This window comes from Erithacus rubecula (assembly GCF_903797595.1).
Source record: "Erithacus rubecula genome assembly, chromosome: 33".
NCBI lineage: Eukaryota > Metazoa > Chordata > Aves > Passeriformes > Muscicapidae > Erithacus > Erithacus rubecula.
The window spans coordinates 203,924-274,424 of record NC_136683.1 but is presented as its reverse complement, the minus strand read 5'-3'; the positions used below and the strand labels follow the sequence as shown (position 1 = coordinate 274,424).

Sequence of the window (70,501 nt, the reverse complement as noted above, 5' to 3'; positions counted from 1 at the left end):
GGAGGTACAGAGTGGCTTCCTTCTTGGCAGCAAAATGATTGGGAAGTTAACAGAATTTCTGCCTGCATAGTTCCATCATTTTAACCTCCTGCCTCTTTGTGGCAGATTCTGTTGTGTTTACTTTTCACAGAATAATACCATGGAACGTGAAGATTAATTGCTGAATCCCTCATTAAACTTGTATACAGTTACAGCACAGGACCTTACAGATGTATTTTATTTTGTGAAAATTCAAAATCAAAATTGAACTGTTGTACAATTTTCCCCAAAACTATGTGTAGGAAAAACAGTACAAAATATAAAGGGGAACTCAATATTAATGTAACACCTAGTACCAAACCACCGGTTATACTGAGCCTGAAAATTTTTTAAATTGGACCCTATGTAATTAAGAAAACTGGACAACAACAAATATTGTTTAACCTGGCATGGTCCCTTAAACAAGTTAAACTATTGATGCAGAACAATGTTTCAGAAATTCAGCCAAAATGTTCACCTTTTTTACAAACTTCATTTCATGGGTGGACCACCTGGCTGTGGAAGCGGACTCCTTCCAAAAAAACGCATGGCAAGAGACATAACCGGTGTTGTGGGGACAGGATTGGGAATTTTAAATAGCATTGATTAAGAGGTATTAATGAACAAATTGGTTGCCACCACCAGAGACCTGACCAAATTGAAACAACCTCTGCAGTCCTCATTAACAGCCCTGGGGACGCAACAGTGGTTATTATCAAACATTTTACCAAATTGGGAAAAGGAAAATGTAAATGATCACAAATTGATAATTAATGCTCTTGGTACTGCTCAAAACAACATCTCCTTAGCCCTCAGCTCTATCCAGGCACAGCTTTGGATGCAAACAGTTGTTGCCTCAATTATAAGGGAAGGGGAAGAAGGCATCTTCCCTACTGAAATTCGGACAATAATTTGGGAAAATGCTAATGATTTTGAAAGGAAGTTTCAGTCCTGGTGGAATTTGTTAAATTTTACCTACAACCCCAGTACAAACACAGCCACAGCTTTTGTGTTGACAATACGCAACGCTTCAGTGCATTTGATATACACCATCATTGCTTTAGGATTGAATCACGATGGAACTATTCTCTATCCTTTTGAGCATAGAGAATGGGCCCGTCAAATTGGTGAGAAATGGCAGACTGTTAATTTGGAATCTTGTGTTGTTCGGGAGCAACAGGGTTTCATTTGTGAAAGCAATGCCATTGTGGCCCAAGACATCTGTTTAGACACAGAGCAAAATATCTGTCATTTTAAAATACACCTTGATAAGACTCCTGCAACAGTGCTGGTATACATAGGAAATGGATGTTTGTGTGTAAGAACTACTTGCCACTTAGGGTTTGTAGAAAATATATCAGTGGGTCTAAAAAATAATTTAAATTTTTGTTTGTAATTTTACCACAATCATGGGCTGTGACTTATCTTATACAGCTCTGGCTATGTCTCATCACCTTTTGCAATCCAATTTTACACTGATTCATCAGTTAGTGCTTGCTCCCATTGGGACGAACCTCACTTTGATTAAACAATTGTTGCTTCACCAGGACTTATTTGGAATCTTGGAAAAAATCAAGAAAAATTGGCAGAAGACCCTGGTGACAGTTCATCATGATGTGAGAGAAATACATCAGGTTTTAGAAAGGGTAAAAGGGGAACTCAGGTGGTGGGATACACTTTTTGGGTGGTCACCTACTGCTACCGGCGTCCTAAACAAATTGTGTCATCCCATTGCTGTGCTTTTGATTTTGGTTTTGATCAGTTTTGTTTTGTCAGTAATTCTATGCATCCTGAACTGGAGAATGGTAAAACAGCTGACACAATTGGCATCAACAATGGAAGCACATGATTTGATCACTACTCCATCTGCCAAAGATACCCCTAAAGTTATTGACACCAGACAAATTACATGAGCAGTGAAAGTCACGCCTTTAACAGCAAACTGATTAGACTTGTTTTTTGCTTGTTATGATTGGTATGATCAGTTTTAGTAATGTTAAGCTTCTGATTGAAAACGGTTTTTGAAAATAATTGTTTCTCTGAGGCAGTTTGCAAGTTAGGGCTTTCTAGGTGTGAAATTATTTTCTGTTGCACATCTCTCACTTCTTCTTTTTCTTCTCCTCCTATCAATACATCATGTATGTATTGGTACCCAGCTACAGTGTCAGGTTTGGGTTTTTGGATTGGTCATACAGGGGAGTTTTGCAAGTCCTGTATAACCGGTTTGATCTCCACTTTGGCACTAGAGATAAGAAGGTATTGTTTTATATTTACAGGTAATTGCATGGGTGATTTATAGCCAGCAGTGGATTTCATTTCATGTATAATTTGCAAGCAGGTCGCTTTTTGAATGTTTTCTAGAAGTTGGTCTGGGGTGCCAGTTATGGCTAGAGGATCACCTCTTTCTAGGGGACTAAGTACCCCAGCCCAGTAGGCTGCATGCTGTGTTAGAGACCGTGGAACACGAGAGTTTCCAGTTGTTAAGAAAACTCCAGGCCCCCAGTACCCACTGGCTTCTTGTTCACTTAATTTAATTTGATCTCCTCCAGTGAGTGAAACTCCAAAGACATACTCAGTCTCAGATTCTTTTGGGAGATGTGAGTATTCTTTCTTTAATTTGGCTAATTTAGTAGCAGTGTATGATATTTCTTTGGATGTTATATGGGGGTCAAAATCCTTGTCATTTAGGTATCTATATTCTGTTTTAACGAAAGGTCTCATTTTAGAGCAGCAATTTTCCCCACTATTTTGTACATGTACTATTTCTCTCTGTGGGTATATCTTCTTTATGTGATATGTTTCCTTTTCTTCTGTTTCATTAGGTGTATTTATATGTTGTGAGGCATATGATAGTTGTAGCAAATAGTTGTGTTTTCTTTCCTGCTCTAGTTGGTTTTCCAGAGTTTCTATCTGATTTGTCTTCTGTTCTAGTTCGTTTTCCAGAGTTTTTACCTGATTTGTTTTCTGTTCTAGTTGGTTTTGCAGAGTTTTTACTCGATCTCTTTCCTCCTGTAAAAGTTTTTGCAAAGCTTCCACCAAGTTTTGCAAAGAGTCTATCACTACACTTTCCTCCCTCACTCGTTTAAAACGAGATTCTACAGCAGCTGAAAAACAAGCACCTAGAAGTGAGCAAAGTGTGGTTTTATTTTTCTTGATCAGTTTGAATTTTGTTTCATGTTGCAAAGAATGTGTCCGATCAATCACATTTTCTAAATTAAACCAATTACTGTGCGCCCAGAACGCAAGTGTTCAGGGTTGAGTGTTTTTCTGTTACTGTGTCAATTGTAAGAATTTTTCCCATTATCATGCCAATGGAGCTGGCCGGGTTACACCCAGGGTCCCTGATGGGTCCAGACAAAGGGGGTGGGTGGGGACGGCCCCCGGAGGGGCCTCTGAGGCTTCCGGGAGAGCACTCGCGTTTCCAGCAAGCCCGGAGGAGGACGCCTGGGATCGTTCAGCCACGCGGCCGAGCACAGCGGAGCCAGACCCTCTGCGATCACCTGCCCTGCATCTGCCCCGTTTCCAGCCTCCTGCCTCTGCGGACACAGCTGATCCTCCGGACACACACGGTGAGCGAGGAGCTGCCGCCCTTGGTGATGGTGAACCCGTTCCCGCCTGAGACCGGCGTGGCCGCTGCTGCCCCTCCCCCCTCCCTCCTGTTTTCGTTCCCGTCTGCCCTCTGGCAAATCCGGGCTCTGGACTAAGTACAGAGACAGCGTGCTTGCATCTAAAGGGGCTGACACCGAGTTACCTATTTCATTCTGTTAGCAATTTTAACTGTTCTGGTTTTCTGTTGGTATAGTTAGATATATTAGTAAAAGAGCTGTTATTCCCACCCCCCCTTATCTCCGCCTCAGAATCCTTGATTCAAACAATCGTAATACTTGGGGGAGGGGAGTGGAACCAAAGTCTCTATTCCAAAAAGGGAAAATTCTGCCCCTACTGGCAGACACCTGTCCTTTCAAACCAGGACAGCAAGGAAGGCAGCACCCAACCCCAGGCAGGTCTCAGGCCCACAGCAGCACCTCTCGTGCCTTTCCACCACAATTCCTGAAAACCCTCAGCCTCTCCCTGCTTTTTCCTCCTTCAGCCCTGGCACAGCAGCTCTGGGAAAGGTGAATTCCCTGGCATGTTGAGGAAAGCGGGTGCTCCTTGCTGACACTGCCAGGGCTCCTAAGGAGCTCCACAGCACGTTTAGAGCTGCTGGTCTTCCTGGGCCACTGCTGGTCCTGACACAGCAACCACAGGGGGAGGAGGAGAGAGAGCAGCAGACCCTTAATGAGCGGTTGTAATTAGGGTCAATGTTCCTGAAATTCACCCATGCTGCTGAACAATCCCTGTGCTCACACACACGGCTCTGCTCCCTCTCCCGGGGACTTCGGGCAACTGTGGCAGCACTGGAAACTTTTTAGATCTCAGATGCCCAAGCTCTGCCCACAAGGAGTTTTTTTGTCTGCAGGGAAGTTCTTGTGGAGCTTCTCACCATGGCCCAGCCCCAGTGCCCAGGGATGGGCATTGGCCAGCCCTGCTCTGGCCAGCCACAGGTGGCAGCCAGGACCTGAGGCTCCCCCCACCACCTTGGCTTTGATTCTCACAGCTTTTGAGCTGCTGCAAAGGTGAGAATTCTTTCTGTGGGGAAAAAGGCCTGGCTGTGGTTTGCTCAACAACCTGACCAGGACCGTCCTCCATTCTGAGCTGAGCAGGCGGAGCTGAGAAACACAAAGCCATTTGTCCTGGCTTAATGCAAAAGCTGCGTTTTGTGTCCAAGGAGTAGGACAAGAGTCTTGTACCCCCTGGCACTTGGGGAGAGAATGGGGAGCCTTTGGGGTTACTGGGAGCACTGGGAGCACTGGAACGGGGAGCTCTGGGCAGCTCCACACTCATGGCCTTCTCCCGGGTAGGGTGGGCAACCACGGGAGCTGAGGGAGGGTGGAACGCATGGGGGATGCCCTTGGGCAGAGACCTCCAGTGTCCCCCAGTGCCCTCAGTGTCCCCAAAGCCCCAGTGTCACAGCATGTTCTCGTAGCTGTCACTGGGGTCCTGCTGTCACCCGTGGGGTCCTGGCAGTTCCTCGTGGTAACCTGGGGGATGTGGCAGGAGTGTTCTGTTAGAGACTCTGCAGGTGAGGACTTGGGTGGGGGTAACACCCATGGATGACATGTCCCTGTCCCCCCCTCTACTCACCCCCTGCCTGCTCGGTGCCCAAGTGGTGGTCCAGCACCACCCCCTCCTCTGGGAAGGAGATGGGGGAGAGGGGGATTTGTGGCCCTGAGTCCCTGGGGAGGGGCTGTGGGGGTGACAGGGTGGTGGCTATTTAGTGCTCACCCTGCACTGTCACTGACACCAGCACCGAACGCAACTGCAGTGTGATTCTTACCCAGTCGCAGCAGTGGTAGTGGCCACTGTGCTGCAGCTCAAGGGGGGGAAGGGTCAGCTCGGTGTCATTGTGGAGAGTCGTGAGTTTCTTCCCATTGCTGTTGAAGGACACCGAGTTGACCGGCAAGTCCCCCAAGCGCCGGCAGCACAGTGTCACCGTGTTCCCCTCCAGCAGCGCCCGCACCGGCACCTGAAGCACCAGCAAGTCTTTGGGAGAGAGGGGACCTGTCACAGCCGATGTCACCAGGACACCCCACTGGGTCACATCCGGGGTCCCCAGTTCCATCACGGGAGTGCCCCTGTAGGGGGATGCCCTGGGATGTGCCCAGAGAAGGGACAGGCTCTGGTCGCACTGGGAGTGACCCACCCTGAGCCCTCAGGCTCCCCATGGGTTCCAGGGTGGGAAGACCCAAACACCCCTCACCATTTGACACCCTCACTGTGGGGCTGAACCCACTGCCGGGTCTGTAACATCGGTAGATGCTACTTTCAGTGACAGTGAAGCTGTCAGCTCCCTTCTGCCCCCAGAGCTGCCGTCCTTGTACCAGGTGGTGGCACCGGCGGTCCCCGAGCCCTGGCAGGTCAGTGTCACCCAGTTCCACAGCACTGCCAGCGTCCAGGGGGGCTCCACCAGGAGTTGGGTGCTCTGAGCACCTGTGGATGACAGGGGACACTGTTGTGAAGGAAATAGAAAAATCTTATGAGTGCCTAGCAAATCGTTCTGAAACAATAGATAAAATAGAGGTGTTAGCATTCCTCGATTTAGATGCTAAAAACAGCTATGTGAAGGTTTAAGGGCCTTTTCCTTTGTTTATATGATGCCAAATGCCACAAATACCAAAGAATCAACAGCCATCCTGTCCCAAGGCAGGAAAGGTCTGAAGATAACGGTTACAGATAAGAAAGCCACAAAACATGGCAAGTTAGTGATTCATATAGGTTGCATACAAATATTAGGAAATTAGTATATTGTATTAGATTGGTTAATGGAAATTAGAATATTCATCATAGAAGAATACTTATGGTATTGTAAACGGGAAATCGCTCTCTTACCCCTTTCTCTTGCTCTCTTCTCTTATTCTCTTACTCTCCATGCTCTATACTCTCTCTTACACCCACGCCCTTATAATAAACTACAAACCTGAAGAACAAAAAACAGAGAGCTCCTGAGTCTGCCCAGCGACCATCCAACCAAAAAATAACACCCACAGGATATCAGCCAGCCAGGGCCATCACGGGGCTGGGACATGACATTCCCCGAGGGCTCACCAGCGAGGCCGAGGGTCTGGGCTCGAAGGGAGAAGGGACAGAGCTGGGTTGGGGTCACCCACGACAGGTCACCCCCGCCAGCCCCACAACCGCATCCCCATGGTACTCGTCCCCTTGCCCCCGTCCCCTGTTCTCTTGCCCCTGCCCACAGCTGCCCCAGACACAAGGGGTCAAATCCCACATTACTGCCTGAAAATACCTCTCCCCACATTCCTGTCCCCCTGTCCCAGTCCCATTCCTGTCCCCTAATCCCTCACCTCACATGAGCAGTGCCACCTTCCCAGACATCCCAGTGTCCCTGGCCATGGGCACTGACTGTCACTCGCTGCTGGGGCCACCTGTCCCCTGGCTGGCGGCTTTTGGGATAAAGAGGAAGGAAGCGAGCTCAGGTCTTATCGCAGTGTGGTGGTGGCCCTTGGTGGGGGCAGGGTGGCCACAAGCTGGGGACTGTGTGGGACAAGGCTGGGTGGGACAAGGTGGGACATGGAGTTCCCAGGAGTGGGTGGCTCAGAGAGTGTGGAGAGTCAGGGGTGGCGTCCAGGGGAATGGGGGGTCCTGAGGAGAGGGAGTCACCAGGGCTGGGGGGACTCAGGGGATCCCCAGAGTCTCCTAACTATGGGGGACACAGACCCAGAGCCCCTCAGAACCTGTCTGGAGTGACCCAGGCCATCACTACAGTGGATGGGCTCTGCTGGTTCATCCCAAAATCTGAGGCACCCAAGGAAGGAGCTGTGACCCACAGGCCTACTCAGCCACTGCCCACCCCTGGCACTCCCATTCTCCTGGGACTCCAATCAGGGGACCCCATTCCTTATGTCCCCTCTCTCTGGGAAACCATCCCAAAATGGCCATTCCCCAGGGTCTCCATAGGCCAGGACCCCATTCCCAAGGAAACCTCTCTACAAAATTCCACCCTCTACAATGCTCCTTCCCCCAGACTTTGATTCTCCCAGGACCCCCCATTCCCCTCGACACTCATCCCTGGCTCCCCACACTCTGTGAGCCCCCCACTCCTGGGAATGCCATGTCCCACCTTGTCCCACACAGCCTTGTCCCCCAGCCTGTCCCTTCACTGTCCCCAGCTTGTGGCCATCTGCCCCCACCAAGGGCCACCACCACACTGAGATAAGACCTGAGCTCTCTTCCTTCCCCTTTTTCCAAAGAGCCACCAGCCAGGGGACAGGCGGCCCCAGCAGCGAGTGACAGCCAATGCCCATGGCCGGGGACACTGGGATGGCCAGGAAGGTGGAACTGCTCCTGTGGGGTGAGTGCCTCGGGCATGGGCCTGATGCCCTGAGGATGGGCCCTGGTGAGGCAGAGAGCGGTGGGGAGAGGGCACAGGGGGGCTGTGAGGTCCCCTGAGGTCCCCAGTGCCAGCAGAGCCAGGGTAGGGACAGAGCCAGTGTCCCCTCAGTGTGACCAGGGTTGTGGCGAGGACCTGGAGACAGAGACAGGGGGACAGGATTGGGATAGGGATGTGGGGACAGGGACAACACGGAGAAGCACCATAGGGATGTGGCTGTGGCGTTGGTGGGAGTGATGTGTGCCAGTTCGGGGAAAGCCCCACACTCGCCTCTGTGTGCCGCTGTCCCCACGGTGCCACCCCCACCCAGCCCTGTCCCTTCTCCCTTCCAGCCCAGACCCTTGGCCTCGCTGGTGAGTCCTCGGGGGATGCCATGTCCCTGGCCCGCTGTCACCAGCCCTGTGGTGGCCCTGGCAGGCTGGTGTTCCCTGTCACCCACAGGTGCCCAGAGCACCCAGCTCCTGGTGGAGCCCCCCTGGACACCGGCGGTGCTGTGGGACCGGGTGACACTGACCTGCCAGGGCTCGGGGACCGCCAGTGCCACCATCTGGTACAAGGACGGGAAGCGTTGGGGGCAGGAGGGACCCGACAACTTCACTGTCACAGAGAGTGGCAGCTACCAATGTTACAGACCCAGCAGTGGATTGAGCCCCCCCGTGAGGTTTTCAAATGGTGAGAGAGGGTTTGGGTGTCCCCACCCTGGCACCCGTGGGGAGGCTGAGGGCTCAGGGTGGACTCAGCTCTATGGGTCACCCCCTGGTGTGACCAGAGCCTGTCCCTGCTCTGGGGACATCCTTAAGCATCCCAGTGCAGGGGAACCCCCATGCTGAACTTGGGGACCCCTGGTGTGACCCAATGGGGTGTCCCGGTGACCTCGGCTGTGACAGGTCCCCCCTCTCCCAAAGACTCGCTGGTGCTTCAGGTGCCAGTGTGAGCGCTGCTGGAGGGGGACACGGTGACGCTACGCTGCCGGCACTCGGGGGACTTGCTGGTCAACTCGATGTCCTTCTACTGCAACGGGAAAAAACTCGCGACTCTCCACAATCGGGCCGAGATGACCCTGTCTCCTCTAAAGCTGCAACACAGCGGCAACTACCACTGCGAGGTCTTGCTGAGAATCCCTGTGGAGTTGCACTTGGCGTTGGTGCCAGTGACAGTGCAGGGTGAGCACCCCACAGCCACCACCCTGTCACCCCCACAGCCCCTCCCCAGGGACTCTGGGTCACAAATCCTCCTCGCCCATCTCCATCCCAGCACTATTCATGGTGTCAGTGCTGGAGGGTCCCCACGAGCCAAGTGAGGGGTCCCCCCTCAATCTCAGCTGCCTTTGCACACCCAGGCCCCTGCACCCCCAGCACCCCTCCTGTACTGCTTCTACCAGGATGGGCAGGTGGTGGGGGGTCCGCAGGGGTCCCCGCAGCTCCTGGTGCCTTCTGTGGGGGTCTCCCACTAGGGGAATTACAGCTGCGAGGTGAGCTCCGAGGGGGGGGGGGGGCGTGCTAAAGAGCAGCGCCCGGCTCGGGGTCACGGTGCACAGTGAGTGTGGGGATGGGCAAAGGGAGCCCCCACAGCCCCTTTGGAACCCCACCTCGGCGCATCCCTGTCCCCCAGAAATCCTTCTTGTGTCCCCCCCTTCAGCCCTGTCTGTGTCCCTGCAGTGCCCGTGGCCAATGCCACCATCACCCCTGGTCCCCTGGCACTCCAGGTGTGCCCAGGTGACCCCGTGACCCTGCTCTGCTTGGTGCAGGTGGGCTCAGCCCCTGTCACCTTCACCTGGTTGCACGATGGGCACGAGGTGGCCCGGGGTCCCCTCCTGGAGCTTGGGGCCATCGATGTGGGACATTCTGGCACCTACCAGTGGGTGGCCACCAACCAGCTGGGACAGGACGAGCACCGCGTGTTCCGGGCACTCAGCCCAGAGCTGGCCCTGGCGGTGACACCACAGGGAACCACTGGACACCACTGGAACACAGGTGGGGTCACACGGGGTCATTGGGATTGCAAGAGCCTTGCAGTGACAGGTGACCCTGATGTGTCCCTTCTGTCCCCAGCAGTGGCCGCAGGTCTTGGCGGGTCTCTGCTCTTCCTGGTCCTGCTTGTGGGTGGAGCTGTTGGCTACCACCAGTGGAAGAACATGGGTTAGTGTCAATGGGGACAATGGGGGCTAGGAGCATATGGGGGCCACCAAAATGTGGGGGTGATGAGGCAGCACACACAGTCCCTGATTTGGGCTATGTTGAACTCTCAGGACTTTTGCTCAGAGTCCTGAAAGATTTGGGGTGGTGTTAGAGGTCCTTGAAGGCACTTTTGGGGTTATTTTAGTGATCTGGGGGAAATTTGGAGAGTCCCCCTCCGTGCCAAGCTTGAGCTTCTGGGGCCTCGGGGGGTCCAGAGAACTGGTGTGGTTCAAGGGTTCAGAGGGACCCCAGGGATGCTCAGGGGTCCTGCAGGAAATTGAGGGTGCAGTGAGATTTGAGGACTCCTGAGGGGGATCAGGGCCCAAGGGACCCCACAGTCACCCCTCCCCTCTTTCCTTTGCAGCTGCCAGGAAGTGGCAGGGAAGGTGAGTGGGGGGCTCAAGTGACACTCTGGCTTTTGACCCCAACCCTCAAGGCCTTCCATTCCTTCCCACACATCCCTTTATTTCCTCAGGGCCCCCCCAGAGGCCCCGGCCCGCCAGAGGAGGGGGAGGTGCTGTAAACCAATGTCGTGAGCACCAAGCAGATGGGGGGTGAGTCTGGGCTGGGACACATGCAGAGGGACATGTCACCCATGAGTGTCCCCCACCGCAGATGCCACATCCAGTGTCTCTCGCAGTGTCCCCCCGTGCCACCCCACTCCAGGATCCCCAGGTGACCTATGCAGAGCTGCCAGCAACCCATGGGCAACCGTGATAATGCGGGGACATCTAGGGGAATGTGCTGTGACACTCGGGACACTGGGGGCACTGGGGGATCTCAGGGGCACTGGGGGCACTGGGACCACTGGGGCACTGGGGGCTCTGATCATAGAATTCTCAGACACTTCCCCATTCCCTCCCCTCTGCACTCCCAGTACCCCCAAGCGCTCTCTTTTTCCCCTCCCAGTGCCTCTCCATTGCTCCCAGTACATCCTGGTGGTTCCCATTCTCTCTCCCAGTGCCCCTGTACTCCCAGTGCCTCTGCAATGCCACTCTCAACACTCCCAGTACACCCACAGCTCATCATCTCTCCTCCGAGTGCTTGGGGAACACAGAATTTGTTGCTCTCTTATTGGCACCCAAACGCAGCTTTTTGCTTCAACTGGCAGAGATGGTGTTTCTTTGTTCACCTTTGTCAGGTTTTATGAATGGGATTCTCCGATTTTGGGCTGAAACCAGTGCTCTGGATTCCCTTCTCCCCTGTCTCAAATCCCCCCTGTGTCATATTCCCCACATGATGATATCACAAAGGCCCTGGGGGTGTTCTAGAGACTCCCACTTTTCCAGGGCAGTGGGCATCAGACCATGGCACATGGTGGAGTGTCAGGGACAGGAGAAGTTGGACGTCTTGAGACATTTTGGAACACCTGTGTGTGGCAGGGCTGCGTAACAGCTTGCTTTTGGTGACACAGGGCCCTGTGTTTCAGTCATTCTGTCAGCCATGGCACACTGGGGACAGTGGGATCCTCTACCAAATCCAGCTCCTGAATGGTGAGTGACCAGGAATTCCACCTTGGGAGCAGGCTCTTGGTGGCCAAAAAGCTTAAAAGGCAGAGCTTGAGGTGGCCAAGTGTCTGACCCTGTCTTCACTTCGAGTGTCTGCCCCATCCATGCTGAAACCCAGTAGTTGGAAATTGTCTTGGTTTAAAACAGAAATGTCTGCCTGTCCCAGTCTGAGTTTCTCCTTAGAACCCGAGATCACCTCAGAAAGACATACATTGGTTTAAATTCTGGTTTTTCCCAAAGCAGCCGATGAGAGATTGCTGGAGATGGTTCTCAGAGGCTTCAAGGATTGTTTAGTGTTTCTTGTCTCAGGAACTTTTTGCCCGGCTAACAGCAGTCTTTTCTGCTGGTCATTCAGGATGGAATCTGCCAGTGGAGGCAGGGGTAATCTTATATAGTCTAAATAACATGCTACATGTTTATAACAATTTTCCAATACAATAAAATCTTGTTAAATGGTCCAGCTGTGATCTCATCCAATCTAAAAGTCCTAGCGTGTCACCTAGCAGGGATGACCAGGAGAAGAAGGAGGAAGAAGTATCCATATCGCCAAATTCTCCATTTTGGCCACATGCCCCTTATCACAAACATTCCCAAAAGTCTATTTATCTACGTTCTAACAATCTAATTTACACTTTACTAATTTTGGTGGCTTGTTTCCATTCCCTGTGTGTTGGTAATTTCCCCCAGGTGTTAGAATTCAGTGCCTGAGACACCAGGGTCTCCCTCAGGGGTCTTTGAGACCCTTGCCAGGGGTGTTTTGAGTACCCCCAAAGAGGCCAGGGGTACACCCTGGGCTCCCACATCTGCCAAAAAAACCAGGAAACTTCCTGGAATGGAAAGAGCACCAATCCCTCAAAATTCTTATAACTGTTAAAGTTATGGGGCTTCAAGGCAAAAATGAAAAAAAAGAGAATAACAGTTCATTATTAGGAAATTTACAGAACCAAACGGAACAAATAGCAAGACAAGAACAGAAATTTCCAACTGGCTCAGGGCTGTTTGTCAATATTTGGTGCAGTTATGGCCACAGCCAGCAGAGGGCGCTGCAGGAAGCACTCCCACTCAGCAGGAGGCGCTGCAGGGAGCACTCCCTCCCAGCAGGAGGCACTGCAGGGAGCACTCCTGCCCAGCAGGGGGCACCCCGGTGCCAGCTCCAACCCCTCAGGGGCCATGGCTGCCTCAGGCGGGAGGGACGAGCCCAAATCACTCCTTTGGCCAGCTCACACTTTGGACCAATTGGTCCCGGCACCAGCACCGGCAGCGCCCGGGCAGAAGAGACGAAGGCAGCAGCTTGGATCCTGGTGCCTAGTGGCAGCGGAGCAGTGTCCCGGCCCAGGCACACACCCTGTGCAACACCCACCACCGCTCTCCCTGATGGCAACGCAAGGAAGGCAGCACCCAACCCCAGGCAGGTCTCAGGCCCACAGCAGCACCTCTCGTGCCTTTCCACCACAATTCCTGAAAATGCTCAGCCTCTCCCTGCCTTTTTCTCCTTCAGCCCTGGCACAGCAGCTCTGGGAATGTTGAATTGCCCTGGCATGTTGAGGAAAGCAGGTGCTCCTTGCTGACACTGCCAGGGCTCCTAAGGGGCTCCAGAGCATGTTTGGAGCTGCTGCTCTTCCTGGGCCACTGCTGGTCCTGACACAGCAGCCACGGGAGGAGGAGCGGGAGCAGCAGACCCTTAACGAGCTGTTGTAATTATGGCCGGGGTTCCTAAAGGTCACCTGTGCTGCTGAACCATCCTTGTGCCCAAACACACAGCTCTGCTGCCTCTCCTGAGTATTTTGTGCTACTCTGGCAGCACTGGACACATTTTGAAGCTCAGATGCCCCTAGCTTTGCCCACAAGAAGTTTTTTGTCTGCAGGGAAGTTCTTCTGGAGGTTCTCCCCTTGGCCACTGCACAGGGATGGGCATTGGCCAGCCGTGCTCTGGCCAGCCCCAGGTGGCAGCCAGGACCTGAGGCTCCCCTGCCCCCTTGGCTTTGATTCTCGCAGCTTTCGAGTTGCTGTAAAGGTGAGAATTCTGGGGGGGGAAAAGGCCTGGCTGTGGTTTGCTCAACAACCTGACCAGGACCCTCCTCCTTCCCGAGGTGAGCAGGCAGAGCTGAGAAACACAAAGCCATTTGTCCTGCTTTAATGCAAAAGCTGCGTTTTGCGTCCAAGAAGAGGGAGAAGAGTCTTGTAACCCCTGGCACTGGGGAGGGAATTGGGAGCCCCTGAGGGTACTGGGAGCATTGGGAGCACTGGAACGGGGAGCTCTGGACAGCCCCACATGGGATCCCCCACTCGTGGCCACCTCCCGGGCAGGGTGGGCACCCACGGGAGCTGAGGGCAGGGGGAAACATGGGGGGTGCCCTCAGGCAGGGATCTCCAGTGTCCCCAATGTCCCCAGTGTCACAGCTCATTCTCGTAGCTGTCACTGGAGTCCCTCTGTCAACCCCGGGGTCCTGGCAGCTCCTCGTGGTCACCTGGGGGATGTGGGGGGGCCTGAGAGACACTCTGGGTTTGGGGCCCTGGGTGGGGGTGACACCCGTGGGTGACGTGTCCCTGTCCCCCCCCCACATACTCAACCGCTGCCCACTCAGTGCACACCACACCGGGGTCCAGGGCCTCCCCCTCCTCCAGGGCTGTCCTGTGGGGATAAGGGGGGTCTGGGTCATGTCTGGGCAGGTGGGAAAGAGGAGTCCCAGCCAGAGGTCCCCCCCTCCCAACCGGTTGTGGGGCTTCCTGGTGACTGCAAATAAAAGGGGAGGGATCTGTGGGGACCCTGGGACCCCTGAATCTTTCTGGGACCTCAGCTGCTCCAAACACCCATGGCACCCCCAAATCCTTACTGGAGCCCCAATTCTCACCACACCCCTGATTGCCCCCAAACACTCCAAGCACCCCTGAACCCCATGCCACTGTGCCCCTAACCCTCCCAGTATCCCTGACCTTCTGAACAACAAAACTCGAAGCCTGACAGGGAAGGACTACCGCCAATCTCCCCCATGACCCCCAAAAAATCCCTCAATATCCCTGCAAGACCTCCAAGAGCTCCCCAAACCCTCCAGATTCTCCCAATGACATGCCAGTGTTCCTGAACACCCAGCCAGGGATGTGTCTGGGGCCCAACCAAGACACTCCAAATTCTCCCCACAAGGCACAGGATCCATAGCCAAGGTCATCGTGTGTGGGAATCTTTGTGTGGGACGGTTGTCAGGACAAACTCAGGTGCTCTCTATATTCTGGTCTTGAAGTTTGCAGTTTATTGTAAAGGGCGTGGGTGCAAAGGGCCCTGCTGAGAGCTGCCAGCCGCAGCTCAGAGCAGGACGGAAAGAGAGTGGGGGTAAGGAGTTCTAAGAGATAAGAGCGGGGAGTAAGAGGTAAGAGAGAGAGAAGTAAGAGGGTGATGTAAGAGATCAATTTTCCCATTTACAACACAATAAATCTTCTTCTATGTTGAATATTCTAATTTCCACTAACCAATCTAATACAAGATACAAATCCTCTAACATTTGAATACAACCTATAGAAATTGATATAATACCATGTTTTGCTGCTTTCTTATCTATAAACCTCATCTCTACTCCTTCCTGTGATGCCTGGAGATGGTCTCTGCTAGCTTGTTAGTACTTGTGGCCTTTTGCTTTACCTAAACAAAGGAAATAGCCTTCACGCATTCACATTGTTGCTCTCAGCCACACAGTCAAAAACTGCTGTCATTTCTATCTCTCTTATGCTTTCAAAATCATTTACTAAGCATACATATTTATAAGGTTTTCCTAATTCATCCTTCCCAACAACTGTGGGCTCAGTTTCCCCGAACCCAGGGGCCCCTGGGTGCTGCTTGATCTCTGACTCAACTCTAGGGGCTTTCCCACACTCCAGGACCCCAATGACCCCCATTGTCACCCATCCCAGTGGTGACACCACTGACAGCCCCGATGACAGCCAAGAGCAGGTACAGGAAGGTCCTGCCGACATTCACAGCCACTGCTGGGGACAGGGGGACACAGTGGGGTCACCCTGAACCCCGGGGCACCTGAAAATTCCAATTGACCCCGTGTCACCCCACCTGTGTTCCAGTGGTGTCCAGTGGTTCCCTGTGGTGTCACCTCCAGGGCCAGCTCTGGGCTGAGTGCCCGGAACACGCGGTGCTCATCCTGTCCTAGCTGGTTAGTGGCCACACACTGGTAGGTGCCCGAATGTCCCACTTCGATGGCCCCAAGCTCCAGGAGGGGACCCCGGGCCACCTTGTGCCCGTTGTGCAGCCAGGTGAAGGTGACGGAGGCTGAGCCCACCTGCACTGAGCAGCGCAGGGTCACGGGGTCACCTGGGCACACCCGGAGTGCCGGGGGACCGGGGGTGATGGTGGCATTGGCCACAGGCACTGAGGGGACACAGACAGGGCTGAGGCAGAAGGGATGGGGATGTTCTGGGTGGGGTCCCCCCTAGCCCGAGGGTCCCGCTCATCCAGGACGGTGATGTTCAGGGGGACACTCTCGGCTACGCTGTCCCCGTTGCTGACCCAGCACTGGGCCAGTAGTGATCACAGTAGTTCTAGTGGTAGTGATCATTGTCATTCTCCCAAGTGTGCCCCAGTTCCAGGCAGGGCCAGTGCCCAACGGTGCCCCTAAGCCCCCCCTATGCCAGTAGAATGGCAGGGGACCTGTCCCCATGGCCACCGTGCAGCTCAGCACCAGGCGGCCCCCAAGTGCCACCTGTCCCATGGTGTCTGCACCAATAGGAACACCCACGACAGTGAAACCTCTGTGGGAGACGGGGGACACCAGGAGACTGTGAGGGACCTGGGGGGCCCGGGAAGGGGCAAGGGGCCACAAAGAGAGAGAGGGGTAGTAAAGATGGAGGATCTGAGAAAGGGACCCAAAGGAAGGATGGGAAATTCAGGGAGGGGGCACCAAGGAGCAGAGATGGGAATTGAGAGAAGGGTATAGGCATCCGGGCAGGGAGGGGAGGATGTGGAAAAGCAGTCAGGAATGGATGAGGGCACCAAGTAAGAGCTGGGGTTCCCAGAAAGGATGGTGGGACAAGGTGGGCTGCAGGTCTACACAGAGGTTGAGGGTCCTCAGGCAGGAGACCTAGGAGGATTCTGGGGGCTCCCCGTGCCCATCCCCACACTCACTGCGCACCATGACGCCGAGCCGGGCGCTGCTCTTCCGCACGGCCCCCCCCTCGAAGCGCACCTTGCAGCTGTAATTCCCTGAGTGGGAGACCCCCACAGCGGGCACCAGGAGCTGCAGGGACCCCTGCAGGCCCCTCACCAGCTGCCCGTCCCAGTAGAAGCAGTACAGGAGGGGGGCTGAGGGCCGCAGGGGGCTGGGGGTGCTGAGGCAGCTGAGATTGAGGGGGGACCCTTGGATGACCTCAGAGGCACCCTCCAGCACCAAGAAGAGCACAGGGAAGGAGATGGGGGTGAGAATTCTGAGTGACTCTAAGTCCACTGAGAAGTGGCTTTGCACATTTCAGGATATTGGAGTTCCAGCCTTGGGGGTGCTCACCCTGCACTGTCACTGTAACCGGTGCTGACTGTGACATTGCTGAGGCCATGAAGCCCAAGCAGCGGTAACAGCCAGTGTTGTACAGCCACAGGGGAGACAGGGACAGCTCGGCCAAACTGAGAGGTCTCCCGTGATCCTTCTTGTCCTGGTAAAATCGCACCCTGGTGACAGGGCTGTTCCTCCAGCCCCAGCAGTGCAGTGTCACTGTGTCCCCCTCCAGCAGTGCCCGTGCTGGCACCTGCAGCACCAGCGGCTCTGTGGGACAGGAGGGTCCCATCACACTGAGGAGCCTGAGACAGGTTCAAAGTGGGTTTCCCATGGCACTGGGGACATTTGGCTGGAGTGTCCACTGCACGGGAGGGTCCCAGGGACATCAGGGGCAGTCACAAGGCACACTTATAACCCTGAGATCCCCTACACTGGGGTGCACTGGGATGTCTCTGTGTGCAGGGGACAGGCTCTCGCCACAAAAGGGGTGTGAGGCCAAACACAGTGGAGCCAAACCAGACCTATCAGCGAGCCATGAGCATTTCAGATCCCTCCTCACCATTTAACACCCTCAGGGGACAGCTGAGACCACTGTTGGGTCTGTAACACTGGTAGGTACCACTCTCGGTGACAGTGAAATGTTCTGGTCCCTCCTGTCACAAGCGCCGCCCGTGGTGGCACCGGCGGTCCCCAAGCCCTGGCAGGTCAGTGTCACCCGGTCCCACAGCACCATCTGCATCCAGGGGGGCTCCACCAGGAGCTGGGTGCTCTGGGCACCCGTGGGTGACAGGGGACACCAGCCTGCCAGGGCCACCACGGGGATGGGGACAAAGGGGCAGAGACATAGCATCCCCTGAGGACTCACCAACGAGGCCGAGGGTCTGGGCTGGAAGGGAAAAGGGACAGGGCTGGATGGGGATGACCCCTGCAGGGGCAGCAGCACCTGGGGGACCTGGTGTGGTGTCTGTCCCAAACTGTCCCCACAGGTACTCTGGTGTAGCATGGAGGTTTTGAGGACAGGAACACTTAAGTCACCCTGGGCTGAGGCAGGACCTGGGGACACTGTGGACACCCCATGAGTGCACAGGTCACCTCCCCCAGCCCTACAGCACCTGTTTCAACAGCCACATCTCCACGGCCCTGTGGCCATGATCCCATTCTCATGGCACCTGTCTCCATGTCACATCTGCATGGGATGTGGCCCTTGTCCCTGTCCTTTCATCCCGGTCTCATTGTCCGAACAGCTCCCGCAGGTTCCTATTTGCCACATCCTTGTCCCCACATCTTGATCCTCCTATTCCCATCCCCACATCCCAGTTTCCCTGTTTCTGTCTCCTGTTTCTGTCCCCATGGCCACCCCATGACTCTGGTCACACTAGGGTCCATGCCCATACCCTGGCTCTGCAGGCCTTGGGGACCTCAGGGGACTCCACAGCCCCCCCTGTTCCCCCTCCCCACCACTCTCTGCCTCACCAGGGCAAATCCCCAGGGTGTCAGGCCTGTGCCTGGGGCACTCACCCCACAGGAGCAGTGCCACCTTCCCGGCCATCCCAGTGTCCCCGGCCATGGGCAATGGCTGTCACTCGCTTCTGGGACCACCTGTCCCCTGGCTGGCAGCTCTTGGGATGAAGGGACAGGAAGTGAGGTCAGGTCTTGTCCTCATGTGTAGGTGGCCCTTGGTGGCAGCAGGGTGGGACCTCGTGGGGGCAGGGTGTGGCCCTCATGGGACAAGAGGGTAATTGTGGGGCATGTTGAGGACAGGATGTTTCCAAAATTTTGAGGCTGAGGCGGTGCAGGGAGTCAAGGATTGTTGTCCAGGGCACTGGGATCCTAGGCATGGGGTCCTATGGGAATGGTGGTCCCAAGGGTTGGGTGGATACAAACTCAGGGATGAATGTCCCAGATGAAGGGGGCTCAAGGGATTTGTGATCATGGGATGGATCCCAGGGATGAGGATGACATGTGAATGGGGGTCCTGCAGGAATCATGTCCCCAAGGGAAGGGGGGCCCCAGGGGATTTGTGATCATGGGATGGATCCCAGGGATGAGGATGACATGTGAATGGGGGTCCTGCAGGAATCATGTCCCCAAGGGAAGGGGGGCCCCAAGGGCTGGAACTACCAGGATGGGGGTCCTTGGAAACAGAGATCCTGGGGAAAAGCAGTCCTGGAATGTAGTTCCGGGGAGTGGGACATAAGGAATGGGGATGCCTTGATTGGACTACCTTGAATAGGAGTGCCAGGGATGAGCAGTAACAGGTCACAGCTCCTTCCCTGTGTGCCTCAAGTTTTGGAGTGACCCAGGGCTCAGCCCTGTCCCCTGAGGTGTCCCTGGTTTGGGGGTCACCCAAATCCCAAAGGCAGATTCCAAACGTCTCTGGGTCATTGTCCCGCCCACCCCCCGGAGCTTTTTTCCTCTCTTCATTTTCTGTTTTCTTCCTTTAATCCCTCAATTTCACAATCCCACAGTTCACACCCTGATGATCCTGGGAAACAGCTTAGCAGGGAATGGCTTGGGGGGTGCCCCAGGGAAGGAGTGGGGGGACTGTAGGGGATAGGGGTGTCTGGTTGTGACCCCCAAGAGTTTTAATTACTCTCTCCTGCAGCAGAAGGAAGAGGCTGTTTGTGATGAGAGTCAGAGGTTGGGGGCAGGTTCTGTCCAGGGAGGCACATCCAGTAGTCCTGTTCTGGGGCATGGTGGCTCTGAGGGATTCCAGAATTCCCCAATCTCGCTCCTCCCCTGCAGGATCTGAGCCAGCAAGAGCAGCTGGGGAATGGAGCCCCAGGCAGGAAGGAGCTCCCAAACTCCTGCTCCTTGAAGCCAGTGGCCATCCAAGGGTGGGCCCAGCCATGGCCCAGCCCCAGTGCCCAGGGATGGGCATTGGCCAGCCCTGCTCTGGCCAGCCCCAGGTGGCAGCCAGGACCTGAGGCTCCCCCTGCCCCCTTGACTTTGATTCTCGCAGCTTTTCAGCTTCTGCAAAGGTGAGAATTCTTTCTGTGGCCAAAAAAGGCCTGGCTGTGGTTTGCTCAGCCCTGCAAGAAGCACAAAAGCCAGTGTGAGCCCAAGCAGTGTCGCTGTGAGGGCCTTTGATGGTTTTCAGAGCAGGGCTGGTAGGAAACCCCCTCTGCAGGGGCAGCTGTGAGGGAACCAGTCCGGAAATGCAGTAATTGATCATTTGTTGCCTGTCCCCAAGGGACCGAGAGAGCCCCAGAACTGCTGCAAATCCCACAAGGATCTGCTCAACAACCTGACCAGGACCCTCCTCCTTGAATAAAACCTGCAGCCCTCTGGAACCTCCCAGAAAGAATGTTTGGGTTCTGGATGTGGATACCAGAAAAGTAAGAAAAAAGTGTGGAAATATGGAGCAGGGGCTCCTCACGTGGTTCTGGGGCACAGGGGTGTCCCAGCAGGAGCAGGGAGTGCCCAGGCAGGGGAATTCAGGGCAGGGTGCAGTGCATTAACCAGGGAATCAGAGCCTGAGGGACACACGGGCATTTCCACAGATTGCTGTGGAACCAAATGTCTCTGGGATTTCCCCATAATCAGGGCAAGGTCGAAACAGTCATCCCCTGAAGTTTGGGCACCCCCGAGGTGCCGGGGTCCCACTGGGGACAGCAGGAATTCTCAGGAACACCAGGACAGAGGTGCCCAGGAGATGCCACCTCTGGGACAGGAATTCCTAAGGACATGGCACCCCCAGAACGAGGAGCCCCCTGGGAAAAGACCCCAAGGTAAACCCAGGTGTCACCAGCCCAGAGGAGCCCTTTTCCCTCAGGGCAGGACCCCTCTGAATGTGCCCCCAGGACAGAATCCACATCCTGGCCTCAGCGTGAATGGCCTCTTCCTTCTGCTGCAGGAAAGAGAAAGTGAAAATCTTGGGGGAGCACAGCCAGAGATCCTCATCCCCCACAGCCCCCCAACCACTGCCTGCAGCCCCCAGCTCCCTTTTCCCCCTCCTGGGATCCCTCAACTGTTACATGCTCAGCTGTTCCCTGGGTTGTGTTAAATGAGGAAGTGAGGAAATGAGGGGAGACGAAAATGTCCAGGGGTGTGTGGGGCAGAGAGCCAGAACCTCCCAGGACAAGCCTGGGGTGCCCCCCTGGCCATGAGCACCCTGTGGGGGCTGTGCTGTGCTCTGAGTCAGCCCAAAATCTGAGGCACCCTGTGTAGGACCTGTGACCGTTGTGCCCACCTAGCCACTGCCCATCCCTGGGATCCCCTAGGAACCAAACCATGGTAACCCCATTACCCTGGGAACCCAACAATGACACCCTTTTTTCCTTGGTCTCTCCTCCCTGGGAACCCCCATCCCAGCTCTACCATTGCCTGGTACCACCATTGCCTTGATCCCATTCCATGGGCTGCTTCTTCCCCCAGAAACCCCATTCCCAGAAGTCCCTTTCTTCCCGATGCACCCCCAGCTCTGGGACCCACTTGCCATGACAACCATCCTTGGCACTCTGCAAAACCTCAGCCTCCAAATTCCAGAAACATCCTGTCCTCATCATGTCCCACCATCACCCCCATGTCCCACAAGGTCCCCACCCCGCCCCCATCTTGTCCACACCCTGCCCCCACCAAGGGCCACCTACACATGAGGACGAGACGTGACCTCACTTCCTGTCCCTTCATCCCAAGAGACGCCAGCCAGGAGACAGGTGGCCCCAGCAGCGAGTGACAGCCAGTGCCCATGGCTGAGGGCACTGGGATGGCCGGGAAGGCGGCGCTGCTCCTGTGGGGTGAGTGCCCCAGGAATGGGCCTGACACTCTGGGGATGAGCCCTGGTGAGGCAGAGAGCGGTGGGGAGGGGGCACAGGGGGGCTGTGGGGTCCCCTGTGATCCATAAGGTCAGCAGAGTTAGTGGGGGACAAGGCCAGTGGCCTCTCAGTCTGACCAGGATTTTGGGGTGACCATAGGGACAGGAACAGGGGAGCTGGGATGTGGGAGAGAGATGTGGGGAAAGGAATGGTGCACTGGGATTTGGGAACACGGATGTGGGATTTGGCTCCATAGGGCTGGGGCAGGTCTGGGTACAGGGACAAGGGGAGAAGCACCATCGGAATGTGGCTGTGGGGCTGGCAGGGGGTGAGCTGTGACAGCACAGGGTGGCTGGTGTGTCCCCACACCCAAGGTCACCGTGTCATGTGGAATTGCCAGATATAGCTGTCCCCTGGGAGCCTCTCCAGACTTGCTGGAGACCGTCCCTGAGCACTTTCCCACAAGAAGTGCTGTCCCAAAGGGGGCATTTGGGGGACAGCCCCACACCCCGCCCCTGGGTGCCATTGTCCCCACTGTGCCACCCCCACACAGCCCTGTCCCTTCTCCCTTCCAGCCCAGACCCTCGGCCTCGTTGGTGAGTCCTCGGGGGATGCCATGTCCCTGCCCCACTGTCACCAGCCCCATGGTGGTCCTGGCAGTCTGGTGTCCCCTGTGACCTGCAGGTGCCCAGAGCACCCAGCTCCTGGTGGAGCCCCCCTGGATGCCGGCAGTGCTGTGGGACCGGGTGACACTGACCTGCCAGGGCTCGGGGACCACCGGTGCCACCACCTGGTACAAGGACGGGCGGATCTGGTGGCAGAAGGGACCCAACAGCTTCACTGTCACCGAGAGTGGCACCTACCATTGTTACAGACCCAGCAGTGGGATCAGCCCCACAATGCACGTTGTAAATGGTGAGAGGTCTTTGTGCCCCAACCCTGGCACCTGTAGGGATCCCCGAGAGCCCTGGGTGAGCTCAGCTTCATGGGTCACACCTCTTGTGGGACCAAATCCTGTACCCTGCACACGGGGACATCCCAGAGCATCAGTGGAGCATCCCCTGTACACACCAGTGCATCCCAGTGTGACGACATCACCCTGGTGCAATGGGGGACCCCTGGTTCCTTCTGTTGCCATCGGGACCCTCCTGTCCCACAGCTTCTCCAGTGCTGCAGGTGCCAGCGGGGGTGCTGCTGGAAGGAGACACGGTGACACTGCGCTGCCGGCTCAGGGAGAAGGAGTTGGTCCCTATAGTGCGCTTCAAACACGATGAGGGGCAGACGCAGTGGTTGCACGGCCATGGGACCGAGCTGTCCCTGTCCCCCCTGCAGCTGTGGCACAGCGGTCGCTACCGCTGCGAGGTCCGGAGGAACTCCTGGATGTCATTGTGGGATGAGTCAGAGTCAGTGACAGTGACAGTGCACGGTGAGCACACACACACCTCACACCTCAGTACTCCACAGCCCTGTCACAGTGGACTCCAAGTTATGTCCCCCCATTTCCTTCCCAGAACTCTTCACGGTGCCGGTGCTGGAGGGTCCCTCCGAGCCCCCCGAAGGGACCCCCCTCAATCTCAGCTGCCTCAGCACCCCCAGCCCCCTACGGCCCTCAGCCCCCCTCCTGTACCGCTTCTACCGGGATGCGCGGTTGGTGGAAGGCCAGCAGGGGTCCCCGCAGCACCTGGTGCCCATCGTGGGGGTCTCCCACTCGGGGAATTACAGCTGCGAGGTGCGCTCCAAGGGGGGGGCCGTGCGGAAGAGCAGCGCCCGGCTCGGTGTCACAGTGCGCAGTGAGTGTGGGGATGGGCACAGGGAGCCCCCACAGCCACCCCAGGTCCCCTCACATCTCTCTGGGTGCACCTCCTTCTCTCTGAGATCCCTGCATTTTCCATGGTCACACCATCTCTGTCTGGGTCTCAGAGATGTTCCTTTCAACCTTCTCCATGTGTCTCCCCTCGCTGAATCTTCCACCCTTCCCGAGGGTCCTTTCAGCCCTTTCCAGGCTTCCCCGCTGTCACTATTCCTCAGCCCTCTCTGATCTTCCCCCTCCCTGAATCCCTCACTGCTCCCTGATGTCCCTGACTCCTCCCATGTCCCCACTACTTCCTGTGCCCTCCCGCATGGGCCCCACTCTCTGAGGTGTCCCTGTCAGTGCAGTTCCCCAGGGCAAGGGTGGATTTGGGGGACACTGTGGTGCTGAGCTGCACAGTGACCGAGGGGACAGGCCCCTGTCCTACTGCTGAATCCAGGAGGGAGCTCAGGGGTGCCTCTGGTAACAGGCCCCCTCCTGGAGCTGCAGCACATTGGGGACAATGACAGTGGCCACTATGACTGCCTGGCCAGCTACCAGGACAGAGTGGCCACGAGCCCCACACTGAACGTCACTGCCCTTGGTGAGCGCAACCAATGGACTAGGGGTGACCCCACTCACAGCATCCCCAATTCCACACATTCCCATCCCTCACACCCTCACACCATCTGCAGCCCAGCCCAGCCCACAGCCCCATCACTGGGTGTCACAGACCAGGGCAACTGAGACCATCTGGCTCTAGGTGTCCCCACTCAGGAAATCCAAGCCAAGCATCCCTACCTAGCTGTCACCAGTCCACATCAGGTCACATTCATCCAACTGAGTGTGACCCTCCCAGGGCACTGAGGCCCTTGGCATTGGGGTGATGCACCCATTGATGTGCCCCATGGCACCCATCATCTCCCACCCACGCCATTCCACGCCCCCCACCAGGTGATGGCCATCCCTGCCCTTGGGCACAGCATCCCTCATCCCACCCTCACCTCACCCTCATCCATCCTAATCCACCACCCCCCATCCATCACATGCCCTCTTCCCACACCGCACAATGACCCCCAGCACCATGGGATCACTTTTCTAGGTGAAGGAGTGCCTCTGTCACCAGGTGCCACCATGCAGACGCCCTCATCACCCCACATTGGGTGCCAGCCCCTCCCCTAACCTCAGCCCTGTCTATGTCCCCACAGTTCCTGTGGCCAATGCCACCATCACCCCCGGTCCCCCAGCACTCCACGTGCGCCCAGGTGACCCCGTGACCCTGCGCTGCTCAGTGCAGGTGGGCTCAGCCCCTGTCACCTTCACCTGGCTGCACGATGGGCATGAGATGGCCCAGGGTCCGCTCCTGGAGCTTGGGGCTGTCGATGTGGGACATTCTGGCACCTACCAGTGCGTGGCCACTAACCAGCTGGGACAGGACGAGCACCGCGTGTTCCGGGCACTCAGCCCAGAGCTGGCCCTGGAGGTGACACCACAGGGAAACACTGGACACCACTGGAACACAGGTGGGGTCACAGTGGGGACACTGGGGTGTTCAGGACCTGGGATTCAGGGTTACTTTGCTGTGTTCCCCTGTGTCCCTTGCAGTGGCTGTGAATGTTGGCAGGACCCTCCTGTACCTGCTCCTGCTCCTGGCTGTCATTGGGGGATGTCACTGGTGTCACCGCCAGGGTGGGTGATCCACACAGAGCTGCCAGGACCCCACAGGCAACTAAAGGACAGCAGTGACAGCTATGAGAGCGTGCTGTGACACTGGGGACACTGGGAGTCCCCATCCCATGGCTCCCGTGGTTTCCCATCCTGCCCAGGGTGATGACCATGAGTCAGGGGGCTGCACAGGGCTCCCAGTGCTCCCCTTTCCCCCTCCCAGTGCTCCCAGTACACTCATGGCTCCCTACCTCTCCTCACAGTGCCAGGGGAACACAGGACTCGTTTCTGTCTTATTGGCACCAAAATGCAGCTTTTTGGCTCAACTGGCAGAGTTGGTGTTTCTTTGTTCAGCTCTGTTGAGCTTTAGGAAGGGGATTCTCCAATTTTGTTCTGCCACTAAAAACCAGGCACTGCTGCCCCTCCCCTGCCAGTGCAGGCACAAAAGGCAAAGGTCCCAAAGGGCTGAGACAAGAACAATTTCCTGCAAACTGCAATGAGAGAAAACAACCAGCAGCAATGAGGGTCAGAATCCAAAGGGTCACAAAAGGAACCATTTCCAGGGAAAGACCCAACAAGGAACAAACCCCAGACAATTCCCCTAGCTCAATTCCTCCACCAGAGGAACTTGGTAGGGCCCTGGATCTTCATTGCTCTGATGGCCAAAGCAGCCTTCAGGAGGCTCTGGATTCTCCTGTCACCTTTCCCAAACCCCTCCTGTGCCATGGTCCCCACACCACGATGTCACAAAGGCCCTGGGAAGTTCCAGAGCCTCCCCCTTTTCCAGGGCATTCAGGATCAGGCCATGGCAGTTGAATTCCCTCTGTCTCCACAGCAGCTCTGCCAAAGCCCAGTGATGCCCTTTGGGCTCCCTCAAATCCCCTCTCCTCAGAGAATCGGTGCCAAGGATTCCTGGGGCCTCGGGGCCAGTCCCAAGGGGCTGTTTTGGCCATTCCCAGAATTTAAAACACTCACAAATGAGGGAAAATGTCCTCCCAATACCCACAAAACCCTCCCCCTTCAGCCTGGGAACACTGCTCCCCCAATTGTTTCATCCAGGTGCAGAATCCCCCCTGCTCCCAAAGCTTCTCCCACATGGAAAAATCAAAGAATTGGGAATTTGGGTCAGCTGGAACACAGCCAAATCCCATCCAGGATTTCTGCAGGATTCACTGACCACAGGCATGTCCTGACAGCTCCTCACATCCCTTGGACTTACAGAGCTGGCAACAAAACTTTCCTGCAGCTCAGAAATCCCTGGAATTATTCAGTAATTTGACTTTGCCAACCCAGAGCAAATTGCAATGACAGGAGGACACTCCAGAGGCATCCCTGAAAATCAACACCCACACTGGGATTTGAGGAATTTCAGCCCAAAAACCGCCACAACGTTTCAGGAATTTTGGTTTTGAGGAGGAAGATGAGTTTCCATATGGCAGGAATATCAGGAATATTCCCATGGGAAGGGATTTTCTGGGTCAAAGTTACAATTTTGGGTGTCAAAAATCAGCAACTGGAGAACACCAATTCCAGGATCTCCCCCAAAATTCCCAGCAAAGGCCATGGGTCACACCCTCACCAAGGGACCCTCCCACACTCAGGACACCCCAAACCTCACCACACCCTCAGCAAGGGACCCTCAGCCCCTCAACACCCCAAATTCCCAGCAAGGGCTGAGGGTCTCCACACACCTGATGAAACCCTCAGAAAGGGACCCTCCAAACCCCAACAAGGGGTCCTCTCCTTGATCCAAAGAAATTAATTTAAGTGTTAAAGTACCCCTTCATTCTGATGCCTAAAGAGGCTGAGCTGGAACAGAGGTTGAACACAGTTAAAGGAATAAAATAGAATTTATTAAGAGGATTCCAAGGATACACCTTGGGCACTACAAGGGACTTGCCAAGGATGGACCAAGATGGACTCAGACTCATGAGTTTTCACACTTTTATAACTTTTGGTCCATTTCCATATTAGGGCTAACTGTCCAATTCCAGTTCCAGGTTATGCAATTCCACCCTCCCAGATTGCTCTCCTCAATTCACTGCTGTTTGCACTTTTTGTATAAATTATACATTTTGAGGCTGAAGCTGCAGCAGTGTCCCTGGTCCTGGGGCTGGAAAAGGATTGTTTTGTCTGACTGAACTGTGAGGAGAACCTCCTAACACTTTACATGGAGTTCAGCATCACACACTGAGGCAGTGCAGAATCTGGAAAATAAGAAAACTAAAATTTAAGGCATCAGTTCCTATCTTGGGCACATGCTGGGGGTGTCCCTCCATGGACACGTTCCATCGGGCACCACTCCCTCGGCTTTACAGACATCCTGATAGTCACGAGACTGCCCGAAGCCCTCCCCAAGTCCATCCACATTTTGCACGCGGTGAGTTCTGTCACTCAGAAATTTTTGGATTTTTGTCGTTTATGTTTTCCATGGAGTAAGATTGCCACCTACTGTTCACTGTTCTGAACTACACAGTGTATTTTGGGGGTCTTGCTTCTATTTTGTACGATTCCATCGTTGTTATAAAAACATATTATATTATTGGCTTTTCGCAATTAATAAAATGAATGCTCTATGTATAATGTTGCAAAACTCTGCTGTATAAATCTAGTTTATTTTAGTTGCGCGTGTGTGGCTCTGGACTCCATTTCCCAGAGGGCACAGCGCGACGCTGACTCGTCCTTGCGGCGCTGGCGGCGGCAGAGACGGTGAGGGGCGGGCGGCCGGAGCATCTTGGGGCCGTGTCCTCGGGCCTCTGGGCACTGGGGCGGTGCTGGGAAGGGTCTGTAGGAGAGGCTCGGCCGTGGTCTCCGAGGGGCTGGCAAGGACCGGCCGGGTTCTGGCGCTGGAGCGTCAGAGTCGGGCTCTTGGGCGGGCAGCGGTGGGTGAGAGCGGGCGGTTCCCTCTTGAGAGGCGGCCCTGAGCCCTCTGGGCCCCGGGGCTGCGTGAGTGGGCAGGAGCAGCCGGGGCTGTGCGCTGGTGAGCGGCTGCAGCAGGGCAGGGCTGGGGGAAGGAAGGGGCTGCTGGCCCCGCGCTGGGCCGGGCTGGGCAGGCGGGTCCGGGCCGAGCCCACGAGGTTCAGCGAGGCCAAAGGCAGGTGCTGCACCTGCACCGAGACAGCGCCGGGCTGGGCAATGGATGGAGAGCAGCCCTGGGAAGGATTTGGGGCATGGGTTGACAAGAAGCTCAGCGTGCCGTGGCTGAGCTACCGTGCACTGGGGACACAGAAAGCCAACACTGTCCTGGGCACATCCCCAACAGCTGGGGCAGCGTGTGAAGGGGGGATTGTGCCCCTCAGCACAGCGGCTTATCGAGTCACTGCCTTCTAAGAGTAAAATTGATATTTCCCAGATGGTTGTTGTTGTTGGTTTATTTTGTTTCTTTTGCTAAATGTTTTAATGGACTTTCTAGAGCATAAAATTTGTAAAATTTAATTAACCAATTTGAAAGTAGATTCCTTTCTTTTTTTTTTTTTTTTTTGATAGTCTGCATCTTTTTTTTCATTAATTAAGGCATATCCTGACATTCTTTTTCCTTGTAAACATTTGGATGAACTATTAAGATGAATCTTTTCCTATTAGGAGGGTTTGTTCTTTTAGATTTTCCCTCCTTCTGGTATAACTGCTATTTCTAATGGTATTTGAATTTTTTTTCTCAATATGTTATTACTTATTTCAGAAATTCGTAAGATATTTCTCCTCCATACTCTGGTTTTACTTTGACTTACTATGCCTTTAATTAATGACAGCAACTTCAAATTCCTTTTCCCTTTCTCCTGCCATCTTTGCACACATCACATTTTCTTAGAACATTTTCTACACAAGTTCTTTTTGTTCCAGTGTTTACTATAAATTTTAATACTTTCTTTTGTGGGCCTGTTTTCTTAAAGGCTTTAGATGATAGAGCCCATGATCTCCCCATCTTCTTCTAGATGTACCTCCCGAACTACTCTCATCTCCCTTCCCAGCTGAGTGCACCTCCCTCCACAGTGTATCTTTTCTTCACAGCACAAACCGGCATTCTCAGCCTGCTCCTGGTACCTTGACTGTGCCAGGGCTTCACCTTTTCCCTTCTCCCCGTCTCTAAAACATGAATGTTTAGGAGTAGTGGGATGGGAGGGACTGTCAGGATGTCTCTGGATTTCAGCTGAACTCTTAGCACTTTGGTACGATATTCTTCCTTTACAGAGGGAGTTCCTTTGGGCAGTGGGAGCCGGACTCACTAAGGGAGCAGTGGCAAGGGCAAGATTTAGTAACAGACCTGAGAGTGCCCGAGAGAGAGAGGTGGGGGGCAGAAGGCAGCACTTGTGGGGACAGTGGTTGGAGGCGGAGCCCGGCATGGGAACCGCCGAGGAGCCTCCATCAGCAACCAGATCAGTGCACGGCCCGTGCACACGCGGCTCGTGGCGCCAGGACCGCGGTGCCTGGTAGGGATAGGGGACAGGCAGCGGGGGAAAAGCTTCGGGTGCCGAGGCTGGGGCAAAACCAGAGCCAGGGGGAAGGCAATATTTCTTTCTTTCTTTCTTTCTTTTTTTTCCTTTTTCTTTTTCTTTTTCTTTTTTCTTTTCTTTCTTTTTTTTCCTTTTTTGCTCTGTCTCTGGGGTTTATGATCTTCTAAAAAGTTTTACTTCAAGGAGTTCTGTGTCTCTTGTCCAACACATGGCATTCTCCCCATTCTTTGGATCACTGGATTTTCCTGAATTTACAAATACATTCAAGGGCTGGCAAATCTAAGCCTCCCAGGGCATATATGCCAGCACTTTTCCTCTTCCTTCTTTCTTCAAACGTATCTTACCTGCTTCTTGTCCCATTTTTCTAGGATTCCTCCAGTTCATCCCTGGCCTCTGCCTCTTCTTTCCATCTAATTTCTCTGGTAACTGCAACACATTTACCCCCCCACAGCAAAGAAAATTGTTATTTTTCCTTTACTTGTTCTCACATTTTTGTTGGACAACCTTCGATGTATTTCGGAATTTCATCCCTCAATCCAGCAATGTTTTGGATCCCCCACTTTTGTTCTGTTTCCTAGTAATCCACTACTGTGGACTATGCTAGGAAACCCTTAGCTCCCTTTATACTTTGTATACTTTGTATACTTTGTATACTTTGTATACTTTGTATACTTTATATCCCAGTTCTTACATGAACCCTGATTCTTATCTGAACCTTTGGTACCTGGGTTCTTTGGTTTTCTAAAAAAACTTGACCCATTCCTGATTGGTCCTTCAGTGCCTCTGGCCCCCGACTGTTTAAATAAAATCCCTTTGACAAACGCTCCTGGCCCCTGACTTTATTTTAAATCCCTTCAAGAAGCACTTCCAGCCCCCTTTTTTATTTAGAAGTCCCCTCTTCACTCACTTTGTTCCTTCACCTGCCGCCTGTCTCATGAGAAGTCAGAACTGAGGTTAGAAGAACTCAGCACTCGCCCCATAACTGCTGCATCTCAGACAGACACCAGTCACAGAGCACCCAACCAAGCAATACTCACAGTCCGATGTTCTTGCCTGGATCTTTGTGCACAAGAAATCACAGGTAATTTACTGCAATTTTCCTCGAGGAGCTCAAATTTCTTGCCCATGCGTTATCTTTTGATGGATTTCCTATCCCAGGAGAAGGCAAGAGTCACCCCAGGACACCAAAGTAGGGTGTTTCCCCAGCATCAGTTTTTCGCCCCTGAAAAATGGAAATTCTTCACATTGAGATCACCAATTTTGTTATAAATTACAACAGTCGGGTAGATTAATCAATAAGGCAATTTGTTAATTCCATGATAAGGAACGGGCAAGCAGTGCTGGGGACGCAGGCAGTCTGCACTCCACCAACTCCTCCGTTCTAGCCCTGGTCACTGCCGCTTTTCTAGGCAGGTTCTTGTTGAGTGCTGTCATGCCTACTGTGCTGGGATAGCCCAAACATGTTGGCTAGATCCCAAGCAGCAGCGGCTACAAGCCCCCATCAGGTTTGGACAAGGCTTGAACATGTTCTCAGGTTTCAGTCATAGCAAGCAGGTAACAGCAGTAACAAGCCTTCCCATGTTCACACAAGCTTGCATTTTCCTTATACATAAAAAGTGGACACAATTCATTATTATAGTGGCAAAAAACCCATAACAGCAAAAGCCAGTAATTCACAGCAAAGTCATTTTAACAGATATAATGAAATTATTATATCTTCCTTTGTCTCATGTCCATGCTTTACATTAAGTTCAATATTCTTGTTTATACTGATCCCATGCTGTGTTTCTATAATGTCACGAATCATTATGTAACATCTCACACGACTATAACATTTTCTAGCAGACTTTTTAACAGGAAAACGGACTTCAAAAGTAATCTTTCCATGATTCGTGGCCAAAGGGGACAGAAACAGGGCCACAGACACAGGGGACACTGTTCAAAAGTTTTCTGGCGCCCTCAGGGGGCCAGCGAGGGCCACAGTGGCAACTGCAGTCCCTCCAGTAGTCTGTGATGATTTTTTTTTTGTCTCCCTGGCTCACTGGCAGTATCTCTCCCACAATTCCAGCTCGTGGCTCTGTGGCTGCTTTGCTCATTTTTTCCCCGGTTCTTCAGACCGTGCTCCGCGTCTGCTCAGAGGCAATTTCTCTTTTATTTTTCTCAGCTCTCAGCTGTTCCCTCACCCACAGTTCCTGAGACCGCTGTCCTTACAATTCATTTATTCTCCCACGCTCAAAGAAGTGATGTATTTTCTGGTCCATGACCTTTTCCTGTTTCTTGCCATTCTGTGGTTGGCTGTAGCCATAGCCTTTCACTACTTTGTATATTCCATTTCTGAGTCCTTTGGTTTCTTTTGACCCATCACTTACAGCATCCCAGAGAGTTATTCCCAGCCTTTCCCACTCGAGGGAAACATTCTTCAGGGGTGTTTCCCACTGTCAAAAACACTCTTGGGGGTGGCAAAATAATCCTCTCTCCGGACCCCATCACAAGAGTCTTTTTAAGACCTCCGGGTCACACTTCACTGCTCTCTTAGAGGGAATAAACTGGAGGACATTCAGTGTGGCCTGTTCTTCTTTTGACAGTGCCTTTCCCATCCTGCCAACCCCAGCTGCTCACCTTTCCCAGTGTCCCTGCTGCACTGTACATATTTTTTCCAGAGCCTTTCTCCCGGGACCCTTCTTTCTCCCGCACTCCTTGGAGCCACCCTCCGACTCCCCCAGCGCGGTCCTGCAGCGCCGGTCTCCGACCTGGCCTCCCACCTGTTCATTCACAGAGCCCTGCAGAGTGCAAAGGGTGCGATGCTCTGCTTCATTAGCACTGTGTTAATCACCCTGGAGTTACAAACATGCAGGAACTCAGCACTTGTGAACAACTAACCAGTGTGATTAAGCAGAAACTTCTTTATTGTTTACATTATTGTCTACTGATACATTCTAAAACTACTGTCCATGGGATCACGCATTACTTGATTGGGGTCTCTGTCTTGTCCACGTGCTCTACTTGGACCTTGCAGGAAATATGATTGCTTACAGTCCAGTTCTCCCAGGCCCTTCTTCATCTCAGTTCTTGCAATCTTGGTATTGTGTTTTTCAGCCTCTTCCTTCTTAATTTATCACAATTTATGTTTCAGTAGCCCCGAGAAATTCCAGAGTGAATGATAAGAATATCTAAAAATGGTTTGGCTGGAGCACACTTTGGCCTAAGCTGTTCAAACACATTGCTGCAGTGGGCACCCATAGTGACTGGGGTAGGGACACAAGGGGGTTGCCCTCGGGCAGGGACCCCCAGTGTCCCCAGTGCCACAGCACGCTCCTGTAGATGTCACTGGGGTCCTACTGTCACACATAGGGTCCTGGCAGCTCCACATGGGTCACCTGGGGATGTTGCAGGAGTTGCCCAAAGCGAGTCTCCAGGGTTGAGGACCTGGGTGGGGATGACACCCGTGGGAGACATGTTCCTGTTCCCCTCCCCCCATGCTCACCCCCTGCCAGCTCGGTGCCCATGACATGGGGGTCTAGCACCACCCCCTCTTCCAGGGAAATCCTGTGATGATAAGGGGGGAGCCTTCGTGGGGTCTGGGGAGGGGGAAAGGGGACTTCCAGCAGGAGCCCCCTACTCACCTGAAAACTGCAATGAAAAGAGGAGGGGGTGCCTGTGGGTACCCCGGGACCCCTGAACCTTCCTGGGACCTTGGCAGCTCCAAACACACACGGGACCCCCAAAACACCACTGGAGCCCCAATTGCCACTGCAAACCTGATTGCCCCTGGACACTCCAAGCACCCCTGAACCCACAGAACTTCTGCACCACTGTAGTGCCTCCAGAGCCCCCAGTGTCCCTGAACCTCTGAACACCAAGCTCAGCCAGGAGGGGTAGCCCCCAAACTCCCCCAGGATCCCAAAAACATCCTTCTAACATGCTTACACAGTCCTCCATGAACTCCCCAAAAGCTGCAGGAGATCCCAGTGCCACCACAATGTTCACCAAATTGCATCCTGGGATTCACAAGGAGCCCAACAAGACCCTCCAAATTCTACCCACAACCCCAGGACCCCCAGCCGAGGTAACTTTGGGCTCATTTTCACCCAGCCCAGGGGCCCCTGAGTGCTGCCTGATTTCTGCCCCCACTCTGGGGGCTTCTCTTCACTCCAGGACTTCCATGCCCCCCACTGTCAACCACCCTGGTGGTGCCACCAGCGACAGCCCCCAATGACAGCCAGGAGCAGGAGCAGGTACAGGAGGGTCCTGCCGACATTCACAGCCACTGCTGAGGACAGAGAGGGACACAGCGGGGTCACCCTGAACCCCAGGGGTCCTCAAAACCTCAATGACCCCGTGTCACCCCACCTGTGTTCCAGTGGTGTCCAGTGGTTCCCTGTGGTGTCACCTCCAGGCCCAACTCTGGGCTGAGTGCCCGGAACACGCGGTACCCGTCCTGTCCCAGCTGGTTGGTGGCCATGCACTGGTAGGTGCCCAAATGTCCCACATCGATGGCCCCAAGTTCCAGGAGGGGACCCCGGGGGCACCTCGTGCCCATCGTGTAGCCAGGTGAAGGTGACAGGGGCTGAGCCGACCTGCACCGAGCAGTGCAGGGTCATGGGGTCACCTGGGCACACCTGGAGTGGCGGGGGACCGGGGGTGATGGTGGCATTGGCCACGGGCACTGCGGGGACAGACAGGGCTGGCACATGGCAAGGTGGGATTGGGATGCCGTAGTTGGGGTCAGCCCCCAGCCCAAGTGTTCAAATAGGACAGTGATGTTCAATGCAGGGCTCTCAGTCACGCTGTCCCCGTCACTGCCCCGGCGCTGGTAGCGGCCACTGTCATTGTCTCCAAGGTGTCACAGCTCCAGGTGCGGGCCAGTGCCCAGTGGTGTCCCTGAGCCCCTCTGGTGCCAAGAGAAGGACAGGGGGCCTGTCCCCATGACCATGGAGCAGCTCAGCACCAGGTGGTTTCTCAATGCAACCTGCCCCTAGGGGGCTGCACCAACAGGGACACCGCCGAGAGTGGAACTCTGCAGGAGATGGGGGACACCAGGTGACTGTGTGGGACCCAGGGGGGGCCGGAAAGGCGCGAGGGGACCAAAAGGAGGGAGAGAGGGTGCAGAGATGGGGGTGTTTGGGAAAGGGATGCAAAGAAAGGATGGGGAGTTCAGGGAGGGGAGTCTAGGGAAGGGTGAGGGGAATTGCGACAGGGTAGGGGCATTCAGGCATGAGCAGGGAATGCGGAAAAGCTGTCATGAATGGATGAGGTCTCCAAGTCATGGCTGGGGGTACCAAGAAAAGACGTCAGGAAAAGATGGGCTGCAGGTCCCCAGTGATTTTGAGGGTCCCTAGGCAGGAGGCCTGTGGAAAATGTGGGGGCTCCCCATGCCCATCCCCACACTAACTGCGCACCGTGACGCCGAGCCAGGCGCTGCTCTTCCACACGGCCCCCCCTCGGAGGGCACCTTGCAGCTGTAATTCCCCGAGTGGGAGACCCCCACGGCGAGAACCAGGAGCTGCAGTTACCCCTGCGGGCCCCCCACCAACTTCCCATCCCGGAAGAAGCTGTACAGGAGGGAGGCTGGGAGCCACAGCGGGCTGGGGGTGCTGAGGCAGCTGAGATTGAGGGGGGACCCCTCGGGGAGCTCAGGGGGACCCTCCAGCTCTAGGAAGAGCTCTGGGAAGGCGATGGGGGTGAAGACTGTGACTCTTAGTCCACTGAGAAATGGCTTTGGGTTTGCCAGGATATTGGAGTCCCTCACATAGGAATCCTCACCATGCACGGTCATGGTCACCGGTGCTGACAGAGGCATTTCTGAACCCAGCAAACCCTTGCATCGGTAGCGGCCCCCATTGTCCAGATGAAGTGGGGAGAGGGACAGCTCAGTCAGATTGAGAGGCCTTCCCAGATCCTTCTCATCTTTGTAAAAACGCACCCTGGTGACAGGGTTGTCCTGCCAGCCCCGGCAGTGCAGGGTCACCGTGTCCCCCTCCAGCAGCGCCCGTGCTGGCACCTGCAGCACCAGCGGCTCTGTGGGACAGGAGGGTCCCACAACACTGAGGAACCCAAGACAGGTCCAAAGCACAGTGTCCAGTGCATGGGAGGGTCCCAGGGACACCAGGAGCAGCCCCGTTGCACAGCTGTCACCACAGGGTTCCCACCAAACTGGGATGAACTGTGATGTCCCTGTGTGCAGGGGACATGCTCTCGCCACTCCAGGGGTTTGAGGCCACCCCAGAATGGAGTCACCCAGACCTATCATGGAGCCACCCTGAGCATTTCAGATCCCCCTCTCACCATTTAACACCACCACAGGGGGGCTGAGACCACTGCTGGGTCTCTCACACATGTAGGTGCCACTCTTGCTGAAAATGAAGCTGTTGCGTCCCTCTTGCCACCAGCGCTGCCCGTCCTTGTACCAGATGGTGGCACTGGCGGTCCCCGAGCCCTGGCAGGTCAGTGTCACCCAGTCCCACAGCACCGCCGGTGTCCAGGGGAGCTCCACCAGGTGCTGGGTTCTCTGGGCACCAGCAGGTGACAGGGGACACCAGCCTGCCAGGGCCACCATGGGGCTGGTGACAGAAAGGCAGGGACATGGCATCCCCCAAGGACTCACCAGCGAGGCCGAGGGTCTGGGCTGGAAGGGAGAAGGGACAGGGCTGGGTGGGGGTGGCCCTGCTTGGACAGCAGCGCCAAGGGGACCTGGTGTGCTGTCTGTCCCCAAACTGTCCCCATGGGAGCACTGGTGTTTCACAGAGGTTTTGAAGACAGGGACACCTTGGTCACCCTGTACTGAGGTAGGACATGGGGACACTGTGGACACCCCATGTGTGCACAGGTCACCTCCCCCAGCCCTACAGCCCCTTTCCCCCAGCCACATCCCAATGACCCTGAGCCTGTGATCCCATTCCCATGGCATTTGTCCCCATGTCCCACCTGCATGGGACAAGCCCCTTGTCCCTGTCCCTGCATCCCTGTCTCCCTGTCCCCAACCCCACATCCCAGTTCCCCTCTTCCTGTCCCCCTCTCCTGTCCCCATGGCCACCCACAGCTCTGGTCACACTGGGCTCCATGCCCATGCCCTGGCTCTGCTGGCATTGCGGACCTCAGGCTACTCCACAGCCTCCCTGTGCCCCCTCTCCACCGCTCTCTGCCTCACCAGGGCCCATCCCCAGGGCGTCAGGCCCATGCCCGGGGCACTCACCCCACAGGAACAGCACCACCTTCCCGGCCACCCCTGTGTCCCCGACCATGGGCAATGGCTGTCACTCGCTGCTGGGGCCACCTGTCCCCTGGCTGGCGGCTCTTGGGATGAAAGGACAGGAAGCGAGGTCACGTCTTGTTCTCATGTGTAGGTGACCCTTGGTGGGGGCAGGGTGTGGACAGGATGAGGGCAGGTTGAGGAACATGTGGGACATGAGGGTGATGGTGGGACACGGTAAAGACAGCATGTTGCCAGAATTTGGAGGCTGAGATGTGGCAGGGAGCCAAGGATGGTTATCATGGCATGTGGGTCCCAGGGCTGGGGGTGCAGGGCAAAATAAGAGACTCTCGGGAATGGGGGTTGTGGGGGAAGAAGCAGCCCATGGGATGGGATCAAGGCAATTGTGGTGCTGGGCAATGGGAGACTGGGGTGGGGATCCCAGGGAGAAGAGACCCAGGGAATGGGAGTGTCATGGTTGGGTTCCCATTGGAAGGGGCTGCCAGGGATTTGCAGTGCTGGGGGGGCACAGGGGTCACAGCTCCATCAGGGAGTCTCTCAAAATTTTGGGCTGACTCAGAGACAAGCACAGCCCCCACAGGGTGCTCATGGCCAGGGGGGCACCCCAGGCTTGTCATGGGAGGTTCTGCCTCTCTGTCCCACACACCCCTGGGCTTTTTCCCATCCCACCCATTTCCAGGCTCAGTCATCCAAAGGAACACCTGAGCAGGTAACAGCTGAGGGATCCCAGGGAGGAGATGAGGGGGTTGGGGGTGCAGCAGTGGTTGGGGTCTGTGGGGGATGGGGTTCTCTGGCCGTGCTCCCCAAGATTTTCACTTTCTCTTTCCTGCAGCAGAAGCAAGAGGCTGTTTGTGCTGAGGCCAGGATGTGGATTCTGTCCTGGGGGGCACCTCCAGAGGGGTCCTGCCCTGAGGGAAAAAAGATCCTCTGGGCTGGTGACACCTGGGTCTTCTCCCTGAGTCTTGTCACAGGGGCCTCCTTGTCCTGGGGGTGCCATGCTGGGGATTCCTGTCCCAGGGGTGGCACATCCTGGACACCTCTGTCCTGGGGGGCCCTGAGCATTCCTGCTGTCCCCAGCAGGGCCCTGGCACCTCTGGAGTGCCCAGACTTAAGGGGATGCCTGTGAAAACCTTGCCCTGATGATGGGAAATCCCAGAGACATTTGGTTCCCCATCAATCTCTGGAAATGCCCGTGTGTCCCTCAGGCTCTGATTCCCTGGTAAATGCACTGCACCCTGCCCTGAATTCCCCTGCCTGGCCACTCCCTGCTCCTGCTGGGACACCCCTGTGCCCCAGAACCACGTGTGGAGCCCCTTCTCCTTATTTCCACACTTTTCCCTCTCTTCTGGTGTCCACATCCGGAACCCAAACATTCTCCCCAGGAGGTTCCAGAGGGCTGCAGGTTTTGTTCAAGGAGGAGGGTCCTGGTCAGGTTGTTGAGCAGATCTTTGTGGGATTTGCAGCAGTTCAGGGCTCTCTCAGTGCCTTGGGGACAGGCACCAAATGATCAATTGCTGCATTTCCAGACTGGTTCCCTCACAGCTGCCCCTGCAGGGGTGGGTATCCTACCAGCCCTGCTCTGAAAACTATCAAAGGCCCTCACAGAGCCACTGCTTGGGCTCACACTGGCTTTTGTGCTTCTTGCAGGGCTGAGCAAACCACAGCCAGGTCTTTTTTGGCCACAGAAAGAATTCTCACCTTTGCAGGAGCTCGAAAGCTGCGAGAATCAAAGCCAAGTGTTGGGGGGAGCCTCAGGTCCTGGCTGCCACCTGGGACTGGCCAGAGCAGGGCTAGCCAATGCCCATTCCTGGGCACTGGGGCTGGGCCGTGGCTGGTCCCACCCTTGGATGGCCACTGGCCTCAAGGAGCAGGAGTTTTGGAGCTCCTTCCTGCCTGGGGCTCCATTCCCCAGCTGCTCTTGCTGGCTCAGATCCTGCAGGGGACGTGCTAGAAAGGGGAAGTCTGAAATCCCCCAGAGCCACCATCCCTCAGAACAGGACCCCTGGATGTGTCCCCCAGGACAGAATCTGCCCCCAACCTGTGACTCTCTGCACAAATGGCCTCTTCTTCATCTGCAGGAGGGAGAAAGTGAAAGTGTTGGGGGGCACAGCCGGACACCCCTGTCCCCCACAGTGTCCCTACCCTTCCCTGCAGACTCCTCACTCCCTGCTTTCCCCATCCTGGTCTTCCCCCAACACGTTTCCTTTCTCAGGTGCCCCCCAAAATTATCAAGGCATGAACTGGGGACTGTGAAATTGAGGGATTAAAGGAAGGGAATGGAAAATGAAGGGAGAAGAAAGCCCCTGGGTGTTGGCGAGGTACAGACCCAGAGCCCCTTCAAATTCCTCCTTGGGGTTTGTATGACCCCCCAAACCCATGGGCACCCCAGAGAACATAGCTGGTCCCTGGGTCTCCCCAAAATCTGAGGCACCCGGGGAAGGAGTTGTGACCCATGAGCCACCCAGCCACTGCCCATCCCTGGCACCCCCATTCTCCTGGGAACCCAAACATGGGACCCCCATTCCTTATGTTCCCCTTCTGGGGGACCCCATCCCAGGACTTCCATTTGCCAAGGTCTCCATGGCCCAGGATCCTCTTTGTCAAGTAACCCTCTCCCACAAATGATCTCCCCTTCATTCTGCCTTCCCCCAGAACCTCAATTCTATGAGGTCTTTCCATTCCCCTGGCACCCTCATCCTTCGACTCCCATCAATGACTTCAAATCCCTGGAGCCCCCATTATCCTGGGAGTCTCATCCCTGAGTATCCTGAGCCCTGGTGACTCCCCCCCTCCAGGCCTGCCATTGCCCTGGATCTCATTCCTGGCTCCCTACACTCTCTGAGCCCCCCACCCCTAGGAACTCCATGTCCCACTTTGTGCCACCCAGCCATGTCTCCAGCCTTGTCCCCACCCTGCCCACAGCCTGTCCCCAGCTTGTAGCCATCCTGCCCCCACCAAGGGCCACTGACACAATGAGACAATGGGAGACATTCCACTGATTAATGAATGGAAAAAGAGATTTGCCTTGTCAAACAAACTGTCGGTTTTCTGGTAAATGAAATTGGGTAACAGAAGATGAAAGAAGCAATGGGGGAAAACTGTGAATTCTACAAGAATTAAAATTAAAAGGGAGGGTTATACATTAAAGGGGAATGTCAGGTGTCAAGCGTTCCGGGAAGTCTGTGCCTCTCAAGTACCTCAGCCCATGGGGAAAGAGAGAGGGAAAAGCGGCTGTGAAATTAGGATAAAAAAGTAGGCTGCGTCCTCCAAAAATCCGAGAGATCCCAGGGGAATGCCCCATGGCTTCTCCCTTTATTCAAATAAAGCAAAAAGGACTCCTCTGTCTTTTTTATGGACATAAACCTCTGGTGTTTGTGGATTAATTTTCCTTTCAGGTCCAAAATGTAAAATCTATACAAAAAGTGCAAACAGCACTGAACTGGGAAGACCAATCCGGGAGGGTGGGGTTGCATAACCTGGAACTGGAATTGGACAATTAACCATAATATGTGAATGGACCAAAACTTATGAAAGTGTGAAAAGTCGTGACTACAGCTTGGGTGTAGCCTTGGCTGGGCTGTTGTAGTGCTCAAGGTAAATTCTTGGAAGGCCCTTTAGTAAATCCCTATTTTATTCCTTTAACTCTGCCTAGTGTCTGTTCAGGTCAGCCACTTTAGGTATCAGAATGAAGGGGTACTTTAACAGTTAAATGAATTTATTTGGATTAGGAAGATCAGTATCCCTGCTGAGAACCCCTGCAATGAGACCTTGGGAATGACGGACAGAAATCCCGGTGGGTGAAGCTGCCAACGGAGGGGGTAGTGGGACCCCCGGGATGAGCCCCCGGCATGGAGGGATCGGGACCCTGTGCCGGCAGCCGCGGCTGCCATGGCACTGACAGTGCCAGCGCTGTCATGGAGTGTGGGAGGTGTGACAATGTCCCTGAGACTGTCACAATGTGATGGAACCGACAGCTGGGATGTGTCTGAGCCCATTGAGACAGCGTGCCCAAAGCTACTATCGTGACATGTCGGGAGTAACTATTGCCAGGCAGCTTCCCCAGAAGCTCCCGGGACTCATGGGATGTCCTGGAGCAGATATAAGATAGAGGGTAGGGGGTGGGTGTGGAAACTCCAGAAGTTGGGAAGGGCAAATTCAAGGGATGGCACAGATGGAATTGCTGCAGCCAAGAGGAGCCCAAGGCTGCGAGAGGAACAGCCCTGCGGGAGGAAGGAGGGGCACGAGGGGCTCCAGAGATTCCCTGGCAGCCCGTGGGGGTCCCTGGGGATCAGAGATCCCCCTGCAGCCCTGCAGGAGCCCCCAGCAGAGCAGGGGGTGCCCGAGGGGGCTGTGAGCCCATGGGAAGCCCCTGCTGGAGCACTTGGGACAGAGCTGCAGCCCACGGGAAGGACTCGTGCTGAAGAAGTCCCTGGAGAAGGGTATCCCTGGAAGGCAGGGACCCCACCTTGGCTGAACAACATCAGAAAAAAACTGTGCTGAACTGCCCGCAAATCCATTCCCAACTCCTTGTGCTGATGGAGGGAGGATGAAAAGTCTGGAAAGGAGTTTTTGCTCAGGAGAAAGGGTTTAGAAGGATTTGTTTGACTTCTCCTTCTCCTGCTCTGATTTTGTCAGCAAAAACTTCAATTAAAATCTCTGATTCTGAGTGTTTCTCCTGTGGCAGGATTTGATAAGCAATCTCTCCCGGTGCTTGTCTAACCCAGGAACCGTTCATTCAATTTTCTCTCCCTCTTCAGCTGCAGAGGGCAGAGAGAGAACGGTGGTTGCAGAAGCATCCAGCCACTGCCAACCATGGCAAGGCAAGAAAAAGGAGGCTGGTCAGGTTGTTGAGCAGATTGTTATTGTCTTTACAGCAGTTCTGGGGCTCTCTCAGTGCCCTGGGAACAGGCACCGAATGATCAATTGCTGCATTTCCAGACTGGCTCCCTCACAGCTGCCCCTGCAGTGGGGGGGTTTCCATCCAGCCCTGCTCTGAAAACCATCAAAGGGCCTCCCAGTGCCACTGTGTGGGCTCACACTGGCTTTTGTGCTTCTTGCAGGGCTGAGCAAACCACAGCCAGGACTTTCTTGGCCACAGAAAGAATTCTCACCTTTGCAGCAGCTCGAAAGCTGCGAGAATCAAAGCCAAGTGTTGGGGGGAGCCTCAGGTCCTGGCTGCCAACTGGGGCTGGCCAGAGCAGGGCTGGCCAATGCCCAGTCCTGGGCACTGGGGCTGGGCCATGGCTGGGCCCACACTTGGATGGCCACTGGCTTCAAGGAGCAGGAGCTTGGTAGCTCCTTCCTGCCTGGGGCTCCATTCCCCAGCTGCTCTTGCCAGCTCAGATCCTGCAGGGGAGGGGTGAGAATGGAGATGTCTGGAACAGGATTTCTCACCAAATTCAATAAACCCAAAGTGTCCAAACCCCTCAGGACAGAAACCGTGTGGGGGATTGTAGGGAGCAGGAGAGGGAGGGGGAACCTCCCAAGAGCTTCACAAGTGTTTCATGGGGAGGGTCTCATCCATCTCCTGGTTGCCTGCACTGAGGCCCTGCAGGGGTTTTGGGTGTGGGGGTGGGTTTGGGTGTTTTTGGGGTGTCTGTGCCCTCCGTTACTGACACCAGCCCATATCTGTTCCCCCCCAGTCAGCCCTGCTGGGGTTTTTCACCCACAGAATGATCTTGGTGGTCTGTGCAATGGGGCCGAGGTGCTGCACCTGTGAGGTTTCCCAAATGGGGATTGAGAGCTCCTAGATGGGCAGGGGCAGCCAATGAAGGGGGATGTAGGGTGAGTGGGTCACACCCTGAGTTGGGGCACCCCAGAGGTCACAGTGCCCCACTGAGGACAGAGGGGGTTGGCAGGGCCCCCCAGCCCGGGACAGAGGTCTCCAGGATGTGCCCTACCCTGGACAGGGACTTGCTCAGGAAATGTGTCCAGGGACCCTGCCCAGAACCGCCATCCCCCAGTACAGGATCTCCCCCGTTGGGTGTGTCACCACTGGGACAAAATTCACACAGAACGTGTCACCCCCAGAACAGGATCCCCTCAGGCAGGACCCCCTGGATGTGCCCCCCAGGACAGAACCCACCCCGTGTGACTCTCAGCACAAACAGCCTCTTCCTTCTGCTGCAGGAGAAAGAAAATGAAAGTGTTGGCGGGGGGCACTGCCTGACACCTCCATCCTCCACATTCTTCCCACCCCTCCCTGCAGACTCCCCACCCCCTTTTCTCCCTCTCTGGGGTCCCCCAACCCATTCCCTGCCCAGGTGTTTCCCAGGTTTTCTGAGCCAGGAATTGGGAGTGAGGGAGCATGGCACAAATGTGAGGGAAATATGGAAAACAGAGAAATAAAGGGAGGAAAGTCAAGGGCAGGGGAGGGAACAGAAATGGAGCTACCCAGGACCCCCATGTGATGCCTGCCCAGGAAATGTGCACCCCAGGGTGGCAGTGTTGGGCCCTGGTTCACCCCAAAATATGAAGCACCCAGGGAAGGAGCTGTGACCTTTGGACCTGCCCAGCTATTACTCATGCCTGGCACTGCCCATTCCCATGGAAATGCAACCATGGGACCCCCATTCCTTCTGTCCCCCATTCCCTTGGACCCCCATCCCAGCACTGCTATTCCCTAGGATCTCCATTTCTAAGGACCCCCATCCTGGTAGTTCCAGCTCCTGGGACCCCCTTTGTCTATGGACCATGATTCCAAAAGGACACCCATTCTCCTGACATCCCTATCACTGGGATCCATCCCATGATCACAAATCCCTGGAGGCCACCTTCATCTGGGACACTCGTCCCTGAGTCTGAATCCACCCAACCCCTGGGACCCCCATTCCCAAGGGACTCCATCCCTGGGAACCCAGTGCCCTGGACACCCATCCTTGGCTCCTTGCCCCACCTCAGCCTCCAGATTCTGAAAACATCCTCTCCTCACCATGTCCCACCATCCCCCCCATGTCCCACAGTGTCCCCACCCTGCCCCCATCCTGTCCCCACCCTGCCCCCACCAAGGGCCACCTACACATGAGGACGAGACGTGACCTCGCTTCCTCTCTCTTCATCCCGAGAGCCGCCAGCCAGGGGACAGGTGGCCCCAGCAGCGAGTGACAGCCAGTGCCCATGGCCGGGGACACTGGGATGGCCGGGAAGGTGGCACTGCTCCTGTGGGGTGAGTGCCACGGGGATGTGCCCTGGTGAGGCAGAGAGCGGTGGGGAGGGGGCACAGGGAGGCTGTGGGGCCCCTTGAGGTCCTCAATGCCAGCAGAGCCAGTGGGGGACAGAGCCAGTTTCCCCTCAGTATGACCAGGGTTTTGGGATGGCCCTAGAGACAGGAACAATGGAAGGGGAATGTGGGAAAGGGATGTGGAGACAGGGATGGGGAACAGGGATTCAAAGACAGAGATGTGGGGTTTGGCTGCATAGAGCAGGGGCAGCTCTGGAGAAAGGGACAGAGGGGTTGCACCATGGGGAGGTGCCCACAGGGCTGGTGGGGGTGACCTGTGCCAGCACGAGATGGCCACGCTGACCCCATTCCAGAGGTGCCCATGCCACCCAGACATATGAAACCGAGCTCTGCCCTGGTAGCTTCTGCAGACCTGTTGGGGACCATGCACTTTCCTAAAAGAAGGGTGTCCTCAAGGGGACATTTTGAGGACAGCCCCACTCTGATCCTGGGTTTCACTCTCCCCACGGTGCCACCCCCACCCAGCCCTGTCCCTTCTCCCTTTCCAGCCCAGACCCTTGGCCTCGCTGGTGAGTACTTGGGGGATGTCCCTGTCCCACTGTCCCCAGCCCTGTGATGGCCCTGGCAGGCTGGTGTCCCCTGTCACCCACAGGTGTCCAGAGCCCCCAGGTCCTGGTGGAGCCCCCCTGGATGCTGGTGGTGCTGTGGGACCGGGTGACACTGACCTGCCAGGGCTCGGGGACTGCCGGTGCCACCACCTTGTACAAGGACGGGCAGTGCTGGTGGAAGGAGCGACGCAAACGCTTCCTTGTCACCGAGAGTGGCAGCTACCAGTGTGAGAGACCCGGGGCCGGGATCAGCTCCCCCGTGATGATGTCAAACGGTGAGGGGGGATCTGAAATGCTCAGGGTGGCTCCCTGATAGGTCTGGGTGGGCTCCACTCCGTGGGCAGCCTCACACCCCTTGTGTAGCGAGGGCCTGTTCCCTGCACACAGGGACATCCCAGTGGATCCCAATGCGGTGAGAACTCCTTGGTGACAGCTGTGTCATGGAACTGTTCCTGGTGACTCTGGGATCCTCCCATGCAGTGGACACTCCACCCAGATGTCCCCCGTGCTATGGGCACCCACTTTGGACCTTTCTCAGGCTTCTCAGTGTGACGAGACCCTCCTGTCCCACAGAGCTGCTGGTGCTGCAGGTGCCAGCATGGGCACTGTTGGAGGGGGACATGGTGACACTGCGCTGCCGGGGCTGGCAGGACAACCCTGTCACCCAGGGCGCGATTTTACAAGGAGGAGAAGGAGCTCGTGGGGTACTTCAGGGGCACCGAGCTCTCTCTGCCTGCCCTACAGCTGTACAACAGTGGATGCTACCGCTGCGGGGGCTGGGTGGCCTCAGGAATGTGACTGTCAGCACCTGTCACAGTGACAGTGCATGGTGAGCACCCCACAACTTGAATTCGAATATCCTGACACCTTCAAAGCTACTTTCAGTGGACTCAGAGTCACAGTCCTCACCCCCATCGCCTTCCCAGAGCTCTTCGCTGTGCCGGTGCTGGAGAGTCCCCTTGAGCTCCCCAAGGGGTCCCCCCTCAATCTCAGCTGCCTCAGCACCCCCAGCCGCCTGCGGCCCTGAGTTCCCCTCCTGTACCACTTCTACCGGGATGGGCAGTTGATGGGGGATCCTCAGGGGTCCCCGCCGCTCCTGGTTCCCACCGTGGGGGTCTCCCACTCAGGGAATTACAGCTGTGAGGTGCGCTCTGAGGGGGGGGCCGTGCGGAAGAGCAGCGCCCGGCTCGGCATCATGGTGCGCAGTGAGTGCGGGGATGGGCACGGGGATCCCCCACAGCCCTCACAGCTCTCCCATCCCTGCTCAACCCTCTGCTTACCACCCTGCCTTCCCAGCTCTCCCCCTGGATCTCTGCATCGCCTCTCCTGATTCTTGCATCCCTTACTATGTCCCCTCAACCCCTTCCTGACTGCAATTGTGCCTATCTGAAGTCCCTGCATTGGCAATAGGTCACCATCCCTGTCAGAGCACTCAAAATCTTCCCTTCAGTCCTTTCCTGGTATCTCCTTTCTGAATATCCCATCAGCCCTTGGGGTCCCTTGCATCCTGTTCCAGTAGTCCCCACCATCTTCTTCTTCACTGGGATCCTGACACCACTCAGATCCTCCACCTCCTGGAATCACTCACTGCTCACTGGTGTCCCCCATTCCTCCCATGTTCCCAGTCCCTCCTGTATCACCTCACAGGGATCCTACTCTCAGGGGTGTCCATGTGTGCACAGACCCCCGGGGTTCAAGTGGCATTAGGGGACTCCTTGGTGCTGAGCTGAACAGTGGCCGTGGGGACAGGTCCCCTGTCCTTCTCTGGGCAGCAGGTGGGCTCTGTGACAATACTGGGCATGGAACTTCACTTGGAGCTGTGGCACCAAAACAGGGGCCAGTATGCTTGCTGACACCATGGCTGACAGTGTCGCCCTGAATGTCACCCTCGGGCTACGAGTGACTCTGCCCATAGCATCCCCTTCCCACCCATCCGAAACTTATCCCCCACGTCGGCTCCTTCTCCCTAGCGGGTGCCAGCCCCTCCCCCCTGCCTCAGCCCTATCTGTGTCCCCGCAGTACCCGTGGCCAATGCCACCATCACCCCTGGTCCCCCGGCACTCCAGGTGTGCCCAGGTGATCCCGTGACCCTGCGCTGCTCGGTGTAGGTAGGCTCAGCCCCTGTCACCTTCACCTGGCTGCACAATGGGCATGAGGTGGCTCAGGGTCCCCTCCTGGAGCTTGGGGCCATCGATGTGGGGCATTCAGGCACCTACCAGTGCATGGCCACCAACCAGCTGGGACAGGACAGGCACCGCGTGTTCCGGGCACTCAGCCTAGAGCTGGCCCTGGAGGTTACACCACAGGAACCACTGGACACCACTGGAACACAGGTGGGGAAAGCAGGGGTGATTGGGATTGCAGGACCCCTGCAGAGACAGGTGACCCTGATGTGTTCCTTCTGTCCCCAGCAGTGGCCGCAGGCCTTGTCGGGTCCCTTCTCTTCCTGCTCCTGCTCATGGGTGGAGCTGTGGGCTGGCACCGGTGGAAAAATATGGGTGGGTGTCAAAGGGAACAATGAGGGCCCCAGGGAGCTTGGGAGCCACCAAAATGTGGGGATGATGGGGTGACACTTAAAGCCCCTAAATAAGTCTGTGCTGAGAACTCAAGACCTCTGCTCATGGTCCTAAAGTATTCGAGGTGGTACTGGATGCCTTGCAGGGATTTTGGGGGTTCTTTCAGTGATTCTGGAGGAAGTTGGATGGTCCCCCTCCCTGCCAGGCTTGAGCTTCGAGGCACTCAGGAAGTTTAGAACACTTGAATGATTAAGGGATTCTGGAGGGCACCAGAAGTGCTCAGGAGTCCTGGCGAAAATTGAGTGTGCACTGGACGTCGAGGAGTCCAGAGAGGGGTCAGGGCCCTGGGGACCCCATAGTAACCCTTCCACTCTTTCCTTTGCAGCTGTCAGGAAGCAACAGAAAAGGTGAGTGGAGGGCTCAAACCACACTCTGGCCTTTGACCCCAACCCCCAAGACCTCCCATTCCCTCCCACACATCCCCTTTATTCCCTCAGGGTCCCCCTGAAGCCCCCAGCTCCCCCAGAGGAGGGGGAGGTGCTGTACACCCATGTCGTGAGCACCAAGCAGACGAGGGGTGAGTCTGGGCTGGGACACACGCAGAGGGACACGTCACCAATCGGTGTTCCCCTTCCCAGATGGCACAGCCTGTATCTCTTGCAGCGTCCCCCAGTGCCACCACACTCCAGGATACCCAGGTGACCTACGCAGAGCTGCCAGCAACCCATGGGCAACCACGGGAATGCAGGGTCATCTATGGGAATGTGTTGTGACACTCCGGGCATGGCTGGGCAGTGGGGGCACTGGGGGCACTGGAGGACCCCACCCATGGGCAGCCACACGTGTTTTTGTTTCACTGTTCCTGTGGATGCTAAAAATTCACGGGTAGATGGGCACAATGCCAGGTCATGTGTGAGCCTGCACAGGGCACCCAGAGCTCTCCATGTACCCTGAACCCCCAAGGGCTTCCCCACACCCCTCCCACTACCACAAGTGGTTCCCCATTCCACATCAGAGTGTTCCCAGAACTCTTAGAAACATCCCCATTCTCTCCCCATTGTGCTCTCTGTACCCACAAGGGCTCCCTATTTCCCCTCCCAGTGCCTCTCCATTGCTCCCAGTACATCCAAGTGGTTCCCATTCTCTCTCCCAGTACTCCTGTACTCCCAGTGCCTCTGCAATGCCCCTCTCAGCACTCCCAGTACACATACAGCTCCTCATCTCTCCTCCCTGTGCCTGGGGAACACAGTACTTTGTTCATATTTGGTGCAGTTATTGTAAGAGCCAGCAGGGGGCGCTGCAGGGAGCACTCCCGCCCAGCAGGGGGCGCCCCGGTGCCAGCTCCAACCCCTCAGGGGCCATGGCAGCCTCAGGCAGGAGGGACGAGCCCAAATCGCTCCTTTGGCAAAATCACGCTTTGCACCAATCGGTCCGGGCACCAGCACCGGCAGTGCCCGGGCAGAAGAGACGAAGGCAGCAGCTTGGATCCTGGTGCCCGGTGGCAGCGGAGCAGTGTCCCGGCCCAGGCACACACCCTGCGCAACACCCGCCACCGCTCTCCCTGATGGCAACGCAAGGAAGGCAGCACCCAACCCCAGGCAGGGCTCAGGCCCACAGCAGCACCTCTCGTGCCTTTCCACCACAATTTCTGAAAATGCTCAGCCTCTCCCTGCCTTTTCTTCCTTCAGCCCTGGCACATCAGCTCTGGGAATGTTGAATTCCCCTGGCATGTTGAGGAAAGCAGATGCTCCTTGCTGACACTGCCAGGGCTCCTCAGGGGCTCCAGAGCACGTTTGGAGCTGCTGCTCTTCCTGGGCCACTGCTGGTCCTGACACAGGATGAGAGGGAGGAGGAGCAGACCTTTAATGAGCTGTTGCAATTAGTGCCGGGGTTCCTGAAGTTCAGCTGTGATGCTAAACCATCCCTGTGCTCACACACACAGCTCTGCTGCCTCTCATGGGGATTTTGGGCAGCTGTGGCAGCTTTGGACACATTTTGGGGCTCAGGTGCCCCCAGCTCTGCCCACAAGGAGCTGGTTTGCCTGTGGGAAGGTTTCCTGGATCTTTTCATGGTGCTGGGCATGGTTCAGTGCCTGTGCTTGTGGCCGGTGCTTGATACTGGCCGGCCAGGAAGGCTGAGCTGGAGCAGCTGCTGAGGCGGGAGCGGCTGGAGCAGGTGCCCCACGGGAACAGCACCTGGCCATGCAGATGGAGCAGGAGTGCCGGGAACTCCACAGGGTGCTCAGGTGAGGCCCATGTGGCCAGGTCATGGTGGGGCACTCTTGCCATTCCTGCTCCTCTGAGGTTTTAGGACAGAGAAGTGACACACATCAGGCTCCAAAGCCACTCAGGGCTCAGGCACAGCCTCAGAGGAGGTCCCAGAGCCTTGGGGATGATTCGAGTGCTCCTGGGTTTGTTCCTGACAAAGGGCAGCACTCCGGAGCCAACGGTGCATCCGTAAGGATCAGCCTGGGCTGCTGGAGCCTGAGTGCTGCTGGCAGGGATGGCGTGAGGGAGCTGGGCCCGGCTCAGCCGGCGCTGCCTGGGGAACGTCTCATCCTCCAGCAGCTCCGGAGCCTCTGCCAGGGCCGGCGCTGTCGGGGGCGCGGCCGGAGGGGCCGGGGGGCACCGGGTGCGAGGGGCCGGGATGGAGGGACAGGGACTGCTCTGGGAAGGAGGATTTGACAGGAAGGTCTCACAGATATGTATGTATAAAAGAAAGATCTTTGAATGTAGAATCTAAAGAAGGCATAGAAATGATAGCAAGTTTTGATGCAGAAGAAAAGAATTGCTGAGCCAGTCTGACTGGGTATCTAAGAAGGCAAAGAGCAAGTGAGTGGGAAGGGGCAAAGGATAAATCCACCTCAAACAAAAGATATTTTTACTAAGCAGAAAGATTTTCACAGACAAAGAAAAAGGAAATGTTGGAAGTAGAGATACGATCTCAAAATTTTCCACTACAAGAAAGCTAAAAAACAACTTTTAGCTTAACCTGTAACATACTAACTTTCTGTGATTGGAAAATAGCAACATGAATATTGTAATGTGAGTAGTAATGATAGCCTGTAGGCAACAGTAAAGGTATTAATTGGTTATCATGTTTGAAGATGCTCTGTAATGAAAAGTATATAATGCATTGTAACCTGAACTAGAAGAAGCTTTCAGATGAAGCCACAGCTGTGGCTGTAAAGGCCGTGGGCAGGGCTCTTGTCACCCACACCTCGTGAATTGCTGAATCACTTGGATACAATAAACAGCATTTTAAAGAGCACGACTGGAGTTCCTCATCCCTCATTTCAAGCTCTTACAGGGGCCGCACTGGGGAGCCCCAGGGTGCAGAGGCAGGGGTGGGGCAGAGCCCTGTCTATTCCCTGTGCCCTGTGCAGGTGAGGAGAGCAGAGATGGAGCAGCTTTGGGGACACCAGCAATGCAGACAGGGTCATTCCCCACAGTCCCACCACGGCCAAGGGCAGAGCCCCTGCTCGATATTTCCACATTTTTCCCTCTTGTCTGGCAGCAAAACATTCTCCCCAGGAGATTCTAAACGGCTGCAGGTTTGAGACGGGAAGTAGAAGGGTCCTGGTCAGGTTGTTGAGCAGATCCTTGATGTTGTCTTTGCAGCAGTTCAGGGCTCTCTCAGTGCCTTGGGGACAGGCACTAAATGATCAATTGCTGCATTTCCAGACTGGTTCCCTCACAGCTGCCCCTGCAGGGCGGGTTTCCAGCCAGCCCTGCTCTGAAAACCATCAAAGGCCCTCACAGAGCCACTGCTTGGGCTCACACTGGCTTTTGTGCTTCTTGCAGGGCTGAGCAAACCACAGCCAGGCCTTTTTTGGCCACAGAAAGAACTCTCACCTTTGCAGCAGCTCAAAAGCTGTGAGAACACACAACACCTCAATCCCCCACAGCCTTCCCAACCCTCCCAGCACCCCCTGCACCCCCTTTTCTCCCACCCTGGGGTTCCCCCAACCCGTTGCTTACTCAGATGTCCCCCAGGATCCTCAAGACATGGACTGGGGGGTTGTGAAATTGAGGAATTAAAAGAGGGAAATTGAAATGAAAAGAGGAAAAAGTCCCGTGGGAGGGTGTGGGGAGGGGGTGGGGGGGGAGTGGAGAGGGCACAGACCAAGAGCCCCTTGGAATCTGCCTTTGGGGTTTGGCTGATCCCCCAAACCATGGACACCCTGGGGGACAGTGCTGAGCCCTGGGTCACAACAACAACTGAGGCACCCAGGGAAGGATCTGTGACCCATGGGCCCACCAAGCCACTGCCCATCACTGGCACCCCCATTCCACTGTGACTCCAATAAAGAGACCCCATTTCAGTATGACAATGATTCCCTAGGACCCCCATCTCAGGACTGCCAATCCCCAGGGTCTTGATGGCCCAGGACCCCCATTATCAAGGAACTGTCTTCCCCAAATTCCAGCCATTACAATCCCTCTTCCCCCTGAACCTTGATCCTCCCAGGACTCCCCATTCCCCAGGCACCCTCTTCCCTGGGACCCCCATTCATGACCCCAAATCCCTGCAGCCCCCATGTCCCTGGGACTCCCATCCCTGAGTCCTCCCAGCTCTGGTGACTCCCCCTCTACAGGACACCCCCATTTCTCTGCACACCAATCCCTGGCTCCCCACACCCTGTGAGCTGCCCAATTCTGGGAACTGCATTTCCTGTGCCACCCAGCTTTGTCCCCAGCCTGTCCCCAGCTTGTGGCCACCCTGCCCCCTACAAGAACCACCTACACAATGAGAAGAGACCTGCCCTCACTTCCTGTCCCTTCATCTGAAGAGCCACCACCCAGGGGACCTGTGGCCCCAGCAGTGAGTGACAGCCAGTGCCCATGGCTGGGGACACCAGGATGGCCGGGAAGGTGGCCCTTCTCCTGTGGGGTGAGTGCCCCGGGCACGGGCCTGACGCCCTGGGGATGGGCCCTGGTGAGGCAGAGAGTGGTGGGGAGGGGGCACAGGGGGGCTGTGGGATCCCCTGAGGTTCCCAAGGCCAGCAGAGCCAATGTATGAGGTGACTGGGGTTGTGGGGTGGCCATAGGGACTGGAGAGACGGGACAGGAGAGTGGGGAAAATAATGGTGGGACAGGGATTTCGAGAGGTATCATGGAGCCGTTGCAGGAGACCTGTGCCAGCACGGGGTGGCCATGGCATCTCCAGTTCTGGGGTGTGCACAGTGCTTCCATGTCCTGCCTAAACGTGGGGTGACGGAGATGTCCCTGTCCCTGAGAGGTGTGTGTCACCTATGGACAGTCTGGGCACAGACACCACACTCTATGTCCCTGTGCAGCTGTCCCCACAGTGCCACCCCCACCCAGCCCTGTCCCTTCTCCCTTCCAGCCCAGACCTTCCGCCTCGCTGGTGAGTCCTCGGGGGATGCCATGTCCCTGCCCCGCTGTCCCCAGCCCCGTGGTGGTCCTGGCAGGCTGGTGTCCCCTGTCACCCACAGGTGCCCAGAGCACCCAGCTCCTGGTGGAGCCCCCCTGGACGCCGGCGGTGCTGTGGGACCGGGTGACACTGACCTGCCAGGGCTCGGGGACTGCTGATGCCACCACCTGGTACAAGGACGGGCGGCTCTGGCGGCAGAAGGGACCGGACAGCTTCCTTGTCACCGAGAGTGGAACCTACACGTGTGAGAGACCTGGCACTGGGCTCAGCCCCCCCATGAGGGTGTTAAATGGTGAGAGGGGATGTTTGCCCTGGCACCTTCAGGGTTCCTGACAGCTCTGGGTGAGCTCCATTCCTGAGTCACACCCCTCATGTGACCAGAGCCCTTCCCCTGCACATGGGGATATCCTAGAGCATCTCATTGTCCTGAGAACCCCTGTTGCAATGGGGGACCCCTGGTGCCTCCCAAGGCCTTTGGGATCCCCCAGGCTCCCCAGATGTGACAGGTCCTTCCTGTCCCACAGAGCGTCTTGTGGTGCAGCTGCCGACACGGGCGCTGCTGGAGGGGGACACAGTGACACTGCGCTGCCGGGGCTGGAAGGATGCCACGGTCACTGGAGTACGGTTTTACCACGCGGACAAGGATCTGGGGGGGCCACTCTGTGGGACCGAGCTGTCCCTGTCTCCCCTGCAGCTGCACCACAGTGGCCGCTACCGCTGCGGGGGCAGGGTGAGCTCTGGGCCATCACGGAGCTGGGAGAAGTCAGCGCCGGTAACAGTGACAGTACATGGTGAATGTGGGAATGGGGACAGGAAACCCCACCATCTTCCCAGCTTTCCTCCACCACTGCCTGAGTCCCACATCCCTCCTTCCTTCCATCCCTGGATCACCCAGGCTTCCCATGTCCCTCTCACTTCCCTCCACCTTTTTCCTGGTTCCTCCCTAGGTCCCCCCCATCATTGCCTGGCATCCCATACCCCTTCTAAATTCCCAGTTCCAACCTCTGCTCTCCCTTCCTTACCTGGTTTGCTTTCACTCCTCCCTGCTTCCCCCCAGTCTTCCCTGTGCTCCCCCCACCACTGTCTGAGCCATCCCACATCCCTCCCTGGGTCCCCTCTGTCCTATCTCATCCCTGTCCCTCATCTGTGCCTGCCTCAACTCCAGCGCATTCTGGGTCCACTTGTCGCTCAATGGTGTTCCATCCCACCCCATCATACTCCCCTCCTGTCACTCCCCATATGCCTCACCCTTCCCAGATCCCCCATCCCACCCATGTCCCCCTGCAGGGGTCCCGCTCTCGGGGGTGTCCCTGTCAGTGCAGCCCCCTGGGGCACAGGTGGTACTGGGGGACTGCCTGGTGCTGAGCTATGTGGTGGCCAAAGGGACAGGTTCCCTGTCCTTCTCCTGGCACCAGGGAGGGCTCAGGGACACTACTGGGAACTGGACTCTGCATTGAACTGAGGCACGTTGGGTATAATGACAGCAGCCACTACCAGTGTGGACAGGGTGGCCGAGATTTTCCCCCTGAATGTCACTCTCCTGGGTGAGCGGGACCTTCGGATAGGGGTGAGCTCATCCACAAGATCCACATCCCACACCAGGCCACAGCCCCACCACTGCAGGTCACGGTTGTGGGTGGCCAGGACACTCTGGCTCTGGATTCCCTCACCCACAGCATTCCCAGTAGGTGACTGCCAAACACCACCATGAGTCACAGTCCCGGCTGAAAGGCTCCATCTGTCTCCAGGTGCCACCATGCACAGGCTCCCACATCCACCCCATCTGACTCTCCCTCACCCCATTCCCTCCCTCCACACCGGGTGCCAGCCCCTCCCACTGATGTCAGCCCTGTCTGTATCCCCGCAGTGCCCGTGGCCAATGCCACCATCACCCCTGGTCCCCAGGCACTCCAGGTGTGCCCAGATGATCCCGTGACCCTGCGCTGCTCAGTGCAGGTGGGCTCAGCCCCTGTCACCTTCACCTGGCTGCACAACGGGTACGAGGTTGCCCGGGGTCCTCTCCTGGAGCTTGGGGCCATCAATGTGGGACATTCGGGCACCTACCAGTGTGTGGCCACCAACCAGCTGGGACAGGACAGGCACCGCGTGTTCCGGGCACTCAGCCCAGAGCTGGCCCTGGAGGTGACACCACAGGGAACCACTGGACACCACTGGAACACAGGTGGGGTCACACAGGGTTCCTGTGTGGATATGAGATCCCTGGATCACAGATGACCCAGGTTCACCCTTACTTTGTCTTTGACAGTGACACAAATGGAAAAGGGCACAGGAGGGGAACTCAGGAGGTCACTGGGATTGCAGAACCTCTGGGGTGCATGTCATGACCCCACTGTGTCCCCTCTATTTCCTGCAGAGGCTCATTCGGTATTTCCTGCATTGGTCCTTGGGTCCCTGTTGTTCCTGGTCCTCCTCATGGGTATCATTGTGGCCTTTGGAGGATCTGCATGGGTGGGTGACAATGGGGGACAGGGGTCCTGGAGAGTGCTGGGAAGGCCTGAGAGAGAAGGGGAGGGTGGCCCCCACAGACCTGACTTGGGAGAGGCTGAGGCCCCAGTGACCTTGGCTCAAAGCCCTGGGGTGTCTGAAGAGTTGTGGAGGGCTCTTGGGGGTTCTATCAGGGCTTTTTGGGGAATTTAGAGGGTGCCCCTCCCTGCCAGGCTTGGGGTTCGGAGGGGTCAGAGTCTTGGGGCAGTGGGGTGGTTCAGGGTTACTGGGGTGAATCAAGGATATTGGGGGGACCCTGGAGGCAATTGAGGGTTTGGAGGTGGTTCAGGATTCTTGAGGGTGGATGGGGAATCAAAGTCACCCCTCCAGGTCTCCTTTGGAGCTGCCAGGAAGCACCAAGAAAGGTGAGTGCAGGCTCTGAACATGATTTGGGTTTTCCCCAAACCCTCAGGACCTCCCATCCCCTTCCACATACCCCCTTATTCCCACAGAGCCCTCCCACTGGAGGATCCTCAGGCGACCTACATGGAGCTGCTGGGGCCACATGGGCAACCTTGGGAACCCAGTGACATCTATGACAATCTGCAGCAAAATTGTGATACTCTGGGAAGGGGGAGGCACTGGGTGACACAGGGAGCTCTCTCCATGGCTCCTGTGGTTGCCCATCCTTGTAAGGGAGGTGGCCATGAGCCAGGAGGAGGCTACACAGGGCACCCTGTGCTCCCCATTTCCTCTCCCATTACCCCCAGGGGCTCCCCCATCCCCTCGCCTATGCCTGCAGTGTGAAAAATGAGGTTCACTTTCCTGGTAGATGTTAAAAGGCTTAATAAAAAATGTTAAATAGAAGACTACCACGGTGTGACTAGGTTTTTGCCAGTTTTAATATATTTAATTTCTTTTAGAGGTAGGATTTGGGAGTAGAGACAAGGCAGGCTCAAAACTTAAAAAGGTACAAGAAGAAATTTTTTAATAACACAGAAAGAATTCAGAATAAGATTCCTAGATTATTCCCTCCTCCCTTCATTCCACATTCCTTAACAACATCACACAGAAAATTCTTCAGTCAGTTATCCACCCAAATAATCATTTCAGTTCACTTAAGAGAGTAAAGTTCCTTTTTTAGTATGGCTTGGTGGGTGTCTTCACCTTCGCAATCTATATCTGCCTGGGAAAATATTGCAGATTATGACTCTCCTCCCATTTTACACTGTCCTTCCAGAGCTGTGCTATGGGTTATGTTACACACTTGGGGTACCACTTTTAAAGGCAAGCTGCTGAAAAAACAAAATTCTCTTCATCTCCTTCTCTATCAAATATCTCTGTTCATATTTCAGTCCCAAAACAGAGAGCTCCAATTTCCGTGAGGCAAAAAGTCTTCTACTCAAGCACCCATCCTCCCCAAGTATATTTCACAGTTTAAAGGATTTTTAGTGTAGTCACAATCCCCTTAGAGCCCCACAAAAAAAGGTTTTCAGCTACTTATCAATTGCATCTTTTCAATCGCTTCCCCACCAGGAACTTTATCTTCATTCTGTTGACCTCTGTAGTCTCCATGCTTTATTCCTTCTCATTCTGGGGAGCTCAGGAGATTGAGAATCTTATCCAGGCATTAAAAGGGTTAAAATTGTATCCAGATCATGAGGAAGCCACATTGGCAGCTGGACTGGGGGTCCAGTGCCCCGGCCAGAGGCCACCGCACCTCCCTGGGAGCCGAAAGCAGCAGGAGGTTTAGCCAACTCTATCCACTGGAATTTGTGAAAGCGAAATAACTTTTAATTGGTTTCCCGAGCTGTCCATCACCAAATCAGCTCTCTGATTGGTCCCAGCAGCTCACAGGGGACCAGAGACAGGAGAGCCCTCCCACTCCCCAGCCTCATGTTGCTTCCCTCAGGTGAATCCACCCCTCCCCCGAGCGTGTGAAACCAACACAGGACCCATATTCAAATAAGGACTTGCAAATGGGAGAGAGATATCTGTGACCACATGGAGCCCAAGCCAGATTAAACCGGACAACATGTTGCCAATTAAGAGAGCTGTTATTCACTGTCTTACCTCTCCACCGCACGTTGGGTGCCAAAATCTGTCCTGGTTTTAAGGACAGGTGTCTGCCGATGAAGGCAAAAGTTTTCCTTTGAAATAGAGACTTTAATTCCACTACCTCCAAGTATTGTAATTGTTTGAATCAAGAACTCTGAGGCAGAGATAAGGGGGTAGGAATAACAGCTCTTTTATTAATGTATCTAACCATAAAAGCAGAAACAACAGCAGTTATTAAAATTAATAACAAAATAGAAGAGATAACTAGGTTCCAGTCCTTTCTTTTGCTGCTGGCATGCTCTCTCTGTGCTCGGTCCCAGTGCTGCAGCTGGAACAAAGCCCGGAGATGCAGAGGGCAGGCGGGAGCGGAGGCGGGAGGGGGCGGCAGCCACGCTGGTCTCGGGTGGGAACGGGTTGGAGTGGGCGGCTCCTTGCTCACCGTTTGTGTCTGGGTGATCAGCTGTGTCCACAGAGGCAGGAGGCTGGAACGGGGCAGATGCAGGGCAGGTGATCCAAGACCTTCTGGCTCTTCTGCGTTCAGCCATGTGGCTGGAGATGGGGATTGCTCCTCTCGGCTCCGCTTACCGGAAACACGGGTAACCCCTTCGGAAGCCCACTCCCACATTCCCCTTTTGTCTAGAGTCATCAGAGATCCTGGGTGTAAGCCAGCAAGCTCTATTAGCATGATAATAGAAAAAATTCTTTAAATTGACACAGTAATAGAAAAACACTCAACCCCCAACAGACCCCTTCTGGGAATCACAAAAAAAGACCCTGCCCTCCTTTTCAACCTTCCCCTTGGCAAAGAAAACCTTGACTCCCCATGCACCATCACACCAGAAGCCCAAAATACCATCACCAAAGTCCAAGAAGCCCTCTTCTCACGTCAAGGTCATCAATTCGAACTTGACCTGCCCTTCCAGCTTGTCATCTTGGGAAAAGCCCCTCACTTCCATGGACTGATTTTCCAATGAAACCCTCAACGCACATACCCACTGCTGATCCTCGAATGAGTCTTCACAAGCAACCAACCCACAAAGACAATTATCACCTTTGAAGAAATCATGGCACATCTGATATAAAAGGCCAGAACTCACTTCTACTCTCTTGCAGGGTGTGAGTGCACATTCATTAACCTGCCATTGACCACTGGAGACCTGGAGCATTTGCTTCAGACCAACAAAAGCCTCCAATTTGCTCTAGATAGCTATACAGGCCAAATTTCCATCCATTTCCCAAAACACAAATTTTTCAATCGCAATGTGTTTTTTCATCTGGTCCCAAAATTACTCCAAAGTAGGACTCCCCTCAAAGCTCTAACAATTTTTACAGATGGCTCAGGCCCATCTCACAAGTCAGTGAAGAGTTGGAAAGACCCCAAACCCCCAAATTGGGAATCAGATGTTCAAATAGTGAAGGGATCTCCACAAATTGCCAAGCTAGCAGCTGTTGTTAGAGCTTTTGAAAAATTCAAAGACAAACCCTTTAATCTGGTCACACACTCAGCCTATGTAGCTGGTATAGCCATGAGAGCAGAACACACCTTTGTAAAGGATGTCTCCAACCCAAAATTACACCAACTAATTTCTACATTAACACATTTAATTTCTCATAGAAAACAACCTTACCATGATATGTATGTGAGATTACACACTGATCTTCCAGGTTTTCATCACAGGGGGGAAAAGGAGAGCAGACGCACTGGCCATGTCTATAGAAACTGCAAAGGTTGCTGATGTCTTTGCTCAGGCAAAGCTGTCACATGCATTTTTTCATCAAAATGTGCCAGCTCTCATCCAAATGTTCAGGCTTCCAAAAGATCAGGCAAAAGCCATTGTGGCAACATGTCCAAACTGTCAAAATTACCAAATACCCTCCATGGGTACAGGAGTCAATCCCAGAGGCCTGAACAGCTGCTAATTGTGGTGGACTGACATGACCCACTTCTCATTCTTTGGGAAGTCCAAATATGTGCACATGTCAGTTGACATGTTTTCCAGAGCAGTTTTTGCATCAGCTCATGCAGGAGAGAAAGCCACTAATGTTATTAAGCATTTTCTCCTGGCATTTGCCACTCTGGGAGTCCCAAAAAAGATCAAAACCAACAATGGACCCACCTACAAATCTGGAAAATTGAAAACATTTCTCAGTGAATAGGGAATTGAACACATCACAGAGAGTCCTTAACCAGCAGCAAAGGGACACAGAAATCTTATTCCCAGTTGAAAGACTGTGCAAAGCTCTCTATGTCATCAGCTTCCTGAATTGTACAGCATCAGAACCAGACCCCCCCCAGTCCTCTGCCAAACTCAACCCAAGCCAATCTCACTGAGAAACCAGCAGTGTTGGTTAAAGACCCAGAAACACACCAAATCTCTGGGCTGTTTCAATTGATCACCTGGGGAAGGGGATACGCCTGTGTATCTCTGCCATCTGGTCCAAGATGGTTCCCAGGAAAAAACATAAAACTGTACCTAGGCACTGAAAAAACAGCTCCCTCAAACACCAGCAAAAATTCTCCTGAGTCCAGCACAAAACCTCTTCAAAACCAAACCAGCTCTTCTTGGAGACACAGGCATTGCAGAGCACCCACATATCAAAGAAAAGATTGTCCTGTAACATGACAGCAGGTGAAACATATAATCAAGCAGCATTCTGCTGCCTCAGTCAAGCCCTAGGCCAGACTTAGTCTGGTCATAAAACAGTTTTTATTTCAAATATTATTTACCCCACTGAAAAAAAACCTTTCTGTCCCTCTCTATAACCCTTGTTAAAACCCCTAACCCTATACCAAATCCCCTAGTTTTAGTGTTAGGAAAAAGAAAAAAAAAAAAAAAAGAGCAAGGGAAGGAAAGGACAGAACCCTATCCCTCCCCTTCCAAAGATAGCAATTTTTGCTGCTATTCCTTATCAAAAGCCTCATTCTTGTCCAAAATTAAAATTATCTCTGCTGGTGCTGTCCTCACTGGATAAGCCCACAACTCAACCAAAATATTTGGGTGACTTTAGCAAAGACATTAAACCAAGATAACTTGTGCTTCTCCCTGGGCAGCCTTGACAACCCACTTTCCACATGTTTGGTGGGAATTCCATTTGTAGCAGATGACTGGCCCGTTTACAACCCAAAACTCCTCTGCAGGTAAGAGACCCAAACCAGTGGACACTTGGGACAATTGGACAAAAATACTGCCAAATGCTCTTGAGGAACCCCAGGAATTGAATTTGCTGGGGTCCTCAAAGGCAGCATACTGTGTCAAGTTTTACTTTGAATGCCCAAGACAAAATTTGCATGAATTGGATTTGTTCAAAAATGCATAGAGAAAAGACATATCACCCATCAGTAAAGCATACAACTATCCAAATTGGTGTAACTACACCGCTCCCATAATTTCTGAGTTCTCTCTCCACCCCAAAACACTGCCCAGGGGAATGTTTCTCATCAGTGATGATTGAGTTTGGGCTGGGATCCCCTCTCGTCTCCAGGGGGGACCCTGTTGCCTTGGCAGGCTTTCTACCCTCAACCCTGTTATAAATGGGTATTGGATGTATTTGATTTTGTTCAACTAATCAAACAACAAAGTTAAATTTAGCAGTAATTTATTAATAATAGCAATTGTATATAAATGAATACAATCAAAATACATGAGTTATATAAATTCAAGTAAATACAAAATTTAGCAGTAATTTAAGTATTATAGAGGTCAAATAGTTCGGTTGAAAAAAGCATAACCAAAACCAACCGGAGGTACAGGCAGGGCCATTCCTCACACACCGCACCAAATCAGTCAAGCTAAAATCTCACTTATATACTGTTTAGTAATGCATATTAATGCAAAATCTTCTAGAAAGCTCATCCTTGTTTCTATTCCTAAAATCTAAGTCATTATGCTGTGTTGTGCATGCGTCACCCGTGGTCGAGGGTCTCTCCTCCTTTTGGACTCTTGTTTCTGATGCAGGCTCTGAGTCTTCCTCAGTGTTCGCTGTTTGACCTCTCAGGTAGCACAGACACACTGAGCTTAGAATTATATAATAAATATATATTCCCACAAGAGGCATCAGTCCGGTGACCAACTCTTTGGAATCATCCCAATTTGGCCCAGTTCAAGGTCAAAAACCTATTTCTAGACACTGTTTTAGACCTATACCCTTCCTATCCTGCCTCCCACATAACATCTTGAGAACGATTTTTTTCTGCTTTGTTTAACCAATTCCTTTATCTCTTTTTGCTTTCTAACAATAAAATACAATTTTTGATTCATTATAAAGCAACAATTTTGCCAATATTGTTACAATTTTATTAGCATGAATCACAAATATAATATAACTATCCCGGTGCACAAATACAAGATTCTGCAATCACTCCTGGAGATTTTGGACTACTGGGGCAGCATTGGAATAATCTTGGGGCTCAAATTCCCCCAGCCGTGCCCACAATAAAGTTTTTTCTGCCGGGAAGGTTTTGTGGAGCTTCTCAACATGGCCACTGCACAGGAAAGGGAATTGGCCAGCCCTGCTCTGGCTAGCCCCAGGTGGCAGCCAGGACCTGAGGCTCCCCCCGCCCCCTTGGCTTTAAATCTCGCAGCTTTTGAGCTCCTGCAAAGGTGAGAATTCTTTCTGTGGCCAAAAAAACACCTGCCTGTGGTTTGCTCAGCACTGTAAGAAGCACAAAAGCCAGTGTGAGCCCAAGCAGTGGCTCTGCGAGGGCCTTTGATGGTTTTCAGAGCAGGGCTGGCTGGAACCCCCCCTCTGCAGGGGCAGCTGTGAGGGAACCAGTCTGGAAATGCAGCAATTGATCATTTGGTGCCTGTCCCCAAGGCACTGAGAGAGCCCTGAACTGCTGCAAATCTCACAAGGATCTGCTCAACAGGCTGACCAGGACCCTCCTCCTTGAACAAAACCTGCAGCCCTCTGGAACCTTCCAGAGAAATGGTTTGGGTTCTGGATGTGGACACCAGAAAAGAGAGAAAAAAGTGTGGAAATATGGAGCAGGGTCTCCACACGTGGCTCTGGGGCACAGGGGTGTCCCAGTAGGGGCAGGGAGTATCCAGGCAGGGGAATTCAGGGCAGGGTGCAGTGCATTCACCAGGGAATCAGAGCCTGAGGGACACATGGGCATTTCCACAGATTGCTGTGGAACCAAATGTTCCTGGGATTTCCCATCATCTGGGCAAAGTCACCACAGGTGTCCCTTAAATTCTGGGCACCCCAGAGGTTCGAGGGACGAAGTGGGGACAGTGAGAATTCTCAGGAACCCCAGGACAGAGGTGCCCAGGATGAGCCACCTCTCATACAGGAATCCCCAAGGATGTGGCACCTCCAGAACAGGAGCCCCCTGGTACAAGACCCAGGGTTCACCATCCCAGAGGATCTTTTTTCCCTCCTGGCAGGACCCCTCTGGATGTGCCCCCAGGACAGAATCCACATCCTGGCCTCAGCACAAAAAGTCTCTTCCTTCTGCTGCAGGAAAGTGAAAATCTTTGCGGGAGCACAGCCAGAGATCCTCAATCCCCACAGCCCCCAAGCACTGCCTGCAACCCCAGATACCCTTTCCCCATCCTGGGATCCCTCAGCTGCTACCTGCTCAGGTGTTCCCTGGGATGGCTGAGCCAGGAAATGGGGAGACAGGAAAAAGCCCAGGGGTGTGTGGGGCAGAGAGGCAGAACCTCCCAGAACAAGCCTGGGGTGCCCCCCTGGCCATGAGCACCCTGTGGGGGCTGTGCTGGGCTCTGAGTCAGCCCAAAATCTGGGACACCCTGTGAAGGAGCTTTGACCCCTGTGCCCACCCAGCCATAGCCCGTCCCTGCGACCCCCTGGGAACCAAACCATGATACCCCCTTTCTCTTGGTCTCTCCTCCCCTCTCTTGGACCCCAATCCCAGCTCTCCATTGCCAAGCACCACCATTGCCTTGATATTATCCCAATGGCTCTTTGTTCCCCCACAACCCCCATTCCCAAGGGTCCCTTTTTCCTCATGACCCCCATGCCCTGGACACCTATCCCTGGCTCCCTGCAACACCTCAGCCTCCAAATTCCGGCAAAACCCTGTCCTCATCATGTCCCACCATCACACCCATGTGTTACAAGGTCCCCACCCTGCCCCCATCCTGTCCCCACCCTGCCCCCACCAAGGGCCACCTACACATGAGGACAAGACGTGACCTCGCTTCCTGTCCCTTCATCCCAAGAGCCGCCAGCCAGGGGACAGGTGGCCCCAGCAGCGAGTGACAGCCAGTGCCCATGGCCGGGGACACTGGGATGGCCGGGAAGGTGGCACTGCTCCTGTGGTGTGAGTGCCCAGGCACGGGCCTGACGCCCAGGGGTTGGGCCCTGGTGAGGCAGAGAGCGGTGGGAAGGAGGCACAGGGAGGCTGTGGATTCCCCTGAGGTCCCCAAGGCCAGCAGAGCCAGGGCATGGGCATAGATCCCAGTGTGACCAGAGCGGTGGGGTGGCCCTAGGGACAGGAACAATGGAACTGGGATGTGGGGTTGGGAACAGGGGTATCGGGGTGTGGGGACAAGGATGTGGCCAAAGGAATCTTGGGGTTGGGGCAGCTGTGGGGACAGGGAGACAGAGATTCAGGGAGAGGGACAAAAGCCACGTCCCATCCAGGTGGGCCATGGTGACAGGTGCCATGGGAATTGGATCAGGGGCTCAGGGCCATGGAGATGTGGCCCTGGGGACAGGTGCTGTAGGGCTGGGGAAGGTGACCTGTGCACACATGGGGTGTCCACAGTGTCCTCATGTCCTGCCTCAGCCCAGGGTGACTGAAGTGTTTCTTTCCTCAAAACCTCCACGCTACATCAGTGTTACCGTGGGGACAGTTTGGGGACAGACACCACACCAGGTCCCCCAGGTGCTGCTGTACCTGCTGGGCCAATCCCACCCAGCCCTGTCCCTTCTCCCTTCCAGCCCAGACCCTCGGCCTTTTTGGTGAGTCTTGAGGGATGCCATGTTCCTGCCCTGCTGTCCCCAGCCCCGTGGTGGCCCTGGCAGGCTGGTGTCCCCTCTCACCTGCAGGTGCCCAGAGCACCCAGATCCTTGTGGAGCCCCCCTGGCCTCTGGCGGTGCTGTGGGACCGGGTGACACTGACCTGCCAGGGCTCAGGTACCGCCGCTGCCACCACCTGGTACAAGGACAAGGAGCGGTGGGGGCAAGAGGGACCCGACAGCTACACTGTCACTTAGAGTAGCACCTACCATTGTCAAAGACCCAGTAGTTGGCTCTGCCAAGCTATGATGGTTTCAAATGTTGAGGGGGGACGTGAAATGCTCAGGGTGGCTTTCTGATAGGTCTGGGTGGGCTCCACTCCGTGAATGGATGCACATCCCTCGTGTGTCGAGAGCCTGTCCCGTGCACACAGGGACATCTGTGTGATGGGGCTGCTTCTGCTGTCCCTGGGACCCTCCCATGCAGTGGACACTCCACCCAGATGTCCCTGGTGCTGTGGGCACCCACTCTGGACCTGTCTCAGGCTCCTCAGTGTGACAAGACCCTCTTGTCCCACAGAGCCAGTGGTGCTGCAGGTGCCAGCACAGGCACTGTTGGAGGGGGACACTGTGACACTGTGCTGCTGGGGACGGAGGAATGATTCCATCACCAGGGTGTGATTTTACCAGGACAAGGAGGTTCTGGGGCCGTCCTTTGGGGGCACCGAGCTGTCCCTACCCACCCTGCAGCTTCACAACAGTGGCCGCTACCACTGCGGGGGATTAGTGGCCTCAGGAATGTCACTGTCAGCACAGTGACTGTGACAGTGCACGGTGAGCACCCCTATGGCTGGAACCCCAATATCCTGACACCTTCAAAGCCACTTCTCAGTGGACTCAGAGTCACAGTCCTATCCCCAGAGCTCAAGCCTGTCTTGGTGCTGGAGGGTCCCCCTGAGCTCCCCGAGGGGTTCCCCATCAATCTCAGCTGCCTCAGCACCCCCAGCCTCCTGCAGCCCCCAGCCCCCCTCCTGTACCACTTCTACCGGGACGGGCAGTTGGTGGGGGGCCCGCAGGGGTCTCCGCAGCTCCTGGTGCCCGCCGTGGGGGTATCCCACTTGGGGAATTACAGCTGCGAGGTGCGCTCTGAGTGGGGGGGCCGTGCAGAAGAGCAGCTCCCGGCTTGGCGTCATGGTGTGCAATGAGTGCGGGGATGGGCACGGGGAGCCCCCACAGCCCTCAGAGGTCTCCCATCCCTGCTGTGTGCTGCCCTGCATTCCCAGCTCTCTCCGTCAGTCTCCCCCATCGACTTCCATGGTGTATGCATCCCTCACTGTTGTCCCTCTATTGTCCACAGGTCCCACCATCCCTTTCTGGGTCCACAGAATGTTCCCTTCAACCTTCTCCATGTGTCCCCTCACTGAAGCTCCCATCCTTCCCTGGTGCTCCTTCCACCCCTTTCCAAGCCTACCCTCTGTCCTGCTCCCATTTCTTCCTCACTGAGATCCCCCCCCCCACTCTGATCCTCCCCCTATCCTGATTCCCTCCCAGATCCCTGATGTGCCCAATCCCTCCTGTGTCCCCTCGCAGGGGTCCCGCCCTCGTGGGTGTTCCTGTTGGTGCAGCCTCCCAGGGCACAGGTGGCACTGGGGGATCACCTGATACTGAGCTGCACAGTGGCCATGGGCACAGATCCCCTGTCCTTCTCCTGGCACCAGGAGGACTCAGTTGAGCCACTGTGCAGTGCACCAGCCCCCAAATGCAGCTGTGGCATATTTGGGACAATGACAGAGGCCACTACCAGTGCTGGCCCAGTGATGGTGACAGCATGGCCGAGAGCCTCATATTAAACATCAGTGTCCTGGGTGAGCAGGACCCTTGGGCTGAGGGTGATCCCACTCACAGATCCCCATTTCCAAACATTTCCATTCCACCTCATCCCCTCACACCATCCCCAGCCCAGCCCAGCTCACAGCCCCCATTACTGAGTGTCACAAACCAGGGCAACTGGGACCGTCTGGCTCCAGGTGTCTCCACCCCAGACATCCACGGCCTGCATCCCTAAACCAACTGTCACATCCCTCACTGCACATCAGGTCACATTCACGCTGTTGAATGTGACCATCTTAGGGCACTGAGACTCTTGTCACTGGCATGGTGCCCCTGCTGATGTGCATGGCACCCATCACATCACACCCAAACCATTCCACCCACCCCATCACCAGGTGACGGCCATCCCTACCCTTGGACACAGCATCCCACATTCCATCCTCATATCCCACTCCTCATCCATCACATGCCCACATCCCACACAATATGATGATTCCCAGCACCATGGGGTCACTGTCCTGGGTGAAGGAGCCCTTCTGTCTCCAGGTGCCACCATGCAAACTCCCTCATCCTCCCACACTGGGTGCCAGCCCCTGTCCCCCAGCCTCAGCCCTGTCTGTGTCCCCGCAGTGCCCGTGGCCAATGCCACCATCACCCCCAGTCCCCCGCCACTCCAGGTACACCCAGGTGTGCCTGCTCGCTGCTCAGTGCAGGTGGGCTCAGCCCCTGTCACCTTCACCTGGCTGCACGATGGACATGAGGTGGCCTGGGGTCCCCTCCTGGAGCTTGGGGCCGTCAATGTGGGACATTCAGGCACCTACCAGTGCGTGGCCACCAACCAGCTGGGACAGGATGGACACCATGTGTTCCGGGCACTCAGCCCAGAGCTGGCCCTGGAGATGACACCACAGGGACACCACTGGACACCACTGGAACACAGGTGGGGTTCACACGGGGTCACTGGGATGTTCAGGACCCCCAGGGTTCAGGGTGACCCCGCTGTGTCCCCCTGTGTCCCCTGCAGTGGCTGTGAATATTGGCAGGACCCTCCTGTACCTGCTCCTGCTCCTGGCTGTCATCGGGGGCTGTCACTGCTTGCACCACTGGGGTGGGTGACAATGGTTGGGCATGGGAGTCCAGAGTGGGGGCTGAGATCAGGCAGTACCCAGGGCCCCTGGATGGCAGGGTGTGAGTATGGATTTGGGGACAGGGACATGTCACCCAGGGGTCTCACCCTCACCCAGGTCCCCAAGCCCTGTGTCTTGCTCAGGGGCCCCCCCCATTACATTCCCCAGGTGACCCATATGGAGCTGCTGGGACCCCACGGGTGACAGCAGGACCCCAGTGACATCTACAATGGTGTGCTGTGACACTGGGGGCTCTGGGGGCTCTGGGGGCACTTGGGGCACTAGGGGCATTGAAATTTCCTGCCCGAGGACACCCCCCTTGTGTCCCTACCCCCCCATGCTCCTCTGGGTGCCTGTTGTAGCAATGTGTTTGAATAGGTGTGCTCCAGCAAACCATTTTCAGGAAATCTTATCATTCACTCTGGAATTTCTCAAGGCTAGTGAAACATAAATTGTGATAAATTGGGAAAGAAGAGGTTGAAAAACAGAATACCAAGAGGGCAAGGATTAAGATAAAGAAGGGCCTGGGAGCACTGGACTGTAACCAATCATATTTCCTGCAAGGTCCAAGTAGAGCACGTGGACAAGACAGAGGCACCAATCAAGTACTGCATGATCCCACGGACAGTAGTTTTGGAATGTATAAGTGGAGCATAACGTAAAATAAAGTGGCTTCTACTTAATCACTCTGGTTAGTTGTTCACAAGTGCTGAGTTCTGCATGTTGGTGACTCCACGGTGATTAACACCGTGCTAATGAAGCAGAGCATCGCACCCTTTTCTATGCGAGTTGTAGGGTCTGTGGGAGGGCGAGCGTTTCAGTGGCCCCAATCAGAAATCCCGACATTGGACTCAAAGGGAGACTCCCCATTGGGATAGAACATCTCTGCCCCACAGGGTGATGGGGGCTTTGATCACGAACGGGCGGACAGTTGCCAACTTGCCTTCAGGTCCTTTGATGACAACGTTGTTTGTGCTTCTCATGGACACGGTGACACCACCAATTCCAGAAATCAGGCCAGCTACTGGTTTCAGGTCTCAGTTGGATGGTCATTCTGAGCGAGCGATGATGGTGACAACTGCGCCAGTGTCGATCATTCCTGGTCAGAGGATTCTCTCACCTTTGCAGAGGATGTTGCATTCAAGGATGGGCTTTTGGGATCCCATAATTTGTACCCACAACACGGTAGGGTTGAGAGGGATTTGTTCGTTTTAGTGTTTTGGAAGCAGGAAGGCTTGTGCAATAGGTGTGCCCTGTAAAAGGAAAAAGGGTGTATCTGTGCAGCAAAGCTGGACAAGGATTTCTTATCCAGGTTGAACAGTCTGAATTTCTGGCAAAACAAAAATTTGCTTTGGGCTGTGTACAGTATTGCCAAATCTGAGGATGTCCCAAGGGCCATCTGGTGGCCCATGTTTTCCTGTAGGAACACGGTAAAAATCACCGTTTGTGAAATTGTAAGGCAAGGAATTTACCAATCGGCGGTGGGTTCCCAACAATACCTGGGTGTGTGTTGAACCATTTTGATGCGTTCTGGAATTTGACTGATTTTCATGGGTGGGACAGGGGTTAGAATGGCTTTTGACTTGTTGTCCTGGCGCAGGGCCATTAAACCTGCGCTGGATTGTCCGTTTTTTGGATTCTGTGGGTGCTTTTGCTGGTTTTGGGGCTTAGGATGATGGCTGGGGGGGTGTTGGATTTGTGGCTTATCTGGGCAATTTTTTACAAAATGTCCAAGTTTCCCATAGTAGAAGCATCGGGCATTTTCTTTGGATATCACTGCTGCAAAGGCTTCTGTGACTCCTTCAGCAAAGCCCTTGGCCACTGCTTGGGCTACTGTGTTCTCAGTGAACATGTAACGTGTGCAGGTTTCCACCATTTGTTCAATGGTGGGCTCTGTGTCAAGAGGCAAGTACCTTAAAATAGTTTTACATTGTTCATTTGCATTGCTCGTAGCAAGTTTGCATAACAGTTCTTTTCTCACCTCTGCGCTCTCGATTTGTTTTTCCAAAGCATCTTTTAGTCTGTCTACAAATTTATAAATGTTTCATCTATTTTTTGTTTGATGTTAGAAAAATGCATGGTAGGGGTGGAATCATCAGGTGTGAGAAGTATGGATGTTTTTGCTGCATTGGCTATGTCTTGCAATGTGTCACTGGGCAAAGTGTTCGCCTGGTCTGAAGGCTTTGATAAATTGCCTTCTCCAGCTAATTGTTCTACTGTAAAATTTGGACGATTTGGATCTTTTGCATAATTATTAGATAATATTTTTAGGTTTTCTTTCCAATGTCTTTGAAATAACATATACTCAGCAGGTGACAAAAGGCATTGTGCTAAGTTTTTTAAATCATGTGGTACTAAAACGTGTGCAGAAAAAATTGCTTCTAAAAAGTTTTTAAAAATTTGGGTATTTCTACCATTTTCTTTTGCAATTTTTGATAATTCAGTCAATTGTTTTGAATAAAAAGCTTCCCAATGAGCATTATTAGTAGCATGTCCTCTGCGACCTGCTTTATATGCTACAGGAAAAGCAGAAATTTTTTGAGCTATTTGCCAATTACCATTTTGTGTGGCTAATAGCTTAACATTGTTCCAGGGGTCTTGTTCATATTCTGAATTATAAGAGTCAGTGTCCTCAGAAGACTTAGAATATCTACGTCGTCTGCGGTGTTTTTTAGAATGAGAGGGGAGGGTGTGGGTGAGGGGCGCGGAGACAGGCAGGGGAGAGCACGGCTGGGAGGGGGGAGCGGGTGATGGGGGGGTAGTGGGATTCGGGAATTGTTTGGCTGAGTGCATGACGCGGTTTTGCCACACAGTGGCAGTGGTGCATTAGAAATGGAAGCAGGAGCCAAGGGAAGGAGACCGAAAGGGGGGGTAGGAAGGGAACACGGGGGTTGGGAGCCACTGGAATGTTGAAGGAATGCGGTTTCTGTGGCAACTGTAGGGAATGAGGGAGCATAGGGGGCCCCTGAGGGGATTAACAGTGGGGGATGGGGGAAGTTGTAAAATGCAGGTTGAGGCGAGATAAGAGAAGGGTGAGACTGGTACTGAGACAGTGGGGTTGTCACGGGAAAAAGGCAGGGGAGGGGGAAACGGTGCCTAGCATGGTATGTGAAGCCGGGGGGCCATGCACGGTTGTGGACGACTGTGTTGCGTGTGGCGGCAGCGGTGCGCGACTGGGGGTTTGATTTTGCAGTGCGGCCGGCTGTGGCCCCGGGGTGGGAGGCAGCGCGGACTCTGCGGCTCGCCCTGGCTGTGCGCGTGGGGGAATGGCCGACTGTCCCGCGGCGGAACCGAGCAGGGCTGCGGGGAAAGGCGGGGTGTCGTTTGTACACGCAGAGTGGGAAGGAGGGGGGGCACGAGGGAACCGTCACTTTGGGGGAAAACAACGTTTCATTTTGCTGC

The 70,501-nt window shown here is 54.9% G+C and overlaps 2 protein-coding genes and 2 long non-coding RNA genes across 4 annotated transcripts; 3 read left to right on the top strand and 1 right to left on the bottom strand.

Annotated features, from left to right (window-relative positions):
- Positions 1-6,006: 6,006 nt before the first annotated feature.
- LOC306813821 lies at positions 6,007-7,008 on the bottom strand. Its single transcript, XR_013777044.1, has 3 exons — positions 6,921-7,008; positions 6,664-6,684; positions 6,007-6,048 (listed from the first exon to the last, which is right to left on the bottom strand). It is a non-coding gene; the product is annotated as an uncharacterized lncRNA (long non-coding RNA).
- Positions 7,009-21,749: 14,741 nt separating this feature from the next.
- Positions 21,750-48,089, top strand: LOC306813831 (low affinity immunoglobulin gamma Fc region receptor II-like; the record flags this gene model as incomplete). Its single annotated transcript, XM_079329486.1, has 8 exons — positions 21,750-21,879; positions 22,473-22,493; positions 22,582-22,812; positions 45,374-45,499; positions 45,829-46,005; positions 47,702-47,723; positions 47,814-47,893; positions 47,980-48,089. The coding sequence occupies exons 1-8, from the start codon at positions 21,831-21,833 to the stop codon at positions 48,087-48,089; spliced, it is 816 nt and encodes a 271-aa protein (XP_079185612.1). The 5' UTR covers positions 21,750-21,830.
- A 4,451-nt stretch (positions 48,090-52,540) lies between these two features.
- Positions 52,541-54,726, top strand: LOC306813830 (low affinity immunoglobulin gamma Fc region receptor III-like; the record flags this gene model as incomplete). Its single annotated transcript, XM_079329485.1, has 4 exons — positions 52,541-52,686; positions 52,775-53,005; positions 53,238-53,504; positions 54,581-54,726. Coding segments are annotated over exons 1-4 (729 nt in total), but the record flags the coding sequence as incomplete, so codon positions are not given.
- Positions 54,727-54,768: 42 nt separating this feature from the next.
- LOC306813820 lies at positions 54,769-56,008 on the top strand. Its single transcript, XR_013777043.1, has 4 exons — positions 54,769-54,895; positions 55,088-55,182; positions 55,549-55,583; positions 55,671-56,008. It is a non-coding gene; the product is annotated as an uncharacterized lncRNA (long non-coding RNA).
- The last annotated feature ends 14,493 nt before the right edge of the window (positions 56,009-70,501 follow it).